This window comes from Neltuma alba, unplaced genomic scaffold (genome assembly GCF_004799145.2).
Source record: "Neltuma alba isolate B1F8T4 unplaced genomic scaffold, ASM479914v2 tig00004401_pilon, whole genome shotgun sequence".
Taxonomy (NCBI): domain Eukaryota; kingdom Viridiplantae; phylum Streptophyta; class Magnoliopsida; order Fabales; family Fabaceae; genus Neltuma; species Neltuma alba.
The window spans coordinates 1-54,802 of NW_021633692.1; the positions used below are offsets into that span (position 1 = coordinate 1).

At 37.4% G+C, this 54,802-nt stretch overlaps 10 protein-coding genes, 2 long non-coding RNA genes, 1 other non-coding gene and 2 pseudogenes across 21 annotated transcripts; 10 read left to right on the forward strand and 5 right to left on the reverse strand.

The window, feature by feature from the left end:
* Positions 1 to 1,668: 1,668 nt before the first annotated feature.
* LOC114744618 (uncharacterized) lies at positions 1,669 to 4,839 on the reverse strand. Its single transcript, XR_003740120.1, has 2 exons — positions 4,570 to 4,839; positions 1,669 to 1,854 (listed from the first exon to the last, which is right to left on the reverse strand). It is a non-coding gene; the product is annotated as an uncharacterized LOC114744618 (long non-coding RNA).
* LOC114744616 (uncharacterized) lies at positions 1,975 to 26,588 on the forward strand. Its single transcript, XR_003740119.1, has 3 exons — positions 1,975 to 2,578; positions 11,252 to 11,262; positions 26,578 to 26,588. It is a non-coding gene; the product is annotated as an uncharacterized LOC114744616 (long non-coding RNA).
* On the reverse strand, positions 4,288 to 4,359 carry TRNAP-AGG (transfer RNA proline (anticodon AGG)). The gene has a single exon. It is a non-coding gene; the product is annotated as a tRNA-Pro (tRNA).
* Positions 5,747 to 8,141, reverse strand: LOC114744614 (uncharacterized protein At2g27730, mitochondrial-like). 2 transcript variants are annotated; one of them, XM_028932782.1, is made up of 4 exons: positions 7,949 to 8,141; positions 7,573 to 7,698; positions 6,937 to 6,975; positions 5,747 to 6,220 (listed from the first exon to the last, which is right to left on the reverse strand). In XM_028932782.1, the coding sequence occupies exons 2-4, from the start codon at positions 7,678 to 7,680 to the stop codon at positions 6,008 to 6,010; spliced, it is 360 nt and encodes a 119-aa protein (XP_028788615.1). In that variant the 5' UTR covers positions 7,681 to 7,698; positions 7,949 to 8,141; the 3' UTR covers positions 5,747 to 6,007. The 2 variants fall into 2 exon arrangements, with proteins under 2 accessions (XP_028788615.1, XP_028788614.1); XM_028932781.1 differs by having other exon boundaries at positions 7,573 to 7,696; positions 7,908 to 8,141.
* LOC114744615 (40S ribosomal protein S25-like) lies at positions 8,851 to 10,077 on the forward strand. 2 transcript variants are annotated; one of them, XM_028932783.1, is made up of 4 exons: positions 8,851 to 8,942; positions 9,010 to 9,087; positions 9,246 to 9,380; positions 9,801 to 10,077. In XM_028932783.1, the coding sequence occupies exons 1-4, from the start codon at positions 8,940 to 8,942 to the stop codon at positions 9,912 to 9,914; spliced, it is 330 nt and encodes a 109-aa protein (XP_028788616.1). In that variant the 5' UTR covers positions 8,851 to 8,939; the 3' UTR covers positions 9,915 to 10,077. The 2 variants fall into 2 exon arrangements, 1 of the variants encoding a protein (XP_028788616.1); XR_003740118.1 differs by lacking the exon at positions 9,801 to 10,077 and having other exon boundaries at positions 8,851 to 9,087; positions 9,188 to 9,329.
* Positions 10,301 to 11,044, reverse strand: LOC114744612 (uncharacterized). Its single transcript, XM_028932779.1, has one exon. The coding sequence runs from the start codon at positions 10,905 to 10,907 to the stop codon at positions 10,356 to 10,358; it is 552 nt and encodes a 183-aa protein (XP_028788612.1). The 5' UTR covers positions 10,908 to 11,044; the 3' UTR covers positions 10,301 to 10,355.
* LOC114744608 (uncharacterized) lies at positions 13,417 to 15,991 on the forward strand. 4 transcript variants are annotated; one of them, XM_028932776.1, is made up of 2 exons: positions 13,417 to 14,237; positions 15,344 to 15,991. In XM_028932776.1, the coding sequence occupies exon 1, from the start codon at positions 13,500 to 13,502 to the stop codon at positions 14,220 to 14,222; it is 723 nt and encodes a 240-aa protein (XP_028788609.1). In that variant the 5' UTR covers positions 13,417 to 13,499; the 3' UTR covers positions 14,223 to 14,237; positions 15,344 to 15,991. The 4 variants fall into 4 exon arrangements, with proteins under 4 accessions (XP_028788609.1, XP_028788608.1, XP_028788606.1 ...); XM_028932775.1 differs by having other exon boundaries at positions 15,389 to 15,991; XM_028932773.1 differs by having other exon boundaries at positions 13,417 to 14,208.
* LOC114744613 (uncharacterized) lies at positions 19,161 to 19,857 on the forward strand. Its single transcript, XM_028932780.1, has 2 exons — positions 19,161 to 19,350; positions 19,444 to 19,857. The coding sequence occupies exons 1-2, from the start codon at positions 19,221 to 19,223 to the stop codon at positions 19,782 to 19,784; spliced, it is 471 nt and encodes a 156-aa protein (XP_028788613.1). The 5' UTR covers positions 19,161 to 19,220; the 3' UTR covers positions 19,785 to 19,857.
* LOC114744610 (NAC domain-containing protein 90-like) lies at positions 24,467 to 25,736 on the forward strand. Its single transcript, XM_028932777.1, has 3 exons — positions 24,467 to 24,701; positions 24,800 to 25,089; positions 25,193 to 25,736. Exons 1-3 carry the CDS (start codon positions 24,548 to 24,550, stop codon positions 25,442 to 25,444), a joined length of 696 nt encoding a protein of 231 aa, XP_028788610.1. The 5' UTR covers positions 24,467 to 24,547; the 3' UTR covers positions 25,445 to 25,736.
* Positions 26,589 to 26,649: 61 nt separating the features above from the next.
* LOC114744607 (probable disease resistance protein At1g61300) lies at positions 26,650 to 31,003 on the forward strand. Of its 2 annotated transcripts, none has more exons than XM_028932772.1 (3): positions 26,650 to 27,014; positions 27,274 to 29,718; positions 30,922 to 31,003. In XM_028932772.1, the coding sequence occupies exons 1-2, from the start codon at positions 26,775 to 26,777 to the stop codon at positions 29,704 to 29,706; spliced, it is 2,673 nt and encodes an 890-aa protein (XP_028788605.1). In that variant the 5' UTR covers positions 26,650 to 26,774; the 3' UTR covers positions 29,707 to 29,718; positions 30,922 to 31,003. The 2 variants fall into 2 exon arrangements, with proteins under 2 accessions (XP_028788605.1, XP_028788604.1); XM_028932771.1 differs by lacking the exon at positions 30,922 to 31,003 and adding an exon at positions 30,590 to 30,667.
* LOC114744611 (casparian strip membrane protein 4-like) lies at positions 30,882 to 31,939 on the forward strand (annotated as a pseudogene).
* Positions 31,940 to 33,169: 1,230 nt separating this feature from the next.
* LOC114744621 (OTU domain-containing protein 5-B-like) lies at positions 33,170 to 38,829 on the forward strand. 3 transcript variants are annotated; one of them, XM_028932788.1, is made up of 10 exons: positions 33,170 to 33,254; positions 33,642 to 33,683; positions 33,763 to 34,610; positions 34,738 to 34,899; positions 35,534 to 35,611; positions 37,438 to 37,516; positions 37,653 to 37,798; positions 37,991 to 38,056; positions 38,150 to 38,312; positions 38,388 to 38,596. In XM_028932788.1, exons 3-10 carry the CDS (start codon positions 33,939 to 33,941, stop codon positions 38,594 to 38,596), a joined length of 1,575 nt encoding a protein of 524 aa, XP_028788621.1. In that variant the 5' UTR covers positions 33,170 to 33,254; positions 33,642 to 33,683; positions 33,763 to 33,938. The 3 variants fall into 3 exon arrangements, with proteins under 3 accessions (XP_028788621.1, XP_028788619.1, XP_028788622.1); XM_028932786.1 differs by having other exon boundaries at positions 33,642 to 34,610; positions 38,388 to 38,829; XM_028932789.1 differs by lacking the exon at positions 33,642 to 33,683 and having other exon boundaries at positions 33,171 to 33,254.
* Positions 38,830 to 40,477: 1,648 nt separating this feature from the next.
* LOC114744622 (mRNA-decapping enzyme-like protein) lies at positions 40,478 to 45,139 on the forward strand (annotated as a pseudogene).
* Positions 45,140 to 46,163: 1,024 nt separating this feature from the next.
* LOC114744619 (60S ribosomal protein L10a) lies at positions 46,164 to 48,602 on the reverse strand. The gene is made up of 6 exons (XM_028932784.1): positions 48,582 to 48,602; positions 48,247 to 48,296; positions 47,631 to 47,850; positions 47,155 to 47,320; positions 46,785 to 46,990; positions 46,164 to 46,489 (listed from the first exon to the last, which is right to left on the reverse strand). Exons 2-6 carry the CDS (start codon positions 48,249 to 48,251, stop codon positions 46,436 to 46,438), a joined length of 651 nt encoding a protein of 216 aa, XP_028788617.1. The 5' UTR covers positions 48,252 to 48,296; positions 48,582 to 48,602; the 3' UTR covers positions 46,164 to 46,435.
* A 2,576-nt stretch (positions 48,603 to 51,178) lies between these two features.
* On the forward strand, positions 51,179 to 51,994 carry LOC114744620 (F-box protein At3g44326-like). Its single transcript, XM_028932785.1, has one exon. The coding sequence runs from the start codon at positions 51,179 to 51,181 to the stop codon at positions 51,992 to 51,994; it is 816 nt and encodes a 271-aa protein (XP_028788618.1).
* Positions 51,995 to 54,802: the final 2,808 nt, after the last annotated feature.

Below are 54,802 nucleotides of genomic sequence, written 5' to 3' on the forward strand. Positions count from 1 at the left end.
TTGGCAGGGCTTATCAAGGTATACCATCGCAAGATGACTGTGTATTGTGTTGATCTATAGACAAGCATTCTCATTTTGCATAATTAATAAATGATTTGGTCTATATTCTTTTGTGTTTGAAGGCTTGGTTTCCGAGAGCTGCCCAGGGGTGTTCTGGATTCTTTATACCCCGAGCAGGTAATGCAATGCCAGACGGAGGAGGAATGTGCTGAACTAGTGAGGCATCTACCTCCTACTGAAGCTGCCCTCTTGGACTGGCCGTCAATCTGATGGCTGATGTTGTACTACAGGAACATCTGAACAAGATGAACGCGCGCAACATTTGCCATGGTTTTTGCGCCAAATATGACTCAGGTGAGTTCCAATCAATATTTTAATTCTTCAGGGAAGAAAAGGGATGCCTTTTTAATTGCACTATGATATTTTCTGGGGGGCGTTTTCCGCAGTATTTTCTTTCAAACACGGTTCGGTAAAAGGCCAAGTGTTTGACAACTTACAAGCTCATAAAATTCTGTGTCAAAAGTCCTTGCCAAGTTGCCAGTGCCATTTTATTTATTCCCTTAAGACCCAAAGTGCCAATGTGATGGTTGGTCTATCTGATGGTAGGTTTAACTTCTAGATTTTTACAGCACTCTGACTTTGTGGTTGCAGATGGCAGATCCTTTAACTGCATTAATGTACGCAGTCCAAGTGATGAATTTCTTAAAGACACTTGTACTAAAGACCCTCCGGGAAAGAAAGGATTTGTTGGTAGACTCTTCTCCTCAATTTCATTTCGAGCCGTCAGATGAGAATGGACACCATAGCCCTATGCAATCCTTCCAGCGAGATCCTAATGAAGAAAGGGAAGATGCACAGGAAACTTCATTTCCGAGAGAACTATCCAAGAATGTTCCCCTAACTCTACTCACCAAAGCATTAACCTGGCTGGAGAAGAATCTGGCAGTGTGTTAACCTCTTCTGAGCATCTAGTTTGTGATGGAGGTTTATGTTGCAAGTTTTCGCCCAAAGGAAATGCTGGGAAGAGTAAGACTGGCGGGCCAAGTAATCCCAATACTAGAAGGAAGACCAAAAAAGCCAGGGTACAACAACCTGCAATACATCGAAAAGTGCCTGTGGAGAAGAGGGGGATTAGCAATCTGAGTCGGTTGGATTCAAGATCAGAGAGGATAGAAGCCTGGAGGTGAAAGAAGCACAACTGTGACGTGTGGCTCTGTAATTTGTAAGTTGGATTGGGTTGGAACTTGCAAAAGTAAATTGTTTACTGGTTCACTCATGTTTTTCTTTGTATTCTTGGGTTTGCTTAACTTGTCCGATTTTAGGAACAGTGTTCTATGATCACTCTAACCATATAATGAAGTCGCATCAGTTGTGTGTTTACTCTTGCTCAAATTTTATTCCCAAATGATCTTCCTTCATTTGTGTTCAGGGCATCCTAAGGTCTCCTATGACTATTTTAGTGCTTGGGATCCTACGCTAGATTGCCATATTCTTCAATTGATAACAAGATGATTAACGACTTCTTATTGAGATTAGTAGAACTGTATGAAATGTCATAGCTTAAAAGACATTCCCATCTGAAAGTAGCAGAACTGTATGAAATCTCATAGCAGAATTGGTGATTGAGATACAGCGCGTAATATCACAGAGAGTGGACAGGCATGCCACCTGGCGTGCCATATTGAGAGTGGGTGGAAATGTGCCGCGGAGAGCACCTTCACACACGATCCAAAAAAACAGATCACAATTCGGCCTTAACAGTTCACATCACTCTCGTACTAAGAAAGCTGTGGTCCGTCCTCGGTCCTCCTTCCCCAAAGAAACAGTGAATAACATCCTCATCTTGCTCTCTGCCTTTCATCCATTTAGATACATGCAAGTTAAAAACTTTATCTTGATTCAATTTGTGTGTCACACCCAAAATTGGCTATTTGGTACCCAGTATCACGCCATAAGTCATAATGTCACAGAAAAATCATTACTTTAGTTGATAATTAAAGGGATAATTATATATAAACAACTGAATTTATAAACCAGATATTAAGAATAATCCCCATCAATACTGACAAGACAAGATATTTAGTTCCTGTCTTTGAACATTTTTATTGACAAATATTAAGAATTAACTAATGTTTCAATAATTTTTGAATAACAACTTATAAAATAATACATTGTTAAAAAAACATACAACGAAATAAGAAGATAAACTTTCAATATTTTCTCCCTTCAAGATTAGATGCTTTTCCGAAAGAGAGAGGGGCGAGGGGACCTCGAATTTGAAAGAGAGAATCTATCTATCTCTTACGCGTAGTGGTAAATGAATATGGAAACTTTTCCATGCTGCTTACTGAAATTTATAGGCATTTGTGGTCGCCAAATTTACACCAATCTCTGTAGCCACCCATTGATTCTTCAAAACTATCACACACAAAAACAATTCAAAGAGAAAAAAAATAGAACCTCCTACTTAATAGCATCTTGCTCTCGACTTTTTTAGATCAAGCTATTCTCGTGACCCTTTTATTTTTTTCGCCCCTTTTGTCTCCTCCTCTCAACAATCTTTGCTGTCTTTGCTCTCGTCTCTTAGAAAAGTAAAAACAGAGCAAAGGCCATGGCTTCCGGCACGAGCCTGCATCGCATATTTGAAAACCCGTTGCCTGAAAACCCAACGCTTATGCAATCCCTTTCGTTGAACCAAATTAGAACCATCAGACCCACTGACGATTCCTCCTTTACGGAGTTATTTGGTGAACTCCATTTCAAGGAGAGTCCTCAACCCTCCTCTTCATCTCCCTTTCTTCCAACTTCACCATCATTAGACCTTGGCTCTGACATAAACCAAACCTCTGTTGCAAGCACCCCAGAGGATCTTGATTTCGAGAATCCATTGCCACAAAGCCCAACTCTGCTTGAATCCCTCTCGTTCAATAAAATTATATCCGCCAGACCCGTTGACGGATCTTCGATTACTGAATTATTTGGTGAACTCCATTTCAATGAAAGTCCTACACAATCCCCTTCTTCATCTGACCCTGTTTCTACTTCACCATCAACAGGCCTTCAAAAGCCTGATCATAAAGATGTTCTCGACTCAAAACAGAGCACACCGGAATCAAAACATATCATACGTCACAAGAGTAGCGATAGTTTTTCATCTTTTAATTCTGATAGTCTGCATTTTTGCACAGAGGGCCTCGGTTTTGAGAGCTCAGACGATACGGAAGAGTTGAAAGCAGGAATGGATGAGTGTTGTTGGGAAACTCAAAGCGAGAAAGTGGGTATCAAGAAGAATAATTTCGCTCCAGAAGATTCATATGGAGAGTGCAGAAAGTCAAGGATCAGGGGGCTAGAGTTCCCTCCTCCTATTTCATGCATAGGGAGCACTGGGAAGCCTTGGGTTTGGTTCAAGTCTTACAGGGACAAAGGTAGATTTGTTTTGAAAGAAATAAGAATACCCACACGGGAGTTTCTTTACGCTAATAGAGAAGATGGAAGGCTGAAGCTGCGCTTTGTGCTGCCGGATGATGAATTTCTGGAAGAACAGAATGAGGAACAAGAGGATGATGATGATGCAGAAAGTAGAGACGAGGAAGAAAAAGATGATGATATAGCAAGTATAGATGAGGATGAAGAGAACACGGAAAAAGAAAACTTTGATTGTGTAGGAGATCAGGGTAACGAAGTATGAGGGATTGATGCGGGAGCCAATTCATGAAACGCAGGAAGGCTAAAATAAAATAGATTGTACTATGCTTTTTTACTCTAATCTACGTGCTACGGTTCTACGTTTTCTCAGTTTTGAATCCCATGATTACGAGGCTTTATTTTTGGCTCAACTTTGAATTTAAGAGTGCGTAATTAACAACGTGAAACTAACAAGTACTAAATTCTGTTGGATCAATTGCCTTCGGAGCTACTCCCTCAATGGTTTACACATACTAAGAACATAGCCATTTCAAAAATGTAGGAAATAATCATAACGCTTGACCAAGTTTTCTTGCTTTTCCTTCTGCTTTGGGGGAAAAACGAGAAGAAGAGAAAATAAAGGCAGCGCGCGCGCACAGCCCCCAAGATTCTCCACCGCCAAAGCATGATTGACAACTTCACATTGGTTCTAAACTCTAAACTGGAGTCTTTAATAATTTGATGACTCAAGTCGCAATTTTTTTAATCAAATGATTAGAGAGAATATGACATTAGCTGAAATTCGAAGGGTTAAACTGTTCGGGGAACAAGGTAAAAGAACAGAATTTCTTTTATGACAGAGCAGAATTAAAACAAAAGATGGGGGCATTCCGAGAATTGAACTCGGGACCTCTCGCACCCTAAGCGAGAATCATACCACTAGACCAAATGCCCTCGTTGTGAGCCCGCTCCTGTTAAGTAGAGTAAGTTAAAGATTCAGGTAACCCTGCAAACTTTATTGCACAAGAACTAGAAGGATGAAGCGCGGAAAAGAAGCGGCGTGGTCGAGAAATAAAATCTTAAGCCAGAATCATAGTGATGACGATAAGATTGTGAAAGAGACGCCAACTCATGGAGATAAGAGCATTTAATACAGGATCTGACCTGGGACCATAAATGCCGCGTTAACATATGGACATCGTGATGTGAATCCAGCACCGACTGTGATTTTGAATGGAGCATCCGATTTTCTTCTGATCCCCAATCCATGGATTGTTATTTCACCTACATGATCTGCCTCCCGAGAATTCGGAGACCACAGAAAAGGGGTTCTTTTTTTCTTTTCCCTCCTAAATTAACCGAATCAAATCAATTTATAATTTTTTTCTGAGCAAAAGAGGACGCTATAATTAGGAGGAACAAGAATAATAGCCTTTCAAAAAAGAAAAGAAAAGAAGCACCGTCTTTGCGCGCAGGAATGTCTCGCTTCGCGTGTTTCTTCGGATCAAATACCAACGGTGCAAGTGGAAGGCGGATTAATTTGCGCGAGCCACGTAGCAAAACATAAGTCCCCGATATTTTGGATTGGAGGACTACAAAGAGTGTTTATCTTCTTCAGCCGGCAGATCGTATTGACGCCAACAAATCGTTCGAATATAGCCTTCCCATTTTTAATACAAAACTTATTTTTGTAGTATAATTCATATTATTATAAAAAAAAAAACAGCACTATAAAATGGGGAGAATAAAAATATCCTTCTCAATAGCTAAGCCCGATGGTCAGAACAAATTGCATTAGTAGTGATCACTGATCAATGTCAGAAGTCTAGGAAGTAAGAACAAGTTGTGGACACGGGGTTTCAATATCTAGGATGCCAACGAAGCCCACAAATGCCCAGATGTTTAATTTCAAACTTCAGGTCCAATAAAAACAAAAAGTGGAATTAAATATTGAGCATCCACATCAATATAGATTCAAAATGTTCAATTTTTACCATTTAAATAATTTTTTTATTTTTAAGCAAATAAAAATTGAAAATCATTATTTTAAATTTTGCATGTCCCAAAGTAAAAATATTATAACAATGAAATCTGAACTCTCTAAATTCATGACGAGAAACATATGCAGCATTTAAAAAATAAATTGTACTCATTTACATTATAAGTTATAATTGCTATTTCCATAAATTTGCATTAATATATTGATTCCAGATGTTTTATACACTGATTTGTAAACACTGTTTCCCCTTCGCGAGTAAAAATTTAAAATACTTTCTGAACTGTTTCTTTAGGTATCCTACGCACAACTTCTATCATTATGACCAAAAAGAGCAACAAAATGAATAATCTCACGCCATTAGAACAATTTCAATCAAAACAAATTCGATGTGACTCAGTCCTCACGCAAAGTGCGTAGAATCCAGAGAATATAGATCATCTGCAAACTGCAAATTATTGAGAAACATAAAAGAAGCCAATCATATTGATAGTATGTTGGAACGTAGAACACAGGTATTGTGTGGTCATTTATTTGTCTAGCTGCTACAACCATTACCAAACTATGGCAACATGCATCAAGGCAGTGCAACTATCGAAGCAAGCCTCAATCCTGCGCTTCTGGCTTCTTCGCAGTGCCTTTAAGGTACCATCCCAAAGCACCAAGAATTGTAATGGTCCCAGCAACAACTGCATAGTTCCGGTACTGGTCAGTAGAAACTTTCTCGGCAGATGATGTTCCTGTAGAATCCAAGCTGGGTTTGGCGTCAGTTACTGAACCCCCCGAGCCTGCCGCTGCCTTACTGTCTGGTTGAGGACCCTGATTTAGAATAAATGTTGACTGATAAGTTTAAAGCATAATATTATGCATGCGCACAATAAAAACTACTAATCCAAAGGTGACTCGCTGATATAAATCATTTTAACCTGTTAGTAGAGTGACTCCATGGGAATAAATCAGGAAAATGTCACGAAAAATCAACACCATAGAAATAATTTACCCTCTAGTTAAAATGTTGTACATGGGGTCATGATCAAGAATCTGTAATGTTTAAAAAGCATAATTACACTACCAAAAGAAATAAAAACAAGTTTCCAGCCTCATGTTTACAGTTAATTTCAGCCAAAAGTTATCTGACGATAAGTCCATTCCCTTGTGTACCCTTGACTTACCACGCATCCACCACTCTTTTCATCTTGCCTAACTCACTCGTCATTTTTCTCATTTATCACCCCATGCCAGCAGGTATTAACAAGAAATATTTCTGAACCAAGCACCAAAAGAAATAAAAACCAGTTCCCAGCCTCATGTTTACAGTTAATTTCAGCAAAGTTATTTGACAATAAGTCTGTTCCCTTGTGTTCCCTTGGCTTACCACGCATGCTCCACCCTTCTTATCTTACCTAACTCACTGATCATTTTTCTCATTTACCACTCCAGTCACCAAGCATTAGCAAGAAATATTTAATTATCACATCAATTGAAGCAATGAAATCAACAAGTAAAAATCAATAATATCTCAAGTCAGACAATACCTTGCGAGCAAGCTTCTCTAATTTCTCTTGCTCAGTTTTCTGCACTATCCAAAAACAATAAACACATAAGGCAGGAGGAATTGAGAAAGCAAAATCCTCTGGTGATGTTCATAATAGACAAATAAAGTCAACTGGCAAAGAACAGTATCTTCATTTCAATACACCTAAAATTCAAATTCAGACATTGCTATGTTGCCAGTACGAACCACTAAGGCGATTTTTCGTTACCAATGCATGTTAATAATTTTTCACAAGCATTGGTGTTATACGCACGCCAAGCAGTTTTGCTCAGCTCGTTGGAAACCTCCCAACCTTTGGAACACCATGTCAAATCCTAACCATACAAAGATACTTGTGAATCTACAAACAAAATGAATGCTAAAATGCGGGGAAGAAAGAAACACGGCTATACTGCACCATATGCCAGAGAAAAGCGCCAAGGATAGAATCAATAAAAATAACTTCTGGATGCCCTATTATCTGTTAAAATTTGTTCGATAACCGATCGAAAGCTTGCAATGAAGACACTACACTAACACTCCGAAGTTCCTGGCAATGTCATCAACTTACAAAAGTTCATATCAGGATAAAAAGAACATATAGAACCAAGATTACGCTAGGAGATTTCAAGATTACCTTAATGTAAACATTTTCTGCAGCTTTTTCCTCCTCACTAAGTACTCTGCCATTGCCACTGCTATACAGTCTTCTGGACACAAATCTCGCAGCCATCCGCGTCGCCATCACACTCAAATTTGTTCTGTGTAAATGAGACGATGAATGCTAAATCTACTCGTCATGTCAAAATTTAAGATGATTGGAGGAACAAACATAAGAAAGGCGAAATCCCCTATCTATTGCCATTTGAAATAAAATGAAAACTAAGTAAACTCTCAGAAGAAAATCGATTGAATAAATGAAATCAGAAAGTTGATGTAGAGAAAGCATAGCAAATTCAAGGTGGTCCTTAAAACAAAATGACAAGATTTTTCGGAATAGAAGAAATAGATACCAGAATCAGTGCACAGGGCGAGAGGCTCAGAGAAAGAAATGCGAGAGTTCTTGTTGCGTAGGGGAAGAGGCGCACAAGGGTTTAAGGACAACCCCTTTAGATGCGGGCGAAGGGGCAGGTTCAAGCAACGAATGGCTTCGGTGCGAAGAGCCGGTTTCGTTTGTTCTATTTCAGGCCTTTTCTAGGACCAAAAGCCTAATGGCATCAGATTCAGAAGGTTGCAGATTTTTTTTGAAGAGGGGAAAAAAAAGAAAAAAGAATAGGCGGTTGTAGAATTTTCTTGCTATTTCTCCGAAGCCTTACGAAATTAAGCAAGCAAAATAACCATAATAAAAAGATCACTGATTTCAATTTTTGATAATGATATTTTTCTTTAAATTTGAGTGATAAATATTTACATCCATATGTCTTCACTTGTATCTTGTTTGGCGGAAAATATATTTGCTGTTCTTATTGCAAGTCTCCTAACTGGACAATGATTTGAAAGAGTTGAAATTAAAATTTACAAATAAAAGCTGGTCTAAATTTGTGTAAATATAGTAACATTTAATTTATTAACTAAATTTTGACATAGCATCCATTATAAAATTTGTGTTATTTGCACAGTATCGCGATTAATAATTGATGGTCAGTAAGAGAATATTTTAAGCACATTTTTAATTGTGTCTTCACTATTCTTCGTGTATTCATTTTTAGTTTATTTACAAAACTTATCATCCACAGCTTATTTTAACTTTTAAAAAATTGTTTTAAAATAATGTGGTTGGTCATTCACGAAGTTTTGGCATTACTATGGCTAGGTAGGCTAGACCCAAATTGCCCCCTTCTCCCGAACTAGCTACTCACAATCACAAAATTTTGTTTTGGGGAAGAAAACAAAGGAAAAAACTCAGAAATCAAACCCTGTTTGGCAGTTAAAAGACGGCAGAACTCATGCTTCTGGTCAACTCCCACGGTTTCCCCTGCTTTATCTGCATTCTTTTGAAGCCGAATGGTGAGGCCAAACCTCTGTGCTTACGTAATTCTCTCGAGATTTTTGCTCATATTTTTGTGTTCTTTAGGCATCCAAGAAAGATAGTAAAGCTCCTCCTCCATCCTCGAAGCCCGCCAAGTTTGGAGGAGGGAAGCAAAAGAACAAGGTAAGGGTCTTCAAATCTCTTAATTGAGAAGTCGCTCAGAAGTCAGAATGTAATCCTTTTGAAGAATCAGACCATTGTTTTCCCCAATGGCCTTTTGTAGTTTGCCTTGAACTTGACGAAGCTAATTGAATGTGCATCTGACTGCCGTCACTCTTCAGAAGTGGAGCAAGGGAAAGCAAAAGGAGAAGGTGAACACCATGGTATTGTTTGATCAAGCAACCTATGGTAAGCTCCTTTCGGAAGTTCCAAAGTACAACTTAATTACGCCATCCATCATGTTTGACAGATTGAGGGTACGTTCTTAGCTTCTCTGCACGCTCCGTACTTTTTATGCAATGAGATTGACAAAGGAATGTTACTGAGTGGTATTCCCTGATTTGAAAACCGCTAGCTATTTGAAGAAGCATAGTTTCTCCATGGACAACAATGTTTTGATCTGTACGTGGCGGAATAACAAGTATCTAGTGGAATCCTATGATTTGTATGCAAAGGCATCCTTGTTTCTTGGTCATTTGTAAAGTAGGGGTTCTTTGTGTGTCCTTTCCAAGAATATGACATTGGAAAGTATTATTGTTGGTGTGCGCAACAACACGCATATTTTAGACTTGAGAAAAGATCTTAGTTTGCTTTCCTCATGTAGAAGGAAAGTTGATTGGCTGATTGCTTGCACGTAATTTTTACTATAACTTTGTTCTTCTCTTCATCATTTACAGATCAACGGATCCTTGGCTCGTCGGGCGATTAAGGACTTGATGGCAAGAGGATCAGTTACGCTAATAGCTGCTCATGCCAGCCAGCAAATCTACACTAGATCCAGCAGCACCTAAGCTTAAAGATATTTCTTTCTCCGTCAGTGCCAAAGTAGCCTGCATACATTTGTTAGATAACTAATACTCCTACCATCCCCATGAGGACGGCATTTTGTTAGACCCTCACTTCTTCACTCTGATCATGGCTTGCACTCTTACTTCTGATTTGGTCCTGGACAATGGTTAGTTTTCTCCCTCAAGTCGGTGACAATTTTGTTTCGTTGCAACTTTTTTCACTGCCATATGATTGAGAAACGGGAATATCTACAATGCGTTACGCTGAACTTGGTAATCTTTGTTCTTGTGCTTTGAAACGAAAAGCGTTTGGGTTTTGCAATCGCCTGATTTACGAATGAGACTGTTTCGCCTCCCCAAATAAATAATGGTAACGAATAATTGAAAAATAGGCCTTCAAATGTCAAATTATATTACATCGGGCGTTCGATAGAGATTGAAGGCCTATGCTGCAAGCACTTCCAACTCAGAGTTGTTTTCCTGATCAATAACATCAAGGAACAATGGATCAACGGTGACATGGCTATCCACGTGCACCTTGAACTTATGTTCCCACCAAAGAACCTTGGCCGTACCACTGATATCCACGGCGGCGTCGAGCACCATCTCACGCTTGGCGACATCAGCCACAAATTGAGCGGCGTGGTGGGCCAGTTCCAGGCCGTTAAGCCGGGCCGGAAGGTGGAGCAGCTGGCAGGAGCGGGGCGGCTGCGAGCCGGCCTGCACCTCGGCCGAGCCCAGAAGCGAACCCTGGTAATAGATGGACATGGAGGTAGAGGAGTAGTGGATTGGAGCAACGTTGGGGTTGGTGACGTGTACGGTGAGGATGAGCTCGGCGTCGAGGACAGGAAGGTGGAGCTTCAAAGAGGTGAAGCTGATTGATATGAGGTGGAAGGTTGGGTCCTTGGGCTTCGCCGATACAAGCGCCGTTGCAGCCACCGCCGACGCAGCTCCGATAATCGCCGAACTCCAGCTCCATTTTACCTTCTGGTCCATGCCTGCTCCGCATCACCTCCAGGATCAGATTCCCAATCTGAAACCTGCAGTGGAGGAAGGAGCTAAGGGTAGTTATTAGATGACGGAAATGCCCTCAAATTTAGCCCCGCGAATTTTGCGGATGACGAGGACAGGTTCGTCATTGAGTCAAAAGTGGAAGCAGGAAGACGCCGAAGAGCACATGGGCACATGGCCCAAATATCGTCTCATCTCCACTTCCTGCTTCAGGGGGACATGTATAAGCCCATCTCTCGAAGTTGGGAGCCCAGGTACCGCATTGTGTTCTAACGTTTTCCTCCTTTTTTTTTTTTTTTTGCCAATTTTTAATATAAAAACTTATTCAGTTTTTAATTTAGTCTTAAATATAAAATTTCAATCCATTTTGTCTCTTATGTTTATTTTTTTTTAAGATAGTCCTTATAATAGTTATATATGTTAAATGTTTTATCAAATAGTAATTCTAACTAATACACATAATTAGTGAGATTTTTTTAATGTCTATTTATTATAAATAACAAATTTAACAAACTTTCTTAATCTACAACTAATTCTTATAATAAGAATCAAAGGTGGCATTAGAGACAATGAGAAAGCCTATAAAGTTGCCGTTTTACGGTCCCTTTTGTTTAACTAGTGGGGATAGGATGTCATATACCACACAATTCATCTTTAATTTATTGTTTTATAGATTATTATTTTTTAAATATATATAATACCTCCAGTTTTTAATACTACTTCCAATTGCAATTATAAGATTTCGTTTATAGTTTACAAATGATGTCTTATAATTAAGATAAGAAACGGTATAAAATTTAATTAACTAATTCAGAAAAATTAAGAAAATTATCAAATTACTTAGTTATAACATATATTCCTCCGGTCCTTAATATAAGACCCATTTAACTAATTTGATTAGATTAAGGAAGTTAGGTAAATTAGTTAATTATAAGAAAATTGACACATTTTTCCTAAAACACCATAATCATCTTTCTTAATACCCCATCTCCCTCTTTTATTTGATTATGGCTGAGGGAGTATTCATAGGGGTAATTTAGAGAAAATTGATAAATATGATAAAGGGGTCTTATATTTAGGACCAAAACCAACTCAAGAATTGGGTCCTATATTAAGGACCGGAGGAGTATTACATTATCTCTCTGAGATATTTATATATATAATCAGATTAAATATCAATTCATAAGTAAAGCAAATTTATTTTTTAAACATTGAGCTTTCTCAGTTTTTTTAAATTAATTAACTGGTTTTTATATTAAAAATTCGAAATAATACTAAATAGGAATAAAATTAAAAAGATCATTAATTAAAAATAAAACTAATTAAATTTAAAATTTTTCTTCATTTTAATAAAGTAAATTAGAAGTGCCTTACACATTAGCGAAAAAAATGATAGCATAACTTTCACTACTTTTTCCTTCAAATTTGCACATAGTTTTCTAAGATGTTGTGACAATAAAAGTAGTTAAATTAATGTTAAGTTCTACAATATTCTGATTTATTTTTAAATGAAAATAAATATAAATAAATGATTAAACCAAATAAAATCATACTACCTCCGTTCCTTAATATAAGATCCTATTTGACTTTTATTTTAGTCCTAAATATAAGACCCCAATATACTTTGTCTCTCATATTTATATATTTTTTTTCTAAAGTAACCCTTCTAATAATAAGAGTTCTAGTCAATACACTTGATTAGTAAGGATATTTTAGGAAAGACAACACCTATTTAGGACAAATAACTAACTCAACTTGCTTCCTTAATCTCCTCAAATTAGTCAACTGGCTCTTATAATTAGGACCGGAGGTAGTATTATTAAGTTGAAATATGCTTCCCAAGATTCCCAAATAAAATAAAAAGACTCACTTTTAATTCTTTTATTTGATTTTAAAAGTTATGTTTTGTGCGTTACACAACCATAAAGAATTAGGGGTATTTAAATTAGTTTTTTTAAAATGATTTGAATAAATATACAGAAAAAAAGTTGTGTCATTGCATGAAAGCATTTTTTTTTAGATGTTTTTGAGTTTGTCAAACTCCCCTGACATTTTGACAATAGCTCTTGTATGTATATCCTTCATGATATTTATTTTTCATGCTTGTTTTTTGATTTATTTTATAAATCATTTTAGAGTTAAAACTAACACTTACCGAATTAAGAATGTTATTAATATTTGAATTTGTGTTTTTTTCACTGAGTAACACTTTATACTATTTCAATTAACAACTTATTGGTTATATACTGTCATTTGATTATAATATAAATTGCTGCTTTAAAAAATATAAATTTTAATTACAAGGATGTGGGATGTCCTGCTTGCTCAGATAGTCAGATTAAATAAATATGAGGGTAATTTACCCAAAAAAGAAAAAGAGGGTAAATTCACTCAAATAAATATGAGGGTAAACGTCACACGTCCCGCACTCCACACCGGCCTCAGCCTGTAAGATGCGGAAACCTGCCCGGTTCCTACTGTCCAGCCTTCTGTATCTGAGATTCCCAACTCATTCCAACTCAGGCCATCATCATTTCGTACGCTAATTTTATTTCGGCTACGCCCCCAACTGCTACTATGGATCTTTACGATTCTAATCGCTCCCGCCACCGCAGGCCCATCTCCTCCGAGCGCTTCCTTGGCGTTTCAACCCATGCGCCGCTCCTTGAAAACCCTAGCTCCTCCAGAAGGATCAATGGTGGTGACGAGCTCACCGAAGACGTCGTTGTTTTCATGAGCGAAGACTATACTGAGCCTAACCATTCATCCACCCCTTCATCTTCCTCCGCCTCATCCACCCCACGCCACCACCTTCATCACAGCCATAAGGGTTTTGGGCCGCTCGATACATTTGGCATTCTCGCTGCTCTGCCTGAAGATGAGCCGTCCCCGAACGCGCGAAACACTTCGCATCTGTTCCATAAGGCATCTGTGTCTTCCACCTCTTCCTCGTCCTCCCGTTCGATTCCTGCCATTCCGAAGCCACCGCAGGAACGAATTCCTTCCTATACTTCATCGTCCTCTGTGAAGTACCCCCAGTCTGCGCCGGTGAATGTGCCGGTCATGTCGCCAGCAATGATGATGGCGAGGAGTAGACGCCGGGAATTTGATGAGGACTTTGACGACGAAGGTGATGAAAGTGAGGAAATGCTCCCCCCGCATCAGGCTGTGGCAAGAAATTCTGCGCAGTCCCCGATGCTTGCTAGCTCGGTTCTTGAAGGAGCCGGGAGGACGTTGAAAGGGAGGGATTTACGCCAGGTCAGGAATGCGGTTTGGCGGCAAACAGGTTTTCTTGACTGAAGGATTTGGATACTCGTAATTCTTGGATGCCTTATCTTACAATTTTCTTCTTTTGACTACATTTGAGATTATCAGACTGAATTTGTTCTGAACTAGTGTATCTTAGTGGCCAATTGCCGCTCCATTGTAAGCATGAAGCAAGTTACTATTTTAAATTTTCTTTCTGACGTCTTTTTATCAATTAAAACCTGCTCTACAAGATCTAGGCATGGCGGATCATTCAGTCCAAAGAGATTCGGTCATTTATGAGCTCGTTAATGTTTTATTTCCCTCCTTCTACGGGAGTGATTTTTGTATGTCCCGTCGTTTTCACTGGACACATTCTGGTTTTGATCATTTGTTGGACAGGGATATACTCTTAAGATTAGGATTAGGACTGAGAAAACAGTGTTTAGTACGAGATATTACTTATGATATGGGATTAGATAAACGCATATATGTGGGATTGGAGAATACTATGGGAGGAAATGGTATTCACCAATCCTACTTTTATGAATTTGTTTAATCCTATGTAACAAGCAATTACTCATGCTAAAGGTTTTTTTAATGATTTTTTTTTCAATTATAATCCTAATTCCTATTTTCAATATTTCGTACCAAATGGCACCTTATAATGCAATTCACAAAATTAATTCATCGGATGTGCTGAGTTTTTGATGTACCTTCCATCTGAGTCAAAATATATATGAACTTTGCGTCGCCAAATAAGGCTTACTGAGATCAGTTTATTTCTTTATTTGAAACACTCGAGATTAGAGAACTCATATACGTATATAAAAAATATGGTATAGCTCTAGCCACTCTATCATACTCTATTGTGGTTTAATTACTGCTTTTCCCTTCTTTATTGCGATTAAAAATTAAGGACTTTATGAAATGAGAAGTCTGTGTGCTCCCTTCACCACTGCCTGGCTTCTCTCCATTTTTGCCAGTACCATGCTATTAAATTGATAGCGTGCCTCTGAAAACTAAAATGCAACGTGTCAACTAAGTTAATTGTTGCATTTTCGTGTGATTTGGACTGTGTGGAATTGACCGATAACTTAGCCATTTGTTGCTTCTTCTGGTGGAATCCTAACATGTGGGTCTTGCCTTATGATATCAATGCCGCCTTGTTGAAGACATATGTGGTGTCAACTTTTCAAATTCAATCATCTGCATTTCAGAGGCCTTTGGCAGTGCGGTTTGAGGTTCTGAGTTGTCAGAGATGCTGCAAGAATCTTCTTTTAAAAGGTCTGTGGATGATTGTTCCTGATCTGTTTTACTTTCCTTTCATGAACGATCTTGTGTGCTGGCCTTGCGGGTAACCAACCACTGGGACTTTACTGTTAATCGAAGTTGCTGTTATTTTGCTCCTGACTTGTTTTTTCCCTGAGTTTTCTCTAACTTTGCTTCCTGGGTTCTGGGGATGCTGCTGTAATTTGCTCCTGAGACTGCTGTTAGTTGAAGTTGCAGCCTGTCGCAGTTGCAAACTGCATCAGCAAACAATAAAGCAAGAAACAATATTTATGACTTTTGGCTACCTGGAACGGCACACGAATGATGAATTCAAGAAGCGCAGCACTCAGCCGCCTCTGGAATTCCCAACTGGTTCGGTCGCTGTGTGTTTGATAACTGCCCTGAAACACAGCGCTGATTGTGGGAGGAGGAAGCCGTGTGTCAAGATCCTACTGGAAGGAGCAACGTAAAGATCAGTGTAGTAGGAGGATGAATTGGAGAGAGAGGATGGCGCCAAAATGATGGCATGATTTTGGCGCCAATAATGGAGCGAAGCCTCGTGATTGCAGAGTTTCCACGACTGAAATTGGCTTATGATGATGCATTGTTGGGGGTGGGCGATGTATGTTTATTTTCAGACAATATTGGCTATTGGATTCTTTTCCTTAAACCAGTCATTGGATGCCTATTGAAGGTATTAAATTATGAAACAAAACATTGAAGTTATCAAAATATATTTAATTACGAGAAAGCTCAATCTTAAGCTCTCACCCGTGAATGAATTAGGAAGTTACAACAAACCCAAGCCTTTTGGACAATCAGGAATGAGTGCTTGGTAGGAAACTTGCAAGTTGCAACTGACATTTTATGTTTTCTCCCTCATGTTTACGTTTTCTTTTTTCCCAAACTGTTTCATCCGTTCCCTTACATGTGATATACTGGAGATCATTCCACCTTCTGTTTCATTTTCTAGGCCTGTATTGTATCAAAAGCCTCCGATATAGGGCGTTGACGTGCGGCTGTTTTGGAATGAAGACTAGCATTCCGTTTGTTTCTTCCCTTTCATTGTTTTACAACCCTCCTACCTCTTCTTGGAAGGCCTTGACGTGCGCCTTTATGGTATCCTTGATGGCATAATAATAAGCGCTATTACTTACGATTCCAAAGAGGTTGTCGGCGTGACTAAGGGGATGACTTTTGATTTTACCCCAAACACTGTTCACGCTTCATGTCACATTCTTCTGGGCAAAATGGTGGTCCCTGTTTGGGTGAGCCCAGGCTTCTACCAGAAAGAACGCCATCTTTATTTAAGTGCTTCCGCGAGAAGTAGGTTGCGGGGGCGATTTTCATAACTGCATCTTTACTTTTATGTGCCCTTGCATGTCCTATCCCAAAACACACCATCATAAGGTTGGTAGAGGTGTAAATGAATCCAATTGCTTGTAGCTTACTTGGATTTCGCTTGTTCCAAAATTTGGTTGCATTCAATTTTACTTATTAAATGAACATGTTTGCATAATATGCTATTAAATTTGTTGAGTTAGATAAGCCAAGCTGACTCTGCAAACAACTTATTTTATAATATTATTTTCGATCCTTAATATAAGAGCTAATTGACTAATTTGAGTAAATCAAGAAAGCTTGTTAAATTAGTTATTTATAATAAATATGTGTTATCTTTTCTAGAATATTCTTGCTAATTATGTGTATTAACTAAAACTACTATTTGATGGAATCTTTAACATGTGCAATTACTATAAGGATTACTTTGAAAATTATGGATAAATACAAGAGATAAAATTAATTAGAGTCTTGTGTTTATAAATAAATTAAAAATCAAACTAATTTTTATATTAGGTAGTGTAAGAAATGCTCATAGTTTGTGGACTCTAACGTTGATTTTTTTTTTTTGGGTACACTCTAACGTTGATATTACTACTACGAATTGGTGTTGCACGGCCATGACGGTTTAATTGGTCTAACTCAACTCAGCATTTTGAAGCCCATTTATGATCTGAGGCTGTTAGCATCTCTCCCTTTAGTGCTTTTTTAAGGAGGGGGAAAAAAAAGAAAAAGGTTATGAATGAGTGATTTTGGATGGATAGTATTTCATGGGGCTGGAAGACGGAGGCACTGGCAGAGTGCATTAGTTATGGAAAGATGACCACAGTGAAGGGTCTTTGCTCGGAAATTAAACCACGAAATGAATTCAACGGAATTTGAATTCTGGTTGCACATTTATCAAACCATGACGGGTAGAACACGACCCTTGTGGGGCTGCTTCTTTGTAGAGCCAAGACTTAGACTTGATCGGTGATCCTCAGAATCGCATTTAAGTGACTTAGTTGACATGTTGGGTATCTCTGTTTCATCCATCCCACCAGTGGGAGACAGCAAAGATTTGCTTTTTATCACTAAATATTTTCTCCTCTTAGCTTTTCCGTCTCACACTAAGTTGACTGCTTTCTTTTTCTTTAAACTTCTTGATTTCAACTCGTCTTATTCTTGATTAATCATTACTTACATTCATTATGGTCTTTTAGATGATTTCAAAACATCTCTGAAAAAGGTCCGAGCCGGTCGTAGTTAATAACAAAGTTTCACCGCGAGAGTTAAATTCACGGGAGATCAGTGAGACCAACCAGGTTCATAAATCTCATGTTTTATGGGATTTCCTTTTCAACCATGTACTACTATAGACGCTAACTTTATTATAAGATTTCATATTAAATATGGCATGCATCTTTTGAAATATCCCTGTCAAATGTCGGGGCCTGGGGGGTTAGCACAGTCATCACTGAGTGATCTCTCACTTACGCTTCATTAATACTCTCTGACCTCAGCAACTCAGTGCCAAAAACTCCACAAGGACGATCACTGAACTAAAAATCTGGCTCCTCTTACGACCCATGACTTGTTTGAGATGAGAATTTTCCAGCTTCTCGGCACAGCACCAAAAATCTATATACTCTTCCGGTTTTTAACATAGGATCTAATTATTAAGTTAATTTTGATTCTAAATATAAAATCTATTTTTTATATTTATCAATTTTTTTAAATTATCTCTTTAGATACTCTCTTAATCATGATCAAATAAGTGAAGGAGGAAAGATATTAATAATAATAATTATGATATTTTAGGAAAAACATGTCATATTTGTTATAATTAACTAACTTACCTAATTTTCTTAATCTAATCAAATTAATTAAAAAGATCTTATATTAAATATCCTATTATATTCTGCACACTTTCCTGGTACCTGTTTCATGCTTTCTTTTCAACTCTAGTCTTCACTTTTGAATTTTTTAACCAAAAACTTTCTAATGATCTTCCTCTTGCTGTGGACTTTGGCATGCTTCAGTTTCGAACTCTAATCAGAAAAAGCAAGGCCGACGTGCTCAAGGATTCACGTCAAAGCTGCTGATCTGTGAATAAATTAGATATTTGTTTTTTGTGCACTGATAACATCTTCTTTACACGTTATTGTAACATGATGATAAAATGTGTGATTGAGTTTCTCACTGAGCGTGTTTTATGTCCACATAAAAGATGAAATTACAGTATAAAAAATTTTCATATATTTCTGACATTTGACAAGTTTCGCTGAGCAGTACTTAATTGCAATCTATGAAGACCAACTACTAATGTCAGCTTTAGGCCCCATCATTTATTACGCTCACATTATAAGCTGCAAGCTTGTCCTCCTTCTCTACAGACTTCAAACTTGGAACTCTTCTGTCAGCCATTTCTTGTTGCTTCTTTCTGCAGAAGCTAGTCTCATGGCGTTTCCTCAGCTTATCACAGCTCTACTTTTTGCATTAGCCCTAGCCACAGTTGACCCCTCCACATGCCATGAAGTAAAAGCTAAAGTCTCTTGCCTTGACTGCCCCAACAATTTCGACTTCTCTGGTTTGTCTCACAATCTTCTAACGTACTAATTCATCCATTAGTGACTCACTAGCTTTCACTCTATTCTTATGCCATGTGGTTTCAACTTTTCAGGGATTAGGGTTTCAGTGAAGTGTGATAAAGTGAATAAGTTGGGAGTGGCAACTGCAGAACATGATGGCTCCTTCAACCTTAAACTTCCTAAAGACTCAGGGAAGTGTCTTGCACAACTTGTGGGAGGACCAGAGCAGCTTTATGCTTCAAGGAAGAACATGTTCTCTCGAATTGTGAAGGCTAGAGAGCCCAACACGTTCACCATATCTACTCCTCTGAGCTTCAGCACAAAGTCTGAGCTAGGCTCCTCCAAAACTGTCGATCTTCCTCTGCCTCCTGAGTGGGGTTTGGCACCCTCTAGCTACTATGTCCCTTTCTTCCCCATCATTGGAATACCCTGATTATGTATTCCTTTAACGTTAAAGCGCTTGTGTAATATTATCAAAAGCACACCTATATGTATATGCGACATGAGTAAATGTGGCAGTGTGGTAAGATCTGTATTTATGCTTTACTCTTGTTAAGTAAGCTTGTGAAGAAGGAAGTTACTTTTTCTATGTTTGAAAGCAGGCATGTATATGATGTGTTCTGCCTTGTCTATGTATTTGTGTCTCATGATAATGATAGTCCTGGTTCATAAAGCACCAGTTTCAGATTATACTTTTCTCTTGCTCAGATTTGTTGGGTTTATGTATAATTCTTTGTTGGTTTAAAACTATTAGAAGTGTTGCTAGCGAACATTTATTTCATGAAATTTGATAAACATTAGATCATGTGCATGTACAGAGGATACTGAAGAAAATGAAACGAAGGATGCAACTTCTAATTAATGACTAGAAGGTGGCCTGCATAAACCAAGCGATAGAAAGCAATAGGACCCAGGAAAACGAAACCTAACATGTGGTTGAAATGTGATGAGACAATAAAGAAGTTGAAAAGGACAGGATTTTCAAATTGCTTGTGAGAGTTGTTGTGTAATACTAATTTCATTACTTAATATAACAACTAGCTTGACATTCAATTTGGTTAGGATTTCAATTTATTTTGTCTCTTATATTTATTTATTGTTTTGTAGACATTATAGTAATTGCAGATGTTAAAAGTTTTATTAAATAATAGTTCTATCCAAAAGTTTTATTAAATAATAGTTCTATCCAAAAGTTTCATCAAATAATAGTTTTAGTCAATACACATAGTTGGCAATAGTATTTTAAGAAAAACAACACTTATTTATTACAAATAACTACTTTAACGAATTTTTTTAATCTACTCAAATTAGTTAACTAGTTTTTATAGCAATACTAATGATAAGAGGAAGTATAACATTACAGGAAAATGAGTATCCAGAAGCAGTCAAAACTACTAGTAAAAGTACTAAAAACTGCTGGTATAACGTTCTCAGTTGCCACTGTTATAACCAAGAGCTCTGCTATATCCTTATTGGGGTGAGTGATCCAGCAGATTTGAATCTTCACGTTTGTTTTTGGTAATTAAACATTATATTTACTAACTTATTTTAGATTTGAATCTCTAAAGTAAACTACTAAACTTCATGTAAGGCGTCAAGAAATGAAAAGGAAATGGCAGGCCCCATATTTGATATCTGTGACTGCGTGTCCTACATCTCCATCTTCCTCTCTGTCTTTCTTTATACTTTACCTGAAGTAAGCCTAAGGGACATTTTTTTTATTGTTATTTTCCTTTATTATTATTGCAACTATAAGTGATGCTGTGAAGTAAGAGGGAAAAGAAAACTGCTACTAAGCCATACTCTAGTGACATTCATAAATACTGCTAGCGAATGAAAAGAAATACTGTCAGTGAATTCTGTTTTTGTAAACAATCACAAGTGCTGTCACACTATAGATATCTGCAAGTGTAAAATAAAAATGAGGACAGCTTTTAAAATGCATTTGCTAACTGCAAGAATCAATTTGCCCCCCACTTTTACGTATCAATTTCCCAGTTTCCTTAACTGAAACATACTTCAATTTCTTTCTTTTGTTTCTTTTTTCAAACTTAGAAAACCAAAAAGAGCAGCCACTCCAATACTTATGCTGTCAAGTGCAATTTGTTTGAAGATGAGCTTCTCATAGCAGTCAAAGTAAAAAATAGGAACAATTTCATAAAGATTGCATTTGTTCATTAGTGGAGTAAAGGAGAGATGAAGGCAAACTAATGAAAATTTTAAGTGCTGAAAACAACTGATATTTGACAGTCACATTTCACCTTAGCTAATTCATTCATACCTGGTCTGGACATTGCCTCTTTTATCAGAAATAACGACCTAGCTCAAAGCTATTTGACATGACTTTGTAGGCAAAAATTGAATCTATGACCACCTTAGACAAGACTCAACCCTGTGACCTTGTCTTAACATTGGCAGTTTGTTTATTAACCACTCCAAGCTGCTAGTTTTGAGAAAGATTATAAACCCATTTAGAATTAATAGTGTTTTACAAAATACGAGGTAAGTATGTGAGAGAAATTTTGTCTCAACTTATATAAAATGCACTTATAGAAAATTTTCATCATGATCTTAAATAGGCACTGTATGCCATCCTGCTATACAATCGGCCCATCCTCATGTCACACCAATAAGGGGGGACAGATTTGCAGATCATCGTAGGTATTTGGATAGAATTAAAATCATGATTTTAAAAGTGTTTTTACAGCGTACAAAATAAATAGGTAGAAAAGTTTGTTTCATTTTTTAAAAAAAAGTATTTTTTTTGTGTTTCCAAACATATTTTAGAAACCTTTTAGATCAATTTATTATTTTAGTTTGCAATTATAAAATTAACAATATGCCGTTCTGTTACGTCACGTCAAGTAGATGGCATCTGACAGAGTCCGCGTGTGAAGATTGAGATTTGACCCTTTTTGCAAATTTTGTGACTTTACCAGTCAATGCAGAGGCATTTTCTGTCTTTTTTTTGAGTAGGATGTTATCGTTAACTCAGGATATCCCAGCGTATCAGCCAAACTAATCCCAGGATGTCTCGTCAGGAATCGAGCCCATAATCCGGTAGGAGAACGCGCCTTGTGCCCCCGTTTGCGACCAGTCAGACCCCACCATTGCAGGCAGGCATTTTCTGTCTTTGATTTGGATGGAGATTTCACCATCTGAAGTATTACTATTATAAAAAAGAAGCTAATTTTACGTCATAAACGTGTCATATGGAGATAAGCAGTGGATTTGGAGGAGAGGAGGAAAGTGGATGCACCAGAGGGAAAAAAAAAAGTCTTTTGGGTATTCAATAACTTGGGAGGTGCATTATGAAAGCAGTTGAATTTTGTGTCATAGCTCTCAACTCTCTCACTTGATTACCGGCTCATATTTCAAGATACAATGAACGTACGCTTCCAATACCATCTCTAAAATGTCAAATTACCCCCAAATATCTTATCTTTATGTTTGGGGCGGGGGAGACCAACGTGTAAATCAAGTCTTTGTTACTTTTTCGGTCTTAATTAATTTCGATATATTAAATTTAAATAAATTATTTAAATTTAAAAAAATTGACATGATCTTCCTAAAATATAATTTTGTTTCAAGTATCAGTTTATAAGGTATGCAATTTAGTTTTAAAAAAACTGATAAACATACTATATGAAATGGATTAAAATTTTATATTTATAGTTAAAACAAATTCTCTAACTAGTTTTTAATTTAGAATGTAAGGAATGTCTTCTAAAATTGAAATAGCAAAGCATAAATGGCATCTTAGAATATTGCCTTATATAATCCTATAAACACATAGCTTTTAATATTCATAAACCACTTGTTTCATTTAAAACTTCATAATGATTGACTGTTCATCATAGAATGCTACAATTTTTTCATGAGTATTAAAACTTAATTATGAATCTGCAATAAAGTTGATGGTTGTCCCACACTCGCATATATTTGGAAAGGAAGGACGAAGTCTGGTCCGGTCGGTACGATTTTGGGCATGCTTTGACTAATGGGTCATTTTGCCTTCCTCAATTGGTCATCCCCTATAAAATTGATTAAATCAGTATTCATTGGAAATAATCTTAGGGTCCACTAAAGAATTTGTCAAAGTTAATCGTCAATCTATGGCCCAAAAAATTTAAAAAGGAAAAATAAATCAATCACCCAATATAGCACGTATGGCGAGAGATATCATGGCGCAAAATGAAATTGACTGTTAAATTAATCAAAATTAGTAAACTTTTCAAGACAAACATGACCTTTTTTTAATTCAAGTACCCGTTTTTTTTCCTTTGACTTACTTAATCAGTTCACATTTCACACCATAATTAGATAAAGCTGCTTTCTTTTCATTTTTAATTGGCAGAATTGCCCAAAAAATCTCTTTATTAGATATCTTGGAACTTTTCTACCTTCTATCAATTTTAAACTTCACCTCAGCTTAGTTGGCGTGAATATGACCTTGTTTTTGTTGGGACGAAAGTCCATGCGCATGTATGACCATTCAAGTCCTAAACTTGGCCCAAGACAGGCAATTTTATGATTCGAAAATATCCCATCAGTCGACCGACCCCCAGTAAATTGACACCATGCAGCCTCTGATGAATTTAATTGATGGTCAGCAGAAATATTTTCTTACCTATTTGGATTTTTACCATAACGTAAAACCACCATTTCAAACATTTGTTCCGCTGAATATGACCGTACATTTTCATGATCATCCCAGAGAAAGAAGTTAAATATCAATTGTCAAGCCGATTGACCTGAGAAGTCTAATGTTATATAATTCATCTTCTGCCCCTTTTTCCTTCTCCTTTCAAGTACTTGACGTTATCATCATGTTTAAAATATATATCAATATGAATAGTGGAGTACGATATCAAAACACAAGCAGATTATTTAATTAAAAAGGTGCAGGGCATAGAAACGCACAAGCCCCTAAGATTAAATTAAAGAGAGGAGGACTGATTCAAAGGCGAGATTTTGTGGGGATAATCATAATAAAGACAAATGAATGAAGGGCATGAAGACGCTTTCTTGCCCCCCTAACCGCGTGGAAGTTTCCCACCAATCCAAACTCGCCATTTCTTCCTTCTCATTTTCCTCTTGCCAATATCTTCCAGCCACAGCTCAGAGCCCATTCCCTTTATTTACCTGTGGCCTCTCTTCTCTGCTCATTGTCAATGCCCACACTACACAATATCAATGGAAAATCAGCCTCCTGGTTTTCGCTTCTACCCAACAGAGGAAGAACTAGTGGCTTTCTACCTCCATAACAAGCTTCAGGGGGGAAGCGACCACCTCAGCAGAGTCATCCCTGACATTGGCATTTATGACTTCGAGCCCTCCCAGCTTCCCAGTACTTTTCTACTCTTAAATTCTTCGACTTCTCATCGTATATTATCACTTGGCGGTTGGCTAAATTGGTTTGTTTTGGTTTGGTGTAATGTGTTGCAGAGCTTGCGGGAGAGAGATGTCGTGCAGACACAGAGCAATGGTTCTTCTTCTCGCCGAGACAGGAGAGGGAAGCCAGAGGAGGCAGACCCAACAGGACCACGGCTTGTGGGTATTGGAAAGCCACAGGTTCTCCAGGGTACGTTTACTCTTCTGATAACAAAGTCATTGGGTTGAAGAAAACCATGGTTTATTACAGAGGCAAAGCTCCTTCCGGAAGGAAAACCAAGTGGAAGATGAACGAATACAGAGCTATTGAATTCTCTCACCAATCCTCTGTTCCTACTCCTAAGGTACAATCAAAGACCCAACCTTTCAATCTTTCTCATCATGCTCCTTCACTATCGCAGGCCTAGCATTTATTTATTTTCCTTTTTTCCCTTTCCGTTTACTTAGTTGAGGCACGAATTCAGCTTGTGCCGAGTTTACGTGGTATCGGGAAGCTTTCGAGCATTTGATCGTCGCCCTTTAGCTTCTTCAACATGTGGGCAGGATCAGGATATAAGGGTGGATGAATCAAGCTCGCGTGGAACCTCCCATCCACTCCCTGATGCAAACCCGAATGTAAATAACGAGGAAGAAGAATCTCTGTGGGACTGGGGACACTTTACTTGCGATGCTTCTGTTAATTATGACTCGATTCCTTGAATTATACTATATCTTGTTGACATCTGCTTTTTGAACTTCTTGTTCATAAGGCTTTGACCTCTGGTCGTCGTCTAGCCTCTCTGGTCTGGGTAAGCGTTTGAAGCAGCTGTATGGTTCTGATTTCTTCACTTGATGGGTGCTGGAAGACAGAGATGCGTTAATTCATTGTATTTGTTCATGACTTTATAAAGAACCGAAACCATTTCTCTTCTGAATTAGGGAAGTATTATTGCGATCTGCACTGATGCTTGTTATTTAGTTACAATTTGATCAAAGATGCCTTGTTATTCAATTTGAATTGTCTCAGTTTCTTTCTACTCTTTCAACCGATCAATCTCAATTAACGGATTGCATATATACCCATGAGATTTCCTAAATAATTATGCTTAACCAAAAAAATTTATTAAATTAAAATGAGGGGAGTTCACAGACGTCCCTAAAATAATAAAGAACAAATCACTTTTGATCTCTGGGTATTAGTTTAATATTTTATCATAATTTATTTCTGCATTTTGCTATTTTAGTGGAAGACCAAGAAGGCTATATCGATGGCTAGTGACTCAGTGACAACGATAGCTAATGTGTTTGGATAAAGTCTCAGTTTTAAAGCTAAAATTTATATCTTGCTGATATGAACTCTTTGCTGGACCCGAAGCTCCTAGTTGCGCCATACTTGGAAACTAGCTTGCTACGACAATACGTTACCATTCCAAATAAATTTTGGAAGTTTTTAGACATAATCAAAATTATAATTATAAAAAGATTTTTATGGTATACGAAATAAATATGCGAATGAGTTACTTTTATAATATACAAAATAAATATGTAAAGGAATTTACTTTAATTTACATAAAAGTGATTTTTTAAAAACACTTTTTAAATTATCTAAGCACGGACACATTTAGCATTCTCGCATCATGTGATTCAAGTTTTATTATTATTATTTTTTTTAACATGATAGTTTCAAGTTCAAAGCTACGTACATACTTGGTGTCAGGAGATTCTATCTGGACAACAGCTAACAAAAATTGAAGGAAACAAGCCATATTTCTTTTGAGAATTATTTTGATTTAAAAATAATATAAAGGATTAAAATAACAGATTTTATCCTTAAAAAATTAAAAAAATCAAAGCTAAGATACGAAAGTGAAGCTGATTATAGCCAGTTAAATTCGAGGCCATAGAAATGATTGAGTGAATCCCAGGTCAACTGAGTATTGGTTTATCTGATCACACTTTCCTTTGTGTCCGATCTGCAAGCTTGTGATTTTCATACTCCTCCTTTTCCAAAACGAGAAGTTGAATCGCATCTCGATCTAATATCGGAGGCATGGAAGCAGCTCCGGTAATCTGGGATGCATCGAAGAGCTTGTGTAGAAGCACTGCCAAACATACTGCTTTCATGTGCTGTTTGGAAGACAACCTGGGATCACTGAGGGGCCAATGGGCAGAGCTCCGAAGCCTAAGCCAAGATGTGAATGCAAGAATCCAAGAAGCTGAGAGTTTGGCTCATATGCGAAGGACCAGAGAAGTCGATGGATGGCTGCAAAGTGTAAACGCTTTAGAACAAGTAATCTTAACCTACATCAGCCATATTATATGTTCAAGTCAAGTTGAAATTGCTCATATATTAACGGAGCGAATGCTTATTTTATGGATTTGGATTTCATTTGATATCTTAACGATATAAAATGGAGAAATTCTGATGCGTAATAGTCTATTGAATTGAACACTCTCAAGTTCTGACATTTCAATGAAATAAACGAACAAACAATATTATATGAAATAAAGATAGCTTGGGCTGAAACACTTATTATACGTTTCTGCAGGTAACGGAGGATATTATGCAACGAGCTGCTAAGGTTATCCAGTTCAAGTGTTTGGGTAGGCTTTGTCCAAAGAATTGTTTCTCAAGCTACTTCACGGGAAAAGAGGTTGTTAAAACACTGGATCGTGCCAGAGAATTGACGGCTAGGGGACAAAAATTCAATAATGATGCTAATATTGCTTATCAGCTGCCATGTGAACCTGTGAATGAGATGCCGGTCGCCACCACTGTGGGCATGGATTCGATGTTAAAGAAGGTTTGGGATAGCATTGAAGACGAAAATGTGAGTGTGATTGGTCTATATGGGATGGGTGGTTCAGGAAAGACAACCCTTATGAGGAAACTCAATAATGAGTTAGCGAATAGAAGTCATGATTTTGCGCTAGCGATATGGTTAGTTGTTTCTAAGGACTGTAATATTGATCAAATTATGGAAGACATCCGACAAAAGTGTGGGATAGATGACATGAAATGGAAGAACAAAAGTAAAGATGAGAAAGCCATAGAAATCTACAGGGTCATGAAGCAGAAAAAGTTCATTTTGTTGTTGGATGATATATGGGAGGAACCAGACTTACAGAGTATTGGAGTTCCACTACCAAAAGAGGTCAATCAATCAAAAATTTTGTTCACAACTCGTCTTGAAAATGTATGTGACCAAATGCAAGCGAAGAAGTTCAAAGTGGAATGTTTGACAGAGAAAGAAGCATTGGATTTGTTTTTTATGAAAGTGGGTGCAGAAACTCTAAATTCACATCCAAGTATCAATGGGCTATCACAAGAGCTTGTGCAAGAATGCAAAGGATTACCACTTGCGCTGATAACAGTAGGACGAGCTATGGCTGGCCGGAAAAGTCCACAGGCATGGAAACATGCTATAAGGGAGCTGCAAAGTTTCCCTTCAGGGGTTTCTGGCATGGAGAAAGTAGTATTCAACACTCTCAAGTTCAGCTATGATAGCCTTCCTACTGACATAGACAAAAAGTGTTTCTTATATTGTGCATTATTCCCGGAGGATCGAACAGTTTATGTCCCTCGTCTAATTCGCCTTTGGATTGGGGAAGGATTTCTCAAGGAGCATGGTAGCATACACGATGCCTATAATCATGGGGAAGATATAGTGGAAAGATTAAAGCTAGCATGTTTATTGGAAGGAGAGGAATTTCTTTGGGTTAAGATGCATGATGTGGTCCGTGACATGGCACTGTGGATAGCTCGTAACCAAGATCAAGAGAAAAACAAAGTTCTAGTGCAAGGTGAAGCAATAGCATCTTCACAAATTGGTAATCCTGAAAGATCACTGATGATAGAAAGGATTTCAATGATGTATACGAAAAGGGATGACTGGTGTGTTCCAAAATGTCCAAATCTTTTGACCCTAATTGTGTGGGGCAATGACAGCAAAATAGATTTTGCAAATGTTCGGTTCTTAAGTAATTTGAAAGTCTTAAGTCTAAGGATGGAGATGATTTCGACAATCCCGACTGAAATAGGTCAACTAATTTACTTGGAATATCTGGAGCTATCTGAAATGCACATTAAAGAAAAATTACCGCTTCAGATGAAAAATTTAAAGAGCTTGAGGGTATTCCTCCTAGAGTATGTTCATTTCAGTCTTGAAATCATTCCTTTGGAGGTAATATCAAATCTTGAGGGATTAAGAGTGTTCTCATTTATTGAAAGTAGATTCAAAGAAAAGATAAAGTCCTCCTTCCTTGCCGCCATTGACTTCACCCATAATATGGAGAAATCATTTCTGGAGCAGCTAGAGTTATTACCATTTTTGGAGGATCTTAGCATCACCTTGGAGACTGCCACAGGTATCAAGAAACTGCTTAGCTCAACCAAATTGAAACCTTGTGTGAGATTAATGGGACTTTATCAATACAAGATGGCTGCAAGTACCGCACCATTATTACCATCTGTGACTAGCATGCAACATCTGGAGCGCATGACTTTAGTTGGATTACAAGACAATATGACAGAGTCCTCTGTTAATCATTCATCCCCTTTTTGCAAGCTCCGTTGGGTCACAATTTTGGATTGTCATGACATGACTCATTTGACATGGCTCAAGTATGCCCTAGTCCTCGATTATCTTATTGTGGAAAACTGTAACCTGATGGAAGAAGTGATAAAAGAGGCTCAAGATGACCAAGGCAACAGAAATATGGATGACCTATTCTCAAATCTCAGGTACATTAGCTTGAGAAATTTGCCCATGCTGAAGAGTATCTACAAGAAAGCCCTGCCTTTTCCTATGCTGCAATACATAAATATAATGGAATGTCCTAACCTGAAGAAGCTTCCTTTAGATTCCAACTCTGCAAGAAATAAGTTAAGGGCAATCTGGGGAGAAAAACTGTGGTGGGACAATTTAGAGTGGGATGACCAAACCATTAAGGGACAATTCTGTTCAAAATTTAAAGACTAGCTGGTGACGAAGGTATTTCATCTTTAACTTCTATGTTAACTAATGCTGCTTTCAGACACATCACCATATTGTTTTTCTGTGGTTCATGATTTTATTGGTTATCCCATTATACACACAAGCATATCCTAGTAAAAGTATTTTTGTGATGAGTATTCCATTTTCAACCCGTTTCCTTCCCTTCTTATTTACTTCCATTCAATAGTTTACTTCATTTGATTGTCTGCATATGAATGTGAGCCTCTGGAGGGATTTATGCATCCTGACTTTTCCAAGTTATTCTCATCAACAACGGATGACCTTTTCTCTGAAGTTTCAGATTGGTTGCGTTGGTGCCTTTTAAAAACCAGAACCAACCCCATTAACTAGCATCGCTTCTTTGTTTTTAAAAAATAATATTAATATTAATAATCATATTCTGTTTCAATTTTGTGAGTTGTTTCAACATTTTAATCAAGCATGTTATCAATTTCTTTTGGACGATTGAAAAATAATTAAATTAAAAATCAATTTTAAAAATTAGAATTAGAATTAAAATTAAAACATGTGTCTAATCCCTCAATTTAATATTTATGTTGTTATTTAAATATATTTTGTTAAATCTTTAATTTACTTTTTCATTGCATCCAGTTTTCATTGTCAATCTTATTATGTAAACTTTTTTCAGGTCGCATTTATTCCTTAATTTGACTATTACTATCTCAAGATTTAATTTTCGATATTTATTTCGTCTTTGATATATTATTTTTATCCCTCAATCACGCTAAATAAGGATTAAGTAATTAAATAAAGTTAAGAGAAAAAATGAAGGTAACCGTTTAAATGAAACGAAATGAACTGATCATATTTGGAAGCTGATGGCGGCCTCTTTGATCGTATTGATCAGTAATGAATACAAGACCAAGATGCATGAGGTAGGCTACGACATAACTAAACAATCATATCCATAGATCACAAGTTCAGCTGGTACAAGGAATCTGAAGACGTAGTAGTGCCATGGTGGAGCTGGTCAGGTGTTATCAGTTTTCGAACAACTCCTCAGTTCTTAGCACTTTGAGAAACCAACAACCCCATTATCTAAATGACACTCTTTATGGCTCTATATAAGCACAAAGCCTCGACACTGTCTGTATCATCAAGCTTCCCCATATCCATATATATCCATTCTTCAAAGTAAAAGACTAGCTGGGCAAATATCTGATATGGAAGCTTCTGCAGAATCCAAGTCCAAAGGCAAGGCCGTTTCATTTGCAGGGTCTCCACCTCGTTCCGAAGCTGTCCCTCTCCCGTTAGCTAAATATAAAAAGGGCCTTGCCATCGGAGATTTCGTCCTCAGACTCGGCACGATCGGAGCCTCCATGGGCGCCGCCGCCCTCATGGGACCAACGAGCAGATTCTTCCATTTTTCACTCAGTTCCTCCAGTTCCACGCTCAGTGGGACCAGTTTCGCATGTTCCAGTAGTTACTTGCATCTTTCTTTCATCCTCCACCCACTTCTTTCAATTTTCATCTTTGGCTTGGGGAATATTTCAATTTCATCATCCCATGCATAATGCAGGTTTTTTGTGGTAGCAAATGCAGCAGCAGCTGGATACCTTATACTCTCCCTGGCATTCTCGATCGTGTGCATTGTTCGACCCCTCGTCGTAGCACCCAGGCTTCTACTTGTAATCTTGGACTCAGTAAGCTCCATAATTTTGTTCAACGCACGGTGCTCTCTTCTCATTACTATCCTCTCCATTACCTCATGTTGCTGACATTTCATACACCAGAGTTATCAGCACTTGAGACAATATCTCTCATCAGTAAACAATATCTGTGATGACTGAAAAGAAAAGGCAATGCGTGGGTGCAGGTGATGATGGCGTTGGTGACGGCGGGTGCTTCGTCGGCGGCGGCCATAACATACTTGATACATAATGGGAGCCAAGATGCAAATTGGATGGAGGTATGTTCGCAATTCACAGACTTCTGCGCGGGTGCGAGCCAGGCGGTGGTGGTTTCTTTCATTGCCGTCCTTTCCTTCCTCTGCCTCATCCTCGTCTCCTCTTTGGCTCTCAAGAGATACTGATAATTATATTCCCGTTCTGTGTAATTGGACCTTCGTCATCATGGTGTTGTCATTTGTAATTTCAGTGTGGATTGTTCACTTTATAATTAAGGCCTGATTTTCTTGTGTGTGTCAGCGCATGTTTGAGGTTATAATCAATGATTAAGGCGTCGGATCCTGTATATAGTATCTATTCTCAAGTTCAACGACCGAGAGCCGGAAATGCTGCATGTGGGCTATGAAGTTTTATAATCAGTGATTAAGACTGTTTCACCCATTTTTTTGTAATCCTATTTTAAAACGACAGCAATCATTAATAGCTTACAGACCATATAAGAATGATGATATGCTTGTTTGCTGTCTAAAATGATACAATAGATTAATAAATTTCATTTGCTATCATAATTGGGCATTTAGTTTTTAACTTTTATTATTAATGTGCTAATATCTAGTGCAGATCGATTCGTTATCTTCAAAAGGAATTGATATTAATAACTATAAATATTATTTTATCAAAACCAAACAAAACATCGAGCCCAACAAAAACCTGATTTATCATCATTCCTGCTTCCCTGTTTATAAGCAGGAGGGTTCAAGAAAGACGATATAAATATTCAAAGATAGTACTCCTCCGGTCCTAATTATAAGACCCAATTGACTTATTTGAGGAGATTAAGGAAGTAAGTTAAGTTGGTTATTTATAATAAATAAGTGTTGTCATTCCTAAAATATTCTTGCTAATTAAGTATATTGGCTAAAACTATCATTATTAGAAGGATTATCTTGGAAAAAAATGCATAAATATAAGAGACAAAATGGATTGGGGTCTTATAATTAGGACCAAATAAAAAGTCAAATGGGGTCTTATAATAAAGACCGGAAGAGTATAAAACTAAATTTTCATATATAACCAGGAAAAAAAACACTACTATCACATTCCTATAAGAAAATGTTTAAAGAATAAAACAAATTTTAGAAACCAATGTACTCACCGGTTGCCAGTGATGTGGGATACGGCGGCGGAGGAGAAGAGAAGAGAAGCCTCTTCGTGACGCGATGGTTCGGATGAGGAGAACGGTGGAATGCCGCCACGTAGCGGTTGTGTAGTGTTGTGAGAAGGCCAGGCCGAGCCCAACGCTGCATGTGACCCCGAACCTCGCACGTGCAAGCAACCATGCTCCCTTCGCCACCTGTAAGTTCATCGTCATGTCGCCGGGCCAACCTCATTCCCATTGCTCCATCTCACGTGGCCTTCTCTCTCTCCCTCACCGTTAAATTCTAGCCTCCCCCCCCCTCCCCCGCTCCCACCTTTCTTCCTTCTGTTCTCTTTCTCTCCCTATATTCTATCCTTACCCTTTCCAAGTTTCTCATTTTCCCTGCTGCCTCTTCCCTTCTGCCTAAACCCTAATTATCCCATTCCTGCTCTTACTCTTCTTCCAAACCTTTCATCACGTCTTCCTCACGCATTTCCTGCTTCCTCCGTCTTCCCTTTCTCTCTCAGGTGAGTTGTCTTTTTCCATGCTGAGTCAATCATAGAGGTTCCCACTTCATGTTTGCTTCTTTTCCTTTTTCTTGTTCTGGATTGTGTTCTTTTTGTCCTTTCGTCGATTGTCTGAGATTCATTATTATCGGGTCCGTTTCTTTTTTCCTTTCTTCATCTGATTTCTTGTGCTTTCTCCGTGTTTAATTTGTTTGGTTACTGCGATTAGAAGGATACGAGTCCGGGCTTCTTTGTTTATTTCCTCTTTTTGCAGGCTGTTTTCCAAGAATTCTCTTTTAAGCTTTTCTCATCCTCCGTGTTATTCTTTAAAATCGACTAATATATGTGATTTGATGGAAAAATGTTCTTCTATCTTGATTTCTTGGGAAATTGGTGGTGTTTATGCAGATAAGTCTCGTGAAGCTTACTGTTTCTTGTCGCTATTTTTGGGTAATTTCGACTACTTAAGAAGGTTTTATTGTTTAAAGTTCGAGGTCTGGGTCTCATGAGAATTGTTAGGGGAATGCAGAGATCGCTTTGGGAGGAGCTGAACGCACTGGGCTGGAAGAAGTCATTCAGCCGAGGGATTGGTATCACTGCGCCCAAGGCGAGAACACGCGACAAACTGATGTGTAGGGGTTTGAGTCTTTAAATTCGTGAGTAGATTGGGCTCAGGTTTGTTGGAGACAAGAAGAATTAATTGCAATGACTCGCATTTTGGTTCAGCGGGGTTCCTCGGGCAGTTCTTCTTCAAGCTCAAGTCGTTCTTCTTCCTCGCCTGGGTCTTCATCTGTTCGAGCAGAGCCACAGGTTACAGTTCCTCCCGTTTCTTCAGTTGGGAAAGATGAGAATAGTGGAGAAGAGGTAAAGGACCTAGTTGTTGGTGACGAGGTTTCGGATTGTCCTGGGACTGACGATAGTAAGCCTCAAAGTGATAACTTTTCAACAGAAAGTCTCCATAATGATCAGACCGACACCTTAAGTGATGAAATAACTGATGACAAGACTGTTAAAGAGGAGGTTAGTGGTCTCGGAGAAATAATGAAAGGGTTGAGTGGACTGAGAAATTTAAGAGAAAACGAGATCTCAAAGGAGGATTCTTCGCTTACTGCAAGCGGTAGTTCATATCCGCCACCTCCTCCGGTTCCACCCCCAAGACCTTCTGCTGCTAACTTGAATTCAAGGAGAAATGCGTCTGGAAATTCAAATGCTGTCCATATAGGATCACCTAGAAGAGGATCTGCACGACCTGTTGTTTCTGCTAGGACTTCACCCGCTGGATCCCGTCCATCTTCTCCCAGGTCTCATAATGAAAATGAGGGGTACAATAGTGCTGACGAACAGAGTTCCTGCTTTGTATCGTCATATGATAATTTAGTAAGTTCATTATAATCCTTCTTGAGAAGTAAATAAATCTTCACCGTTCCATAATTATCAACTCGTTGTTTGACAGATTTCACCGAAAAAATTATTTGATATTGAAATGATATCGTCATCTATTCAGGAAAGAGAGCGACAGTTTGAAATTGATATCAGAAGGGCAAAAGGTTATGAAGTAAAAAGAATGGCGGGGGATGGAAATTGTCTTTTCCGTGCAGTTGCAGATCAGGTGTATGGGGACCCTGAATTGTATGATTTGACCAGACAGATGTGCATGGATTACATGGTATGATGCCTTTGTAATACACATGCACATTTATGAATATGAGCTACCTTCAATTTGTTCATTCTAGGGTTCCAAGGTTATAGTATTATGGTATGTAATTTAAGGTTTGTTGTGGGGTTTACTGACCACTCATCCGGTCATAGAGGGTTAGGCTTTCAGGTTTCAGTTTGTGCAATGTGTGTGCTTGGCTTTCTAGACATTGCAAAAATTAATTATTTCATTCTTTTTGGGGGCAAAGCAATAAGATTTGAAGAAAATCGAATGCATAAGAGAGGATGGAAGCTCATATTTTTTGGGCTGTAGAAGGCAAGGTCAGAGCTGAGACTGCTTTTATATCTGTATAAAGTAGTGTGATAAATGGTAACAATATGATGAACAATGGTGGGTAAACTTGGGACAGTTTTATAGTGCAACGTCCTTTAGTGCAGGTTGGACGGGATACAAAACTAATTCAAGAAACCTAGTGTAAAATTTTTTGTTCAGATTTTAATGGAGAGATTTTCTCATTCTCACTTAACTCCCTTCGATTGTTACACTAGACCATATTTGCGCTGCATGAATTACACTTATCCGTGTTTCTAACCCATATTGATGGCAGCTTTATTGAACTTAATTATTTCTGGTTCTGTATCAGGAGCGTGAAAGAGATCACTTTTCCCAATTTATCACCGAAGGCTTTACGTCTTACTGCAAAAGGAAGAGAAGAGATAAGGTATATATATGTTTCATATACTGGCAGTAATCTTAATTTTTGCGTTTAGGTCTGTTTGATTTAGCTTCTCCCTTCTATTCTTCGCTATGTATCATGTGCAATGTTTGATACTGATTCTACTGCTGTTTAGGAGGAAATTTCTATCATGAGTTTTAAATTGGAAGATTGGTTTCGTTAATGAATGGAAGAATCCTATTTGTACGAACAGAAGAAGCAGATATATTCTAGACCTATAAGTAACAATATGCAGAGGTGGAGGGCATATTTTGATAGATACAATATGATTTGTTTAGTTTTAGAAGAGTTAACCTTTCTAAAAATTATATTGACGATGGTTTATCATTTCTGAAGATGAACCTGTACAGTCATTACTTTGACGACCTAGTTGAAGTATCTTCAACATGCGGATTTCAAAACAGTGTTTTTATCTGCATTTGGACCACACAACTTGTGGGCAAACTAGAAATTTCTCCCATTTGATTAGATTTGAAATTGGACAATACTTATATTTAATTTAATATATTTAAACCCGAAATTAATTATTACTTTTTCCTTTTAAGTCTCTAATTGAAATCTTATTTAATTATAATGCTTCCCATTTAATTCAATATATTCAAATTTTAATCAAAATATTATTCAAATTTTGTTAATTGAATATATTCAGATTTCATTGTTATACCCTACTCATTTTAAATGAATCGGGTAATATGAGATTTTAAAAATATAGTTGATAATTGATTAATGACTTAATTGGTTTAGCATTGTTGCAAAAACGAGTATTTTAGCAGTTGGTTTCCGTTGTTATTTTTTAGTTGGTGGAACCATTCGTTTTTGGTTCTTCTCCACATTCTTACAGGAAGCTCAAATTGTAGGTGGCTTCTTTATGCGTAGTTTATACAACTAAAACCTTAAAGAAAATCAACCAATCTAATGTAAGAAGAAAATTTATTCTGTTTTCTGGACACGTCTGCATGGTCTTTTAGGACGGTGGCTCTCGTCACAGTTATTTGACAGATGAGTATTGTTAATTCTTAAAGTTGTTTAACTTGTTTATTCCTTGATGTTATGGTATCTTAACTAATCCTGTCTAGAATTGACATTTAGTTGTGTCTTCTCTACAAGTCAGGCTGTGTCTAAGCCTTGTTGCTTTAGTCTTAAAGACATTAGGGCACCTCATTCAGACTATTGGCTTTATTTATTTTTATTTTTTTTTCTGGAATGCCAACGTTATCTTTTGTAGGATGACCGTAAATTTTAGTGTTTAGTTGTCCCTGTGGGGGGTAATTATCCATGCTTTTAGCCTTTTCTGATAAAGGAAAATCTTTGAATCTTCATTGTTATCGACACACGTTGAGGGAAGTAATGGGGATTCTGTCAAGTACCCCTGGTATTCAGTCTAGAGCCTAGCAGTATGCAATTCTGCTTACTCTTGTGAACATGCCCCCCCGAAGTATGTCTGAATGCGGATGCACTTGGTAAAAAATCAAATGCATGGCGCATCGGGGATATCTATTCCCTTTCCAACAAGTAGTTGTAAGTGCCTTTTTTTATGGTTGAATAGTTCGTATGGCCTGAAAGATAAGTTGCATGCAGATTGACCATGTCTTGTGTTAATGCTTTCTTTAAATGATAATGCTGGTGCTACATAATTACAAGCAACACTTGAGTGCTGGAAGATGAAATGCTATCTTCCTTTATCTAAAATCAGTCATCCATATTTTTAATCTGTTAAAATATCCGGTTTTGTAGCTAGTTTTATGTGCTGAGTGATAAATAGTTGAATATTCTGAGCTTGCATATAATGATGTGTTCACCCTACTTGCCAGGTCTATGGAAACAACGTTGAGATTCAAGCCATGTGTGAAATGTATAATCGGCCCATTCATATATATTCCTACAGTACTGGTAAAGCTTGTGTCTGAGTAATATTACATTACAAAATGGATCTTATGTTAGGACCGGAAGACTAGTTTTTTTTTTTCCTATGTCATTGTTGTTGGTGAGTTATGTACTATATCATGACATCAACCGTTTGGTGCAGAACCTCTTAATATCTTCCAAGGAAGCTATAACACTGACACGCCACCAATACGATTGAGTTATCATCAAGGGAATCATTACAACTCCCTTGTTGACCCACGACGCTTGACAATTGGCTCAGGACTTGGATTCAGCTGTCTGAGAGGGGTGTGTATAATTTCTCTCGATAAAACTATAATATGACTAGTTATGGTCACTCTCTTTGGTATTCTTTTTTTCCTACATTATATCCTGATCAAACATCAAGAATTTAGGTTCCTCAGCCTATTGGAAAATTATATTCTGCGTTAAATTTAATTCTATAAAAACCTCATGGAACGGACCCTATTTACAATGCAGATTAATGTTGACAAAGATAAAATCAAGGCTGCTATTAAAGCTCAACAGGACCAGCAGATCGATAACGTAAGCACTTTAAATTTTAAGGGGGTGAACTAGGGGTTGCGTAATTTGATTTGGATGACATGATTTTCTTGGGTGTGTTATATCTCTCAACAGGCGCTTATTGCTGAGGGACGGTTTTACTCTGATCTCGAGCTCACGGAGAAGGAAATGGAGCGTACGGTGATGGAAGTTTCTCGGGCTGAGTATCTTGCAAATGAACAGCTAGGCCGCAGAGGATCCTCTACATCAAAAGCAGAGCCGTCATCTTCTGGCGCGAGTTAGTATCTTTATCATCCTCGTGATACATTCCTCTGAGAGAGCTATTCTAACTATGAAAAATGGGAATGGGCAGGATCATGTGGGAGTGAGGGCAAGATGGAAGGCGGGAAAGAGGAAGACGGTGATATGAGCGGCAGTATGCGGATGGTGCTATCGATGGGATTCAGCTATGTGCAGGCGATTGAGGCATTGAGCATATTTGGGGATGATGTTGATTCTGTGGTTTGTTACCTCTTGGAAACTGGCAGCAGCAGCAGACGAAAAGGCAAGGCCACCCAATAATTCTATTGTATTTGTAGCGAAACTCAACCTATGCCCCTCTCCTCTCCTTATGACTCAATAAATTCCTTGTAGCATACTACTCGTAGTTCATTTGGCGTTTGTTACCATCTTAGTAGTTAATTTTAATTAATATATATATCACCAACTACCAAGATACGAGTAATCAACTATCCCAAGGCTTGGCGATATTTTTTTAAAAAATAAAAATAATATGAACTGTGATTGTACAGAAAGCTCGGATTGATGTAATTTGCTCGTTTGATATCAATGGCGAAGTCATTTACAAAAAACTTTTACTTTTTGTTTTTTAATATGAGATTTAGTTGATTAATTTAGAGAAATAAAAAAAATTACTCCTTCAATTCTTAATATAATATCTAATTAACTAATGAGTTGATTATGTTAGTTAAATTAGTTAATATAATTTTTTTAAAATATTGTAATCATTTTTTTATATGAACTAATTTGAGTAAATTAAATGAGTTAAATTAGTTAATATGATGTGTTTTTTTTTTTAAATATCTTAATTATCTTTTTTAATTTTTTTTCCTTTCCTTTTTTCGGTGCCAACTCTTCTTTCTGTATCCTTCTGGATTATTATTAAAAAAAATTAATTGGAATAATTTGAGAAAAGTTAATAAATATGTAAACTAAGTCTTACACATAAAACTAATATTTAATTCTCAAATTATACATTAAGCACCAGAGGAGTATTTTAAAATATTATATTTATTATTTTTTCAAAATTAATTTACCTTACTTAGAGAAATCATGTTATAATTAGATAATCTTTTAGCTTTCTTAATTTTTTTAAATTAATCACTTGGGTCTTATATAATTTTTTTTAACCTTAACTGTTACTGCTATTATTATACCTATTTTAATATAACTACTTTCATTTTAAGACTGATAATCTAAAAATTGGATTAATCGATCCGAAATATAGGTGTTCGAAAACCGTATACATGGTTACTTGAAAACAAAAATCTTACACCACCTTTAGTCCTGAACATAATTGTTTTGAAAGTTGTGTCCCCAGAATATGAATCATTAAATGCTGTTGGTGGGAAAAAAAAAAAAAACATATCAGATGCTTATTTTTTTAATAAATAATCCTAATTAATCTTGCTTTGACAAAAATTGAGCAAGGTATTCATTTAATGAGTAGGGCACCTCTTTATTCAGTCTTTATATTTCAATTAAACTAGCATAACTTGATTCATGAAACTTAATTCATTTAACTCAATTTTTTAAAATTTTACTTATTTATTTTAATGGCCACACATTTTCATTCAAAAGGAAAAATCACAAAAGATAGATATTAAAAATTTTAAAATTGCATACAGGGCACCCGTTCATGAAAATTATTATCATTTACTTATTAATTATTGTCAAAACCAATACTATTAATGTTGTAACATGTTTCTATATGTTTTTTTTTTTTAAGATCTTATTTTGCAATTTTTTATTTTCAGAAAAAATAATTAATAGAGATATTGATTTATAATCTCCTTATTGTGTAACTAATAGATAATAGATAGATAATAACTCTGACAAAAAAAGAAGAAGATAGATAATAGGTTTCTTTCGGGCACCAAATTAAATTTTAGAAATTAAATGATTATTTTTTGTGAGAATAATGACTTTTCCAAGAAAATAACTTACAGAAAGAATGACAGAAAAAAAAAATGAAAATTGCAAATCCCAGGTTTGATAATATAATTTTATTTAGTATTAACAAATCTAAACTTATAAATGAAAATAAATTTTTATTAATATTGCTTGACATTTACAAAATATAGGTTCATTTTTTTGTCATTGTTCCAAACAAGAAACTTATAATTATCGTCATTGACTACGCAGCGCGCTAGCGCCTCGACGGCAAGCCGAGCCCGCTCGTCTCAAATCGTTCACCTGCATCGCTCCGCTCTGTCTCGGTTTTGCTCTGGCTTCGACGTCTATGAACTCCCAATTCTAGGGTTTGTGTACTAGAGATATACGAAAATGTCTCAGAACGGCAAGCTGATGCCGAATCTGGACCAGCAGAGTACCAAGCTTCTCAATCTCACTGTTCTGCAAAGGATCGACCCCTTCGTCGACGAAATTCTCATCACCGCTGCGCATGTCACCTTCTATGAGTTTAACATCGATCTTAGCCGATGGGTTCGCTAACTTCACATCTTCATAAGTCTGCATTTCTTGAATTTTGTTCTGGCACTCCCTTTGATTCTTTTCTTAATTTTTTTCCCTCCAAATTCTGTTTGATTGGTTTGCAGAGCCGCAAGGACGTTGAAGGATCTCTCTTCGTTGTTAAGAGGTTAGTTGATTTATATTTCATTATTATGGTCCGCTTATCCAACGTTCATGAGCTTATTAAAAAGTTATATGAAAAGCTGAGTTCTGTGTTATGTTGGCTTTACCTTGTGTTGCGCATTTCTCTATGGCTTATTTATTACTTATGCCTTTCATTGTAAATTTTGTCTTATTTCAGGAACACACAACCTCGATTTCAATTTATTGTGATGAATCGTCTTAATACCGGTTAGGGACTCGATATGCATTTGTTTGTACTCGTCAATTAGCTTTCTTTCCCTGCTTAGTAGGTATGGCTCCTGCATTGCTTCTACTGGATTCAGTTTATAAACTAACCTATAGGCCATTAAATAATATACTTATAATATTTGTTCTATGACTGTGTGTGCTTCAATTTGATGCTAAATCTATAGTGCGCGCTCGGGTGTAAAATGCAATATGTCTCATTCACCGGCAAAAGTTCAACTTGTTGCATTAGTCGTCAGAAAGTTAGAGTTCTTATTGTCATATACCGGCCATATTCTTGTCTTGATTGAACTTTCGGGTTGTTGCTCTATTTTTGCCTGTGTAAGGTATGATATTTGTGTAATCGGATTTTTCTTTGGGCCTAAATTTTAGGAATAGGGCTAGGATTTTGCTATTAGAAATCCAGAATTTGCTTCGCATACCCAATGTTATGGGTATAGTAAAACATGAAGTGTGTGGTTTGCAAAAATGTCTATTTTGTTTCAATGGGAAAATATATTATGCTTGTGCTACTTCTCTCTATATGCGACTTGGATTTAAGCCTAGTATAATGCTTGAATAAGAGATTCGTGTTGTCATAAGCAGAAAACTTGGTGGAGAATCTTTTGGGAGATTTTGAGTACGAAGTTCAGGTTCCATATCTGCTATATAGAAATGCTAATCAAGAAGTGAATGGTATATGGTTCTACAATGCTCAGGAATGTGAAGAGGTGGCAAATCTTTTTAACAGGTATTGTTCGTACTCGGATGCAGTCACTTGCCCAATCTCCATTGGTCGGGTCCTCGTGGATTGAATTTCTGCCTTCTTGTTGTGACAAGGGCATGCCTTTTACCCCTTCTCTATTACTCTTGAAAGTCAGACACTGATGTAATTACTTCTGGTCTGTGCCATTCCTAATAAAAAATGTGGTTCAACTAAGATTTTATTGACCAATGGGGTGTTTATATTACATTCAATCTCATTTTTCTGACTCAATTAATGGGGTTGAAAATTATTGATATCGTTCTGTTTAGTAATTTGATACGTGGTGTCTGTTCTTTTTCTTTCGCTCCTCTTGGTGGATTATAGATTTATGCTGACATAAGAGTTATATTTTCTATTGGACAATGCATAATGAGACTGGAGCAGTGTCAGTTACTTGAAGTGCAGAAGATCTAGCTTATAACAATATCAGCAATATATATGGACGACGTTAGCCTTAAGATAATTTCTGAAAATGATAACAATGTTATACACCTGTGAATGATGAAAATCAATTTTTGCTAGCAACCAGTAACCTCATCCATGGCAGCAATGACCCGTGCTACCTGACATTTTGTCTAAGAAACAGAAGTTACTAGTTTGATCAAAGGATATTGGTGAATGGCAGGGGGAAGATAATATGAAGAATGAGTTTTCATAGTTGTTAATAATAGCATTAGTTGGTTATGTATCAAGAATATTTGTTGATTTGTACCTGGTCAAATTTTTATTAACTATTCTACTGACCTTTAATTCTCATGTAACATGGATATTCTCTTATATTTTGGATATTTTTCAGGATCCTTAGTGCCTATTCCAAAGTTCCTCAAAAGTCGAAGGTCTCTTCTACGAAGAGGTAGTAATATGCGTTTTCCTATTCAGATGAACCTCTGCCACTACTCAATGCCTCCCCCAAGGTGTGGGGTAGGTGGTCTAATTCATGTTTAGAAAAAGAAAACTGAAAAAAAACTTCAAGTCATCCCTTACAAGTTACAACAGATTAATGTCTATGCGCTAGATAATATGACGTGATGTGATAAAAGGTGTTGCTTGGTTTGACCATTTGACAAAGTATGCAATCAGAGGATCTACTAGTACATTATTAATGAAAGTTTCCTTAATTCTATTGAAGGTAGAGAATGGTCTTGCCCAGAGCCATGATTTATGATATTATTCACCTTCCACCCCCCCTCCCTACTTCCTAGCCTTCAAAGCAGATTTATTAAATTTAACCTCCATCCAAATGTATCTTTTCCAAACATCAATATGCCCACCTTCCTTCGCTGTGGTTGCAAAATATACATGCCTCTCTTGTCCCTATAGATTGTCAATTTCTGCCAGTTTACTTTTTTCTCATATTTTTAATTGGAGAATTTTACAGCAAATACCTGAGGTCTAAATTTTTCCCTCATTGTTGTCGTCATCATTATCATTGTTGATGATATTGTTGTAGTGTACACTAATCATCAATTCACCCATATCTTGGACTGGAAACTTGACAATGTGTGGTATTTGGGCATCTTCTTGCAGTGAATTTGAGGAGCTGGAAGCAGTGCCAACTATCGCAGTCATGGATGGTCCTCTTGAGCCATCGCCATCAACCACTTTGAATGCAGCTGATGTATCGGATGATCTTTCCTTTGTAAATTTCTTCAGTGTACGTATCATAGAAAACTTTCCTTTCAGTATGTATTTAAGGGTAACAGTGGTCCAGGTTAACCTAAACAACTTCATAGGATATCAATATTAGTTAGACATACTACGTTGGAAACTGACCAGACATTTTCGTGAATTTCTTTCCTGTATAGGCTACTCATATGAATTGTTCGACCCTCAAGTATTGTTGACAGTTTGTAGTTAGAAGTTGAACATCTAGTACTGAGTTCGATTAGGATATGTTTTTCTGCTTCACTGTTACAGGCTGCTATGACCATTGGGAATACTGCAAATGCTCCAATTACAACACGATCTTGCCAGTCGTCTGCTACAATTCCTTCTACCTCTCTGCCGATCAGTGAAGCTACTCCAGTTGCTCCCTCCTTGCAGCTGCCCTCTCATTCATCATCTGCATCTCTAATGTCTCACCATGACACTCCTGGTTCCAGCAGCAGCAGCAACCAAACCACCAATCTTGTGAAGCCTTCATTTTTTGTCCCTACACCTTCTTCAACAGTGATGACCCCTCCTGTGTCTTTGTCCACGGCAGCTGTCCCTCCACCTCATACCGTTCTCAGCATGCAGCGCCCATATGGTGCTCCACTGCTACAGCCATTCCCACCACCAACTCCCCCCTGTCCCTTACTCCTACTTCTGTTCCTCATACAAACCATGGTCCAGTTATTACCAGAGAAAAGGTCCGAGATGCTCTTCTTGTGCTTGTTCAGGTCAGTTCACTTGCTTGTAGTAAGCGTATGATATCCTGAATTTCTGACTACTATTATATCAAATGAGAATATTTGAATGTAGATAATGTGGAATGAGCTTGTCATGTTTTCTTGCATCCTGTTTATGTACCCATATCCGTTTGTCCCTCTTATTGTCTCCTTTTTTAGTGAATTTTTTCTTGCTGTATTTTAGGACAATCAATTCATTGACATGGTCTACAAAGCGCTGCTCAATGCTCACCAATCGTGACTGTCAGGAGGTTTTATCATTCTAGAGATTTTTTTTTCCCCCCGGGGGGGGGGGTGTTGTTTTACATACATTTACTATAGATAGGCCAGGCTTCACTTGTCCTAAGGCTTTCAGATGCATCAGTCAGGCACTTTAATTTGCAAGTTTGGTTGAGTGCTGAACGCTGTGGCTGATGATTATTTGGGTCCCGCTAATATCTGAATGTCACCATGTTTTTACAAGGCGGATGCTAGTTAGAAGCAGCAGCAGCATCCCGGAGGACGAATTTTATTGCAAAAGGCCGCCTTATCAGCAGTGACATATAACTCGCCACGAAATACTGGAACCCTGACGGTAAGAGCATATTACTGCACTGACTTCGCAAATTATGGTGCTTCACTGGAACAATTCTCTGATCTACAGGTGTCAATTGTCTCGTGTTCTTGAGCTTTTTTTTAAAATTTTTTTTCCGGGCCCCGGCGCCCGTGGGGTGGGGGGATGTTGGGGTTTGTTCAAGATTGTGTATAGAGCTACCAGATCCGAAGAAAACGATGCTGCACAATGCAAGTATAATGGATAATCAGTCTCACTTTTTTTGTTTCCGCTAAGAAACGGACATCGGTGGCAAATCAGCACGTGTTGGGCTTTTGGCCTCGTTTGTTGCAGCTTGGTTTTTTGGCCAGATTCGCTGATCGCAGTTAACTATGAAATTTTAATGCCGCTTTTGTCCTCAGAAACGTCTACCTCGTGAGTATTGCATGGGGGGTGGACCGTTTTGAAAATGAGTGGACTAACAAGTTAAATGAATTTCGCATTATTCCTGATGATTTTATCGTGCGATGTTTCCGAAACACTTTTTTTATTAACAAAAATGTGTTCGGGGTTCAAATTTAGTAGTGGCTGTCAAAAATGTTTATCCATCAAAACAGCATGTTCTTTTACTAAAAAGGAAAAGATGTATTAAATATTAACAGTTCACCGAAAAAAAAAAGATTTATTATAATAAATCATTAGAATATCTAGAATATGTATTATAAAAGAAATAATTATAATTAGATTTATTTTAGCGAAAGAACATTCATATAATTATTTGCAAGCGTAACCAGATCTTTTAATCAAAATTAGATAAAGTTCTTGGTCAGCAAAATAATATAAATTATCAAATAAATAGGTTGGTGTAATTTGAGTAACAAATTTATTAGCATATTCCTGAAGAATTTTGGGGGAAGAAAAAAGAAGGCAAATATGCCTTGGTTTTCGTTTGTCAATAGTTTTAAATATTATCCGTGTAAAATACTCTTCCGGTCCTTAATATAAAACTTATTTAACTAATTTGATTAGACTAAAAAAGTTAAGTAAATTAGTTAATTACAAAAAATGTGACACATTTTTCTTAAAATACCATAATCATCTTTCTTAATAGCTCATCTTCCTCTCTTACTTGATTATGATTGAGAGAGTATCTATAGGAATCATTTAGAAAAAATTGATTAATATGAAAAATAAATCTTGTATTTAGAATCAAAACCAACTCAACAATTGGGTCGGAAAAGTATCAGTTATATATTTATAACTAAATTTATAAATTTTTTGGCTGCATCAAGTTGATGAATATCCATGATTCCTCAACAAATCAGGTGATAAACGTTACTGTTGGCCAAAAAACAATTTATCAGCCGAGTTGGAACCAAAGATGTGGAAGATACCAAAAACACCACGACAAAACCTTCTCAATGTTGCTAAAAATAATATAAGACCATGAACACCAAAAATTAGCAAGTATTTCATCGACTGAAACGATCATCCAAATACAAAGTATTTCTTCAAAAAAAAAACTAAAATTCAAATACTCGTCCCTCTATTGGCTTAAACTAGATAATTAAAAAAATCTTGACCGCCACAGCAGCCTCCCAAAATCCAAGCCCTCAGAAGACACGGTATGATTTTCCCATGGTGCTCTTCAGATACAAGCACCGAACCTGAAATCCACGTAAATTCAACTCATTAGATGACGGATCCAAGCACATGTTCAAGTTCATGTACAAGCTCAAAACGTCCTAGAGATCTGCCAAGTAACCTTTGACTTTCAAGTAATCTTATGATAAAACACAGATGCGTCACGTTGCAAATTGCAAATAAGTTATCATAGCAGACCGCAATTCCAGAGTTCTACGCTTATGCTTAGATAACATGCAGATAATAAAGGGAAACAAGTAATAGGTCAATTCAATGCAGCAGTAATCTAGTTCGTGCAAAGAAGGCAAGATAGCTCACATTCTGCCAATTCTTTTTCAACAAGGAGACAAGGAAGTTAACGCCGAGTTGCACATTTTGGAAGACTTGCTTTTCCTCCATGCTAACATTACCCACAGCAACTCCCATACACAAAACCTTCTTTAGCTGAAATTTTACCATGGCCTTGGTTTCATTAACCTTTGACTCAAGGGATTCTTGGTGAGTAACAAGTGTGGGGAATTTCCCTACATTGTCATATGAATAATACATATAATTAGTGATATGAAGTAAAAAAGTCTATCTATGCAAGCCAAAAAAAAAAAAACTTGAGCTTTAACAAGATAGTACAGATTTTTATGCCCTCAGAGATCATGAGATTTATGCTTGTGAGTCCAGATAAATGACTTGCCTGCCTTGTTAAGGCCTGGACCCAAAAGACGAGGAATCTGCTTAATGACTGCTTCAGATGCTAAAAAGGCGTGATATTTTTTGGCTAGTTTTTTAACCAATTTCTTGTTCTTGTTTAGCTTCTTCAAACTTTCCACATCCATCCAGTCCAAACCAATCTTCTCAGCCTACATAATTACATTGGTTATATATCATACATATAGAGTACAAAATTCACTACTATGCTCAAAAGAAAAGCCGGTAGCAATAAAAAAAAAAAAAAAAAAAGATACCAACTATACAAATTAGAACAGCCTGAAACAAGCAGAAGTGCCAGATGCTAGTGCACCAGCATCCAACTGTACAACAAAGATCTAGTTGAGTTGCAACAGCATTAAACACGCATCCCAAGTATCATCCTTCTCAAACAATGTGGTGAGAAAAATTAGGAATAAAAAGCACTGATTCAATAGTTTGTCTAGTGAACGAAATTAATACCTCTTCAACGTGTTGGGCATCTCCGAGCATGCATATTTTCATCTTAGGGCGAGGGATGTGGGGCAACTTCACAGAACCACTGAATCGCTTATCCTTTTGTGGATCATAGTTCTTCAGACCAATCTGGAGTTCAATGGTCTCGACAAATTTGCGGTTTGCATTCTTGGAATCATTCATAATTTGTGAGATAGCTTCCCTCAGGGCATCGCTCTGAAGCTTACTGCACGGTCAACCCAAAAATTGAAACTGAGATATTTCCGTATAGCGTAAAAGGAAACCGAATAGTCAAGCGCAACAATCCACACCGAAAAATTCTCAGTCCAATTATGCTTCTCATGTTAAAACGCATGACCTAAGACGTAAATGGATGCCAAAACAAGTGTTTGGAACCAGCAGTGCAAATAGTGAACCTACAGAGTGCTCACAAAAACGAAAGACAGTCGAATATTCCAACAATGCAAATTTGAGAAGTTATCAAACAGTGACATTCTAAACAGACGGTGAACGTGATGTTTCAACCAAGAGATACTAGGACAACGCGTGTTTGAAGACTGCCAAGACAAACTAGAAAAATGAAAATAGGAATGTCACGAGTGGAGAATGAAGTTCCAAATACCTCATCTTCTAAGCTGTGCCTTTTCAGCGCAGAAGCTCCAGATCTCACTCCTGTAAATATAATTGCAACGAATTAGATCAAAAATAAAAACCAAACATTCATATATCAACGCCACGATTGTGGCACAAACAAATTGCCCAATGTTACATAACAATCGGGAAAAAAACAAACAAAAAAACAATGGTTAGAGACACCCATATTTGAGGTTGGACGAACAGAAATGATCAGATATAAATTGAAAGGGCTTTTCCAAGTGTTTTTATGCCACACGAGAGGTTTCACGACCACAATGTTTACAATGTCTCAGCTTGGAGAGAAACAGAGTAGAGAAGTACCAGAGAGGCAAAACAGCAGAGCTAGGGTTTCGCAGGTTGGCGCCGCAATTTATACAGAACGGAATCGATAGTCAGTGAGAAATGGATATGGGCCGGAACTCGTATTATTCAGGCCCTGACCCAGAGCCCAGATGTGATTTTTAGGCCCTATCATATATTTCGTCCCCATAATAAGCCCAATTAGTGATATTTCGTTTGGAATTTTGGATAGAGGCAAGTTGTCATTTTCCGCCCAAAATAATACACTGATTGCCAAATATCTTTTAAAAAGAAAACTTAACCAGGCCCAAAAATTAAAAAGCCAGCGGTTGACGGAAGACGAATTCAAATGGGCATGGTTGACGGAGTTTTCTGAAGTGTCGCTAAGCTCATCCAGTCTGTGTTGGGGAATAGTCCCTTCTGACTGGTCGGGCCATGATAATTGGACCATTCGCCCAATGCCAGAATAAGGGAATTAATCGTTGAATAAATGTGAGAAAATGACAATAGAATTAACGTAACGACATTTTAGTCAAGTGAGGTAATAATTTGCTATATCATATGTTATTTAATAGCTTACTTAATGAGAATAGTAGTAACAAGCCTGCCGTTATTTGAATTTCGAAGCAAAACAATGGGGTATTGAAGGCTTCAACTGTGGGGGCCAAATTGAAAGAAAATTGAGAAGGTGATGATCAGAGAGAGTGGGGAGAACTTAAGCAGCAATTACTACGGATGACGAAAGGGGTTGAATTGGCTATTCCGTTGAGGCGGCCATTGGAATTAAAATATTAAGTGAGTTCTTTTTTTTCCTTGCCAACATTAATTGAGTCTATGCATGCACAAAGAAAATAAAAGAGAGGAAGAAAGAATGAGTAACAGAGAATAAGGGCTATTTAGAATAAATTGTAACCAGTTTTTTAATCGTGATTTGCAGAATATGAGATAAGTATGTGAGGAGAGTTTTGTCTTAATTTATATAAAACATACTTGTTAGTAATTTTAGATATGATGGCAAACGATGCGATAATATGCCATTTTGCGTAGGAAAAGTCAAATCAAAATGTCAACAAATGTGGAGCCTTACTTTTAACACATGATGAGTATGATCGCGCCAACTTGGCACCGGGAGTTGGTCAACACATTTTTTTGCGGGGGGGACAAAGTCAGCATAAACGTGGTCAGCTCTTTAATTTCTCCCTTCTAAATAATTATTTTTTCAATATTACACACGCCAAGCTAAAATATCACCTAAGTTGTACCAAGACCTTAATCAAATTCGTTGAGATAGGGGGGGGACATGCCTGTACAGAATTATTTTTTTTATATAAGTAATGGTTTTCCATCCAAAAAAAAGTGGGAGTTTGCAATATTACAGGTGAAGTTAAATTCAAAGTTTGAAACGAGGATACAAGTGTGATCTGACTTTGTGCATGGCAAGTGAAGAGTAGAGATAAAGGAGACAGACAGGACGAGGTGTGAAGTGTGAAGGGAACAAACTGGATGACAGGCGTGGAGTTAAAGCGGAAAGTGATTAGGTTAAGCAACAAGGAAGTTGTCTCAACTGGACTTGGAACCAACTTGGCCCCGACGGCTTACCGGCCACAGCCGAGCTTCCTCTGCCCCTCACTTACCTCGCCACTTGTTGTGCCGCTTTCATGCTAAAACACACAACTAAACTTCAGATATCCAGTTGGCCAAAATAATAATAATAATAACCACAGCCTCTCGTCTGCAGCCCCCGTGGATTTATCCACAACGACACGTGATTAAACCTTGGCTGCGAGCCACCAAAAGTAGGCATGTGTTTGTGATGACGAAATAAGAGGAAAAGAGTGAAAAACGCTAACAGGGTTGTGATCAGTGTCTGGTATGGGGGCATTCATTAGAGGACAGGAGCAAGGTACAAAGATACATGTACAAGACTCGCCCGTAAGTTGACACGACAGCATTAGTGTTATTACAGGGTAGGTGAAATCACCGGCCGGCGCCGGAAAGCCCCACAGCCACTAATGTCTCAAACACTGATGTGTGCCCAGTATGTGTCCGTTTCGGACAGAACAAACACTCGCCGTCGACCCCCATTCATCACCCGCGCCTCATCTGTACCAGGAATCTGCACTCTAGTTACTCCACTGTCTACGCTACCCTACCGTCTATACTTGCTTTTAGGCTTTCTTCTGCACAATTTCTATCACGTACTCTTCCATACTCCCTTCAATTCCGCACGTTACCCTATGCTGGCCTTGCGTAGATAACCCATAGATTTTAAAGGTCATGCATCTAATGTTATTCTACAGCATATGTTAGTTGACATCAATAATAATAGTTAGCAAATTAAACCCTGAAATTTTCCAAAATAATAGTTTGGCCCAGAGATAAAAAAGAAACGAGCTTATGCAGAATAATGATGCCCATCTAACACAAATAATTGTCATTTTCAATAATAATTAAAGAAGAAAGAATAGTCATCCCCGTGAAACAGCAGAGCATAGCGTAGCGCGTACAATAGGTGTTATCCACTTATCCGAAACGATTTTTCCTCTGCCGCCAGCCGAAGCGGACGAGCCCTCTATAAAAAGCCCCTCCATCAGATTTTTCCCTCTCATCCCACAGTTATGGCTTCTTCTTCAGACGCACCGTTCGCAACTCTCCATCCCGACCTCTTTCACGCTCACATCCTCAGTCGTCTCGACGGTCCGTCTCTCGCCTCTGCCTCCTCTGCCTCCTCTCTGTTCCGCCGCCTGTGCCTCCACGACTCTCTCTGGCGTCAAATCTGCACTGCCACGTGGCCCTCCCTCCGTGACCCCAGTCTCCGTTCCGTCATCTCCGACTTCCCCGCCGGCCACCGTTCCCTTTTCCTCGACTCCTTCCCCACCCTCCATCGTTATTCCCGGCCCGATCATCTCGATCCTTCATTTACCCCCACAAAGGAATGGATTTCGGCCGTGGATATTTATTATCATGACAGGCCCATCTTCTCCAAGTTCCATCGGACCCAGACTCACACGGGTTGGTTCGAGTGCTCCCCTCTGTGGATCGACCTGCTTGGCGCGAAAGAATCTGTTCCGACGCCGCTTAAATACGCCAGCAAGGACGAGGATTGGATGAAGCACCTGGAGGAAAACTTGAGCCTCAGCTGGATCCTGATCGATACATCCCGGAATCGTGCAGCGAATCTGTCGAGCCGCAGGCCGGTGTCGGCGCAGCGTCACTGGTTGACCGGAGAGCTGGAGCTCGTTTACGCGGTGGTGATCGCGTGCGATGAAAGGCCGTCGGAGTGGGTCCAATGCAACATAAAGGTGACGTGCACGTGCGGCGAGGGAGGTTGGAGGGGAGATGCGAGTGAAAGAGGTGAGCTTGACGGTGGAAGACACCGACGGAAGGAGTGTGAGCGGGAAGCAGAGCATGGCGATTCTGCAGAGCGCGGTTGATGGAAGCGGGAAGAGGAGAAAGGTGAATGAGGAAGAAGCAAAGGCGAGGTTCGAGGAGTTCTTATCCGTCAGAGAGAGACAGGAGGGAGAAACAAGAGAGGAGGGATCAGGCACTGGACATGGTTTTGATTGTCGTTGTCGTCACCATGTTCGCTTTCTTGTGCTGGTTCTTCTCTTCTTCTGACACGAACTGGGTCTCGTCAATCATCCTTAGCTGCTTGATGCATCCAGATTCAAACGCAGCAAAAACAAATAGCAAACCTGGTTATAATTTTTTACTCTGTAATTTATGTCCAGAGTGCTCCCAAGTCCCAAGTTCATCGTATATTATTTTTTGGTTAATCATCCATCATGATTAATATTACTTGACAATACGATTTTGGCGTGCTGCACTGCTAACAAAAATTCTTCGTCCTTTTTGGGGGAAAAATCTCCGGCCCGGTATTGATCACAGTTTGTCAATCTGTTACTTCAACCCAATAAAAAAATTTACTCCATGCATTAGCGACTGTATTAATTCAGCTAGCACGTTTGTTAGGACATACTACGTTACTACCTTCCAAATAGAATAAAATAATTAGCCAGTTGATTTAATTAGTAAGGAATCGGCTTATAACTTATAAGGTAGTGAATTCGAATCCTTATGAGGATTTTATTGGTGGGCGATCTGTGAGAACCTTTATAAGTATTCTCTGAGTTTGGAAGTATGTCCTGGCTCTGGTGAACCTCCGGGACTGAACTCCCTTAAATTTTTGTGGTATAAAAAAAATAAAATAATTAAACTGAAATACTAGTTACACTTTTATTTTAATCCTAAATATAAGAATTTTTTTTCATGTAATCTTTATAATAACAGTAGTTTCAGTTAATATACTTAATTAACAAAAATATTTATGAAAAGAATACTTATTTATCACAAATAATTAATTTAATTAATTTTTTAATATATTTAAATTAGTTAATTAACTTAGTACAAGTCCTAGCGTAAGACTGAGAAAGTGTCGAGACACAAGAGAAGACAAATTCACCTGAGTTTGTTATTCATTGTTTTGACGGGGAAAGGTGTGGATAGATTTCTTTTATGCGCAACTAGTCAGCATTAATCAATAAGTGACTAAGTCAGATCTAGCATCTCAAATTAAAAGACAGTTTTCTCCCTCGCCCCAAATAAAAATGTAGTTTTTTTCAAAAAAAAAATTATCGGGCAGCACAGATTAGCTTCAGTGCTTTGCTCCTGGATAGTATAAGAGTTATCTACTAATTTAAATAGATTAAAAAAATTAGTTTAACTATAACCAATATAATTTGATTCATTTAAAATATTCATAAGTTATATTAAATTATATATTAATTTATTAGTTAGGTAAATTTAATATAACTTATATTTAGAATCAAAACTACCCTCCAAACTAATGACTAGATGACCAGTAATTTATAAGGAAGGGGATATTGTAGTGTTTTTTCCTCCAACGGATGCTAAAGCTTTTCTTACCTTGTACTGAGATCAAGGGCACCTTTATTTAAACAAGTGGTTAAGAATTTGATTGTTAACTTCCCGTCTCCTTTAGTATAAAATATTAAAAATAAAATATAAAGATTAGAATTGTAATTGAAAAAATTATTAAAATAATATTTTGTAAGAATAATTGTTTGTCATATGGAATTAAACAAACCTATAGAAGTGGGACTGACTTTTATGTTTAGAATAAGATGGGAGGGATTGACTCTTTTTTTTTTTTTTACCTGAACAAAAAATCTCTAATCCGTTGGTATTATTACCGTAATGTGTTCGGACTGAAGACAGAATTTTACTGTACAATAGTAAATCGGCCCTGAATTGAAAATGAGGGAGGAGTGTTAAATTAAATGGTCATATTCTTGGAATCGCACGTCGCATTCAGCAACGGGGGGTCGTGTTTAGTGATGTGATCAGAAGTAAGAATTAGTTTGCCAACAAAAGACAGAACTCGCAAAACGCCAAAGCTTTCTCGTCAGTCGTCGCTAACACTGTGGGATTAGGAGTGTGTCGCCATCAGGGGCTAGGATTCCAAGCTCACTCCAATGGCCCACTTTGATAACGGAATGGAATTAAATATAGAGAAATAAACTCAGTTAAGAAGTTGTTTCCATCTTTGTTTGTTTGATATAAGATGTAATTGTTTAGACCATTAGATGAAATAAAAATGCACTATCATCTAATTATAACATTTTATTTATAATTTATAATAAAGTATTGTAATTAGAACACGACGTAACATAAAAAAAGCCAAGTACTATTAAACAATGATATTATTTCAATTTTTAATATAAGAGTTAATTTAATTTTTATTTTAATCCTAAAATATAAAATCCTAATTCATTTTGTCTTTTATATTTTTTAATTTTAATGTAGTTTTTTATAATAATAGTAATTATAACTAATATACTTGATTAGTAAAATATTTTAAGAAAGACAACATATATTATTAGAAATAACTAATTTAACTAGTTTATTAATCTATTTAAATTAATTGACTAGCTCTTATATGAAGAATAAAAAATAATAACATGGATATGATAAATGGTGTGCATACCAGCAATATGATTGAATCTAGCAGAGAGAACTAATTACTAACAATGCCACGGATTAAAATTTGATCTTATTCACATTTAAATTCAATGCATGAGAATGTTTCAAATAAGATTTCCTCAAAACGAGGCGTCCTTCGACCAATATGGTCGTAAAGAAGCATCGTAAAAACTTTTCGCATATTTATTCCCCATTGCAGAGCTACTCCAAAGAGCAGCCTCTTCTTTCTGCGCTATGGG

Coding starts and splice junctions, on each gene's coding strand:
- LOC114744613 (XM_028932780.1), top strand. CDS start 19,221: ATGGCGTTTCCTCAGCTTATCACAGCTCTACTTTTTGCATTAGCCCTA. Junction 19,351..19,443: donor CAACAATTTCGACTTCTCTG/GTTTGTCTCACA, acceptor TCAACTTTTCAG/GGATTAGGGTTTCAGTGAAG.
- LOC114744614 (XM_028932782.1), bottom strand. CDS start 7,680: ATGGCGACGCGGATGGCTGCGAGATTTGTGTCCAGAAGACTGTATAGC. Junction 6,976..7,572: donor CAGAAAATGTTTACATTAAG/GTAATCTTGAAA, acceptor TGGATAGTGCAG/AAAACTGAGCAAGAGAAATT. Junction 6,221..6,936: donor TAGAGAAGCTTGCTCGCAAG/GTATTGTCTGAC, acceptor ATTCTAAATCAG/GGTCCTCAACCAGACAGTAA.
- LOC114744621 (XM_028932786.1), top strand. CDS start 33,939: ATGACTCGCATTTTGGTTCAGCGGGGTTCCTCGGGCAGTTCTTCTTCA. Junction 37,517..37,652: donor TATATATTCCTACAGTACTG/GTAAAGCTTGTG, acceptor CGTTTGGTGCAG/AACCTCTTAATATCTTCCAA. Junction 38,057..38,149: donor AGGACCAGCAGATCGATAAC/GTAAGCACTTTA, acceptor ATCTCTCAACAG/GCGCTTATTGCTGAGGGACG.
- LOC114744620 (XM_028932785.1), top strand. CDS start 51,179: ATGGCTTCTTCTTCAGACGCACCGTTCGCAACTCTCCATCCCGACCTC.
- LOC114744607 (XM_028932772.1), top strand. CDS start 26,775: ATGGAAGCAGCTCCGGTAATCTGGGATGCATCGAAGAGCTTGTGTAGA. Junction 27,015..27,273: donor GTGTAAACGCTTTAGAACAA/GTAATCTTAACC, acceptor ACGTTTCTGCAG/GTAACGGAGGATATTATGCA.
- LOC114744619 (XM_028932784.1), bottom strand. Junction 47,321..47,630: donor ATGCCCAACACGTTGAAGAG/GTATTAATTTCG, acceptor GTAATTATGTAG/GCTGAGAAGATTGGTTTGGA. Junction 46,490..46,784: donor TGAAAAAGAATTGGCAGAAT/GTGAGCTATCTT, acceptor CGTGGATTTCAG/GTTCGGTGCTTGTATCTGAA.
- LOC114744610 (XM_028932777.1), top strand. CDS start 24,548: ATGGAAAATCAGCCTCCTGGTTTTCGCTTCTACCCAACAGAGGAAGAA. Junction 24,702..24,799: donor CGAGCCCTCCCAGCTTCCCA/GTACTTTTCTAC, acceptor AATGTGTTGCAG/AGCTTGCGGGAGAGAGATGT. Junction 25,090..25,192: donor CCTCTGTTCCTACTCCTAAG/GTACAATCAAAG, acceptor CCGTTTACTTAG/TTGAGGCACGAATTCAGCTT.
- LOC114744608 (XM_028932773.1), top strand. CDS start 13,500: ATGGATCTTTACGATTCTAATCGCTCCCGCCACCGCAGGCCCATCTCC. Junction 14,209..15,343: donor TGCGGTTTGGCGGCAAACAG/GTTTTCTTGACT, acceptor GCCTTGTTGAAG/ACATATGTGGTGTCAACTTT.
- LOC114744615 (XM_028932783.1), top strand. Junction 9,088..9,245: donor GAGGGAAGCAAAAGAACAAG/GTAAGGGTCTTC, acceptor GTCACTCTTCAG/AAGTGGAGCAAGGGAAAGCA. Junction 9,381..9,800: donor TCATGTTTGACAGATTGAGG/GTACGTTCTTAG, acceptor CATCATTTACAG/ATCAACGGATCCTTGGCTCG.
- LOC114744612 (XM_028932779.1), bottom strand. CDS start 10,907: ATGGACCAGAAGGTAAAATGGAGCTGGAGTTCGGCGATTATCGGAGCT.